The sequence below is a fragment of the Pocillopora verrucosa genome, chromosome 13 (assembly GCF_036669915.1).
Source record: "Pocillopora verrucosa isolate sample1 chromosome 13, ASM3666991v2, whole genome shotgun sequence".
NCBI classification, from domain to species: domain Eukaryota; kingdom Metazoa; phylum Cnidaria; class Anthozoa; order Scleractinia; family Pocilloporidae; genus Pocillopora; species Pocillopora verrucosa.
Window position 1 is genome coordinate 10,334,523 of NC_089324.1, and position 71,000 is coordinate 10,405,522.

At 38.3% G+C, this 71,000-nt stretch overlaps 4 protein-coding genes and 2 long non-coding RNA genes across 10 annotated transcripts in view; 4 read left to right on the forward strand and 2 right to left on the reverse strand.

Annotated features, from left to right (window-relative positions):
- The first annotated feature begins 11,245 nt into the window (after nt 1-11,245).
- On the forward strand, nt 11,246-20,469 carry LOC136277872 (D-inositol 3-phosphate glycosyltransferase-like). 3 transcript variants are annotated; one of them, XM_066160657.1, is made up of 5 exons: nt 11,281-11,328; nt 12,225-12,393; nt 12,655-12,731; nt 18,659-18,711; nt 19,198-20,469. In XM_066160657.1, the coding sequence occupies exon 5, from the start codon at nt 19,258-19,260 to the stop codon at nt 20,467-20,469; it is 1,212 nt and encodes a 403-aa protein (XP_066016754.1). In that variant the 5' UTR covers nt 11,281-11,328; nt 12,225-12,393; nt 12,655-12,731; nt 18,659-18,711; nt 19,198-19,257. The 3 variants fall into 3 exon arrangements, with proteins under 3 accessions (XP_066016755.1, XP_066016754.1, XP_066016756.1); XM_066160658.1 differs by lacking the exon at nt 12,225-12,393 and having other exon boundaries at nt 11,246-11,328; XM_066160659.1 differs by lacking the exons at nt 11,281-11,328; nt 12,225-12,393; nt 12,655-12,731 and having other exon boundaries at nt 18,658-18,711; nt 19,220-20,469.
- Nucleotides 20,470-20,539: 70 nt separating this feature from the next.
- On the forward strand, nt 20,540-30,316 carry LOC131784186 (uncharacterized). Its single transcript, XM_066160656.1, has 9 exons — nt 20,540-21,356; nt 21,554-21,619; nt 22,424-22,680; nt 23,314-23,581; nt 24,134-26,484; nt 26,828-26,873; nt 27,244-27,486; nt 28,049-28,126; nt 28,951-30,316. Exons 1-9 carry the CDS (start codon nt 20,540-20,542, stop codon nt 29,142-29,144), a joined length of 4,320 nt encoding a protein of 1,439 aa, XP_066016753.1. The 3' UTR covers nt 29,145-30,316.
- Nucleotides 30,317-34,629: 4,313 nt separating this feature from the next.
- Nucleotides 34,630-45,029, forward strand: LOC131784155 (S-methylmethionine--homocysteine S-methyltransferase BHMT2). Of its 3 annotated transcripts, XM_066160441.1 has the most exons (10): nt 34,630-34,762; nt 37,913-38,048; nt 38,588-38,691; nt 40,060-40,254; nt 40,709-40,856; nt 41,185-41,382; nt 42,996-43,126; nt 43,613-43,710; nt 44,034-44,134; nt 44,663-45,029. In XM_066160441.1, exons 1-9 carry the CDS (start codon nt 34,718-34,720, stop codon nt 44,128-44,130), a joined length of 1,152 nt encoding a protein of 383 aa, XP_066016538.1. In that variant the 5' UTR covers nt 34,630-34,717; the 3' UTR covers nt 44,131-44,134; nt 44,663-45,029. The 3 variants fall into 3 exon arrangements, with proteins under 3 accessions (XP_066016538.1, XP_066016537.1, XP_066016539.1); XM_066160440.1 differs by lacking the exon at nt 44,663-45,029 and having other exon boundaries at nt 44,034-44,624; XM_066160442.1 differs by lacking the exon at nt 44,663-45,029 and having other exon boundaries at nt 41,200-41,382; nt 44,034-44,624.
- A 215-nt stretch (nt 45,030-45,244) lies between these two features.
- LOC131784212 (uncharacterized) lies at nt 45,245-46,973 on the reverse strand. Its single transcript, XR_009340189.2, has 3 exons — nt 46,823-46,973; nt 46,472-46,748; nt 45,245-45,462 (listed from the first exon to the last, which is right to left on the reverse strand). It is a non-coding gene; the product is annotated as an uncharacterized lncRNA (long non-coding RNA).
- Nucleotides 46,974-55,865: 8,892 nt separating this feature from the next.
- Nucleotides 55,866-58,920, reverse strand: LOC131784177 (uncharacterized). The gene is made up of 3 exons (XR_009340188.2): nt 58,761-58,920; nt 57,265-57,539; nt 55,866-56,144 (listed from the first exon to the last, which is right to left on the reverse strand). It is a non-coding gene; the product is annotated as an uncharacterized lncRNA (long non-coding RNA).
- A 10,541-nt stretch (nt 58,921-69,461) lies between these two features.
- Nucleotides 69,462-71,000, forward strand: part of LOC131784167 (creatine kinase, testis isozyme-like) — a 12,414-nt gene continuing 10,875 nt past the window's right edge. Inside the window, exon 1 of the mRNA XM_059100968.2 lies at nt 69,462-69,754. Coding sequence (XP_058956951.2) covers nt 69,571-69,754 — 184 coding nt within the window. The 5' untranslated portion in view covers nt 69,462-69,570. The remainder of the gene's footprint in view (nt 69,755-71,000) is intronic.

A 71,000-nucleotide genomic window follows, 5' to 3' on the forward strand; every position in this document is an offset into this window, starting at 1 on the left:
GTCTAGTCGCTCAAGCCAAAAATGTTGGCACTTAATAAGGGCCATAGTTGTGTTGTGTCCCTTCTTATATGCGAATTGGTCAGGTCCAATCGCTGACTTGAGGATGGGAGATACTTCTTGTTTGCAAACGAGACGCTCAAAAATTATCATTATGATGTTGGTTAATGAGATCGGTCTAAGCTGATTGCATTCAGTCAGAGGAGATTCCTTAGGGATGGGCGAGACGTTTGCTAGTTTCCACAGAGATGGAACGGTTTGATGCCTAAGTGAGCAGTTGAAAATTTTGGTGATCACAGGTGCAAGATGGTGAGAATAATCGCGCCAAAGCCAATAGGGAAACTCATCAGGCCCCGAGGCGGTTCGTTTCTGATGCGACAGTAAGTTTCGTACATCACATTCGTTCACAGTCGGCAGACGGGTTCCTGCTGGTATTTGCATACGCGTTGGAGCCTCATATTCTTCGTCAGTGTTGATGGTCTGGAAATATGTGTTGATGACGTCAGGTGAATGAATGCACTTTACGACAGAGTTTTATTATTAGACACCATAAGTTCTGAGCCATAAGTTCTTTGTAGAATGTTGTCTATAATTAAAACAAGCAATAGAGGAAGGGCAAATGATCTATTTAGTTAACTTTTATTTTAATGAATAAAGTGACTCTCACTCAGACTAAAAGTTCTAACATTATTTATCGTCAGATATCACGAAAGCGTCTATTGAGAAAATGATCGGCGAAAGGGTAAAGATGGACAGCGAACTGAAAGAAGTGAAGGAAAAGCTGTAAACTTTGACAGCCCCATTGGTAGAAAGCAAGGATGAATGTCAGTTGAATTATACAGTTAAATTGATTGTGCTTATCGTTGCGTCTTCATAAACCGGATATTTAACCGTAGTCAAGATGTCTTGTGACAGAGAAATTATCCTATCTCAAGGAGATTCAGTTTTTCATTTGAAACAATCTTTAGAATAGTCTCTGCGGTGTGCTTTCGTCCCCCTCAATACGCAGGTTACGACTGGTCATCACAATTTTATTACAATTGTCGTTCTAAAATTGCTTGTACTGTAATATTTGGAGTGGGCTGTGGAAGCCACTGTGCATTGAATACCTGCCAACCAAGAGTCAGCGAACTGTCGTTAGCAAGACATTGCATCAGTATTTTCCTCTAAAATTTCACCCGTAAATACCTTGGAAAATTTGTATTTGATGAGCTGTTTTCGTCTGCCCTCAGCTATCAAAGGATGGCATCTGCATAACTTGAAGAATTTTTCCTAAATCATACTGGAAGATTCAAAGATTCAGTGAGAGAGACACTTATTAGAATGGAGAACGAAATGAAAGAGATGAAGGAAAGCTTGTTTCCCTGAAGGCTTCAGCAGAAGAATGCAGAGATCGAGGTCAGTCGTCCGAAAGACAGCACAGTTTTAACTGAAACATTGGTATGAAGTTCAGCTCTTGAAAGAAATTAACAGAGTAAGTTCGACTGAATTCATAGTCTAAATGGCTTTTGATCAGTAAACATGAATCATACACCGATACCTTTTTGCATCGTCCTTGTAATTTGTTTGGCAATGGTGTAATACCTATTCAGTTATTTAAATTCAGTGCCGAATAACAGAGAGATGACACAGTTTCAACGCCGCGTTCATCAGATTTCACACTCATTTTGCTACTATTGGGTAGTTTTGGTCCAACTGAGCTTATCAACGGAATTCGCCAGCTGTAAAATATTCGCGAGGGATGGCTCTCACTGTTTCCATGATGTGAAGGGTTTCATTTTTTTCTTGGCAATATTTTTACAAGACTCAAAGTGGTCAGAAGAAACTAAAAAAGAGAGAAGTCACTGACTATTTGTTGACATGTCGTCAATACTAGACCCGTATGAAGACTTTTCAGCGCAGAGATCAGTGTTGATTGAAGGAGAACCTGGTATGGGAAAACCAAACCATTGTTAAAAGTACGCCTACGACTGAGCCACAAAAAAGCAAGAGCCTCAGAGCTGCGGCTCATCAGCTTTCAAAGCAGTGTTGTTGCTGAAATGTCGAGATGCATGATCAACTGCCCCGCCGAGACATCGATAAAGACAACAAACAACAATTATTTCACTTTATTCGAGAAAATCAGTCTGGCATTTTATTGATATTGGATGGATTGGATGAGTTATCATCCAGCAAATTTACGATTTTTTCCGAATTAATTGAAGAAAGAGTACACCCCAGATGCCACAAACCTGCAACAGCAAATGTTATTGACACGCTGCTTCAGATCGAAGGATTCACTGAAAACCATGTAAAAGAATTTGTCACCAAGTACTTTAAAGGAAGGCCGGGTCTAGCTAGCAAGCTCTCGAAATGGATGTCGTGAGATAAAAACCTGAAGGGAATGGCTGCCAATCCTCTAAACACAGCACCTCTTTGCATTTTATGAGACGAGTTTGAGGGCACACTCCCCGAAAACAGAGCTCAGTTGTACTTGCATATGGTCGAATGTGTCTTGAGAAGAAAAAAGTGATTTCACTCGCAGTTATCAAAGTCTTTTGGAACTGGTTTGAATCTGATCAATTTGAATTTGTATGACAATGGTATTAGTTATGCCGGTGCTACATCTATTGCTCAGGCAATCAAAATCAACAAAACTCCGACCAATTTGAATTTGTTTGACAATGGTGTTAGTCATTCCGGTGGTCCGATACTATACATCTTTAGCTGAGGCAATCAAAGTCAACAAGACCAATTTAAATTTTTGTGTCAATCGAGTTGTCAGAAGTTATTTCCAAACACTCGTTGTTTTGTTGTCTCTTTCTTTATTCACTCTTACTACTCAAGTTATTACAACGGGGACTAGCTCTAATCTCTTTAGGTCACTTACTGAGCTGTCAATCTCTAACCTTCGTCATGTTTTTACACTTAACTAGCGAATCACGCTAAACGACGCAGAGCGAAGTTCGCATACTAAGTAGATACCTTCGCGATGGTTACGCTTTACCAAATTACTTTCTATCTCAAATTTCTTAGTCTTACCTTCAAGTTCGGGCAAAAAGAAAAAAAAAAGATTGACAACATAAAAATTATAATAAACTTACCAACAGAATTAAAATCATACTTGAAGAGATATCTTCTATATATAGTCCTTGAAGACTGCTACATATCGGCAGAATAAACAGAAAATTCGGAGAAGAAAGGGCGTACCTAAGGGACCGCCCCTAAAAGAGCTACCTTCTAGCCGTATAAATTATCTGTTAACGAATTCAGTGTGGAAGATGAAAAGTACTACATGTTTATACCTAAAGCCACCTCTAAGTAAAAGAGGTGTCGAACGTTCTAAATTATACCTGTAAGATAAGACCGCCAAAAGGAATAAGAAAAGATCAACTGGCTTATTATAATTTTTATTGAGTGGCTTGTGCTAATATATTATTTCCGTTCATTTTCAACGTTCCAATAAGTCAAAAAAAACACCCATAGTGAAAATTCTTGCTAGATGCCAATTTTGTCTTTTAACAGTATTAATGATGCCGGTAAACATCTACTGCTGACGCAATCAAAGTCAACAACACTTTAACCAATTTGTATTTGACTCGCAATCGTATTAGTGATGCCGGTGCTACATCTATTGCTGAGGCAATCAAAGTCAACAAGACGCTAACCGATTTGAAGTTACGAATATATAATCGATCCTCGCAGTTATGAACACTACTGAACTAGTAGTTGAAATAACGCATGAAAAAGATTCAGTCCCGTATGGGATTTGAACCCATGACCAGGACGGTGCAGCGCTCTACCAACTGAGCTAACAAGCCAACTGGGAGCTGGTAGTTATGTTGGTCCAAATAATCAGCTCCCAGTCGGCTTGTTAGCTTAGTTGGTTGAGCGCTGCACCGGTATCGCAAAATAAATCTCATGATCTGTCTCGTCGTTCACCAACGATTGCATGCATCATGCACGAGAACATCTAGGAGACTGACTTAAGGTATCGAACGAGGGGCCAAATAAAAGAACCAGCAATTTATAAGTTGTCAAGATCATGGATCCATTACTTATTTTAGGACAAAATCATCTTCTTCTTTCATTCTTAACTTGCTCACCGACACCTTTCTGCAAAACATAAAGCAAAGTAATCCCACTGAACGAGCTTACTGACGTAAAGTTTTTGGGCACCAAAATTAAAAGGCAGTTGTTACTAAAATAAGTTCTCGTGGAAACGTCGCACTGTAATTCGAAATAGGTAAAAGGTATTTTTGGCGCATACTTGTTACACGATTACATTTCATGTGAGGCCGAAAACAGTCACACGAGTGAGTTGATGAATATCAAGAATGGTTTTTTATGTTAAAGGCTGTAAATGATGTCCCAATCCCCTAAAACTCACACAAAAATTTGTGCCCTTGCTTTCTTTCTGAGATGTGAATAAAACTAATATTGTGAGCCGTTTTTTTAACGGCATGCTAAGTGATATAAGAAATAAAAGAAAAAAAGAGGAAACAAGGTTTGCTCGACGCACTGATCTCCCTAAAGATCAGACGTTAGATAAAACACCATGACCTGACTCTGAAACGGACTTTTCTTCTATTGAATCGGTACTACTAGAATGACATGCATGCAAAGAGCATAACTTTCCAGTTTCAAAATAGCTGGCAGTAACAGAAAAGATTTGCCATGCCCAGCGACGTTGTATCCGTTGGTTGAACTGACTGTTAAAAAATTCTTGAGTTCATATTGGTCGGTGGATATGTTGCTCTGTAAGTCATTTCATTACATAGCTGGCAGTACACGCGGGCAATATGAAGCGAATCCTTTGTTATGACTGGCTACCCATCTTGCCCGCTCGGGATTAATTATATTTCCCGTATTGATCCCGCGCAAGAAAAAAAGGTCGTGGAGCGGACTTGCAAAGTTAGTAACTTTTGGACAATGCTGGCGACGAAGTCACCGAAAGCGGCAGAAGACAGTCAAAACAAAGAAAAAATTAAACGGCCCTCTTGGGTTTATTGTTTTACAAGCACAGTTGGCTGTCTTTCTCGGCTCTCAAAATAAACAAGTCATTCTTGATTCTTATAAAAGCGAAATCTTTTTTCTATATAATAAATCCTTTACTTACCAAGCTGAGAGATTATAAACTCTAGCTTTCTTGACCAACCTTGTTCATTCAAGCTGGCTGGATATTAGCCTCGTTCTTTGTCTGCGTCCATCTTTTTTTCTCGGTCCATAAAAACGCAAAAAAAGAACTCGGCCAATATTCAGCCGTCTTGACCTTAAGCTTGGTCAATAACGCATATGAACATAATTTTAAATCATACAGACCCTTAAATGACTAAAGAGTCTGGGCCAATGATCTAGAGAAAGGTATTGGTCAGCGTTCTTGTTGTTTTGACGTCTGTCAATTTCATGCCAAAAGCACATCAGTAAGGGTTTGTGGCCAATTCTTCTCGACCTACGTCTCTAGCAAATAAAAAGATCCTGATTAATATCAGCGAGCCCGCAATATGTCATGAATATTGGTCAGAGGATTCTTTGGTGCAACAGCTGTCACTCTAACATATCAATGATGATGTTCGCTATAGCAATAATGCACTAACACAGTTAAACGATTGCATTGGAGGCTTATTACATTGAGGACCAAATGTTATCACATTTAGGACTAATTACATTTAGGACAAAATGTTATTGTATTTAGGACATGGTTTGATGCTACTCTGGTTTATAGATTTAATGAATGTAACCGAAGAAGTTACAATTCATGGACCCAACGTTTCGACACTCCTGTCTAGTGCCTTTCTCAGGGGTGATCTAAACACCGCAACAAGAGGTCCTTTCATATGATTACTAGTTAGCTGCCTTTTTTCTGACGAGGCGTAAATGGGCGTCAGGAAGCAAGCCGTCATCGTCACGATTTAAAGGAGCGTGGGCGGATTTAATACGCCAAGCCTCCAAACAAAAGCGCTGGTGGTAACGCCGATTAGTGGGGATAATTTTAGAATTATCCCACCCAATTGTATGGTTGGTTAGGCACGTGTGCTCCCATAAAGCTGAATTTTCCTTTTTGCAAAAGAAAACCGCTTTTTGATGCTCTTTCAAACGTGTACTAAACTGACGTTTGGTCTGTCCGATGTATTCGTTGTCACAGTCATTGCAAGGAATAGAATAAATGCCGTCGGTTCGTTGTTCTTTCGTGACAGAATCCTTAGGTTTGGTGAAAATATGCCCCAAAGTCTGAAAAGGGTTTTGAGCAACTTTAACGTTGTGACTATTCAAAATTCTCTTGATGGGTTCCGTAACAAATGTACGGAATAACAGCAAAACCAGTCGCTGGTTCCCTTTCATCAAGAGAATTACTAGTTGTAACTGGTTTTTGGCAGTTACGGAGAAAGGTTTTTGTAGAGCCATTTGCCTTTAGGACATTAGAAACATATTTCCTCTCCTCAGCCTTCGAATCGAGTGAAGATGGTAGACAGACAGCCCCCTTGAGTAAAGTTTTGGCTACAGACTTTTTGCCCTGAACCCCTCCGGACACATTTAAATCAAGAAAGGGCAAATGTCTATCCTTTTCACGCTCCAGGGTGAATTGGATCGACGGCTCTACTGAATTAAAATGCGATAGGAGGCGCTCCGCTTCATTTCTGGATACCGCAGAAATAACATCATCGACATATCGTCTCCAGAAAAAGGGTTTAACCGGTGAAGTGGCTAAGGCCCTTTGTTCCACGTCTTCCATTACCATGTTGGCAATGACAGCAGAGACAGGCGAACCCATAGCTGTACCAAAAACGTGTTGATAGTAGGTGCCGTTATATGCAAATAGCGTGGTTTTGAGGCAAAAAGACAGCAGATGAATAGGTAAAGTTTCCGCACAGCCCCATACTATTGTAAAACAAATCTGTTTTCCCAATGGAAATGTGTTGTTTTTTTCGTTGTTTTCTCTAGTCAAGAACTGAATGCATAATGTAGTGTGGGGCTGTGCGGAAATTTTACCCGCAACCTTAACGACAAGATCAACTGGGATTTTAGTGAAAAACGAAACAACGTCGAAAGATACTAATTCTTCACAAGCGTTAAGAGTCTTATCTCTTATGAAATCCGCAAATTCGCAGGAATTGTAATCAGTATTCCCAACAACAGGCGACAAAATTCTTGCAAGATAACCAGACATTGCATAAGTCGGAGAATTAACAAGAGAGACAATGGGTCTCAGAGGAATTCCCGGTTTGTGAATTTTAGGTGAGCCATAAAAACGTGGACATAAGCCGTCACTACTATAGAACATTTTGTACGTATATATATATATATATTCCCTTAGCTCCGGTTGGAGCATAGGCCATTAACCACTTCCGTCCTCCATCGGGTTCTGTCCTGGGCAAATCTTCCTAAAGTGGCCCAAGTGTGGCCCCAGTTTCTCATTTGGGACTCTACACCTCTTCTCCAGGATTTTGTACGTAGAGTCACCAATTTTACCAGCTTTTTTCAAATCAACCAACATTTTGTTTAAGTTTCTTTGAGTTTTACTGGTAGGATCAGAGTTTAAGACTGCATACGTACTCTTGTCATTAAGCAGAGACAAAGCTTTGTCGTGATATTCTGTTTGTCCATAACCACAACGCAATTACCCATGGCAGCAGATAATACGAGCCTGTCCAGATCCTTTTTAAAATCTAACAGTCAAGTAGTATCAAACCATGTCTGATTGTCCGCCTGGTTGCCGTGTGAATTTTAATATATTACATTTCGGACTTTATTACATTTAGGACAGCTATTACATTTAGGTTTTCAACAGGTGCTACATCTATTGCTAAGGCAATCAAGGTCATCAAGACTCTGACTAATTTGAATTTGTCTCGCAATGGTATAGTGATGTCGGTGCTAATTTATATTGCTGACGCAATCAAAGTCAACAACACTCTCAACAATTTGAATTGGTCTTACGATAGTATTAGTGATGCCGATGCTCCATTTTTTGCTAAGGAAATAAAAGTCAACAAGACTCTGACCAGTTAAGATTTGTTTTACAATAGTAGCGGAGCTCGCAGAGCGTAGCCCCATAATTATACAAAATAGTAGTAACCCATCAAGCCAAAAGAATTTGGATGTACGACCGTACGACCGTACAGGGTGCTATTTTTAGCATGCGTGGTCAACTGTACCGCGGGCACGCCAACGCCACGGCTTTGTCCAGTAGTCCAGTGGTCAGTGCACTGGGCTCCGAGTCGGACGACCCGGGTTCTAGTCCTGACCGGGGCAAGGTGCTGTGCCCTTGAGACGTGCGGGAAAAAAATGTGAGCTCCGCTTTTAGGCTTGGCTAAATCTATATATTAACAAATGTGAACGAAACTACAAGTGACTTGAACGGACTTCTGGATGAAAAATTGAAGTGACTGGCTTTTCTTTTTGTGCTTTTCCTTTAAATTAACTTTTTGTAACTTTTTCTTTAAGTGAACGCATGGAAAAATTCTTGAGTTATTTTTTTAATTGTCCTTAGTTGCACTTTGATAAGATTACATGCAAGTTATAACAGCTACCTTTGTCATGTTTTCTTCCTTTAAGTTGATGCCTGTGCTCCTGAGGTATTTACCTTAGAGGAAAAGAAGAAGTATAACACGCCGTTGTTTTTATAGTTTTGTTGTTAAAGGAATATCATAGGTATGTATCATCTACGAGCAGTAACATTCCTTCCATTCTTTCCAAGTTTCGAGCGCCTTTCTTTCAATATAAACCAAAACAACACAATTTTTAGTTCTGAGGCGATCTGCAGAGCCATTTGATGAAAATTGACCGCTTAAACCTTTGTGAATGGGAGTTGTTTGGGGGGAGAGGAGGATGGACAATAGGAGCGAGGTGGGGACACATTAGGGGTAAGGTAAACAAAGTGTGTTGCGGATTACTCTAAAATGGTGATGTATTGCCCGCGGATGCTTGTTTCCACAAAGGCCTGGGACTTAATGACTAGCTAGAAGATATGCGATTTGGCAGGCGAGGAAGCATTGCCCCAGAAATGAAGGGATGATTGTCGGTTTCCGGCTACCTGTTATAAAACCCCTGGGGAAATCAGCCGGCTGCAGGAAGATAAGGATTTATAACAATTATAAAATCTTTCTGATAGAGACTTGCGGATAGAACTTAGTCCAAAAGACTGTAACCAAATCGTATAAAGAAATTTTATAAAGGAGCCCTCTTAAACATAGAGCTGATAAAGTGTTTTCACTTACATCACATATGCAGACAACAAATTTCAATACGTAAACCGACATCTCCGATGTCATAAAATGCTTAAAAAAAATTTAATTGATTCTATAATAGAACAGGACCCAGTTGTTCAAAGGGCGGATAAAGCTATCAAATGGATACATCACCATCCAGCGCTTAAGTGTTAACAAAGAATGCTGCATCATCCGTCGGATGGAGATTTATGCAGTTGTTATCGAATAATCGGGACTACGTGGATAACAGTTAGTCAGTGGAGTGATCTAAAAAACAGGTAGTGGTTACAATTGACGATTTGGAGCACAACTAAATAAGGGTTTTTTCTGTTTAGTTTTTAATTTCTAATTGCAAACACGTGTAAAGGAAACAAAAAGTCGCAAACATTGTAATTTTATCCCCAACAAAAACATAACAGTGGGATTGGGAAGGATAGGAAATTGACTGCTGCTAAAGCAATGCTGCTCTGCTCCCTCACTTCTCGTACAACCCCTCTCCTCCCACCCCGTCATCCACTCCTTACCCTACAAGAGCCATGATCCCCCCGTTAATTACCTGACCACACAGGCTGGAAGTGTACTACGCCATCATTCTTACCCCTTTGTCTTACCCCAGACATTATCTATCACCGAGGAAAGGAGGATATTTTTTTTAAGGGAGGGGGGTGCGATTCCCATGGTTTTCAATGAACGGAGAGTGATCAATCGTCGCTGACATAGTTTTATGGGAGACTATAAAAAATTGACCGCCAAAATTATCCAGCCCCCATAAGCGATAAATAATGAGCAGCCGTTAACAGTATGAAGCTAATCTTTCTGAGTGTTCAACCCAAGGGTCAATTCAGATTTTATCTTCACTACTTGAGCTTGCACAGATAAATTGCAAGTAATAGGAGTACGTTCAATAATTCTTCAGTGGAGCTTTATGAGGTTTTTTTTTGGCAAATTTTATCCTTTTCCTTTGTAGCTGCAGCTGAATATATCTGAACGTAATCATCCATTAATTGAAAACTAACCACAGAGTTTCTTACTTTTCTTTGATTAACCTCCGTAAGACTATGCGACTGTGTGTGTTAATTGTGTACAATATTCTGATCAGGTCCATCTATGTCAGTCCTTCTGGTCCAGCCAGTCTTTGGGAGGGGCGATGATGAAGATGTCAAAGGAACAAATTCAAAGGCTTGTTTTACAGCGTAGCTCTGCCGATCAGATTCCAACAATTAGTCATGAGAAGAAGGGAGGTTTTGATTAGGATTTAGTCGCAACTACGAGTTCGGAAGGTAAGAGTTTCTGGCCAGGTTTTTAAGGCTAGCGCGCCCAAATATACTGAAAAAAAAAATAATAAAAAAAAACCAGGTTTCAGGTAACACAATGTCATCTGCGCATGTCATGAACAACTCCCTCCTCTGTTCCCTCCTCTGAGCCTGCTTGAGTATCCACCCTATGTGACCACAGGCGGCCCAAGCTCACGTCTCGATTAATTCATGAATGCGTCACGCGTTGTGTGACTCGGTGTTAAGCTACGAGAGGAACCGTTGAAGATTTGAACACGTTACAAAGAATAGTATGGGGAACGAAATAGGGTCGATTTACAACGATAAATATTTCGAAATATGAATATTTTACACCTAAAATCAATAAAACTTACTCATGCCCTGTGTATCCGTCGTAGTTTCTGGCGATTTCTGCCGTTTTAAGCTTGCTTTACCATCACTGTTATCCATGTCAAAAGACGAAGTCGTGTTACTAAGTTTCAGATAACACAATGTAATCTGCGCATGTCATGAACAACTCCCTCCTCTGTACCCTCCTCTGCGTCTGCTTGAGTATCCTCCCTTTGTGACTCCTTTCGTTCTCTCTCAGGACGACCAGAAAACATGGGAACGAATTGCTCACCCTAAAAAGAATCCTGTTTCAACCTTTTGGAAACGATGCTTCTTCCTGACGCCGAGAAACGCATTGCGAAGTTAGTTTTCATTGCATGTCTGTGTTACTACGTTTCGGGTCAGGCGGTGTGCGCACTCCGATCGCGTTGCATTGTGGTAGCTCCATTTCCAATATGGCGATGAAAGCGGTAGAAATCGGCAGATTTTGACTGAACATTCCGAAGAAGTTAGGTCGTTCCTTTTTCCTTTCACCATTGGTAAATATAATTTTATTTATCGTGAATGTATAAAAGTATTTTTTGTACGTATTGTCGCGTATTCTATTGTTCTCAAAGACAAACGCAATCACTGTTTTTTAGTATGTAATTTGAGACCAAGTATGTAATTTGAGACTCTTATTCTCATGGGAATGAAAGAGTTATCATGTGCCATTCCTTTTTTATGAATATCATTTTGCTTTGAATATGAAACATAAGGTTAAAATAATAAGATGGTTAATTTGCATCAATTTTATCCTAGTGGTTTCATTGATCCTTAGAATTAACACTCAGGAGTATAAATTGAATTTTGTGATCCTTCAATAGTGTGCTGCACCATGTTTTATTAAATTTCAACTTGCAGCTGAGAAGCATCTAATGATTAAGAAGTTGCTTTGGTTGTCTTTTTTGGGTAATGACCTGTGTAGGATGCAACTGCTCACTCTGATGCAAGGTTTTGTCTTTGATCAGCCTAAGTGGATCATGGTGGTTTTTTATTTGTTTTCTTTTTTTAATTCCAGTTGAATTTTGATAATTACATAAATAAATGGGGTAAATTTCTAAAGAAACTGTGGTGCTGTGTCAGTGGGAGAGTTTAACAGGGTATTTAGTATTATCAACTGAGTTGATAAGGTAAATTGGCCACCGTAAACTAGTTTAAAAGCTGATGTTTCAAGTATCAGTCCTTTGTCAGAGCGATTGGGTCAAAAAACGTCAGCTTTTAAACTCTTTAAAATAAGTGGCCAATTTATGTTTTCAACTCAGTTGATAAAACTAGATCACTTTTATTAGTTAATAATTATATACTGTAGCCGTTAATACCACTTTTAACCTTGTGGCGCCTGTTAGTGCTCTTATTTGTGACTGTCATTATCTTTCATAACTGCATATGAAAGCAATCCTCACAGTTATAAACACTACTGAACTAGTAGAAAAAAAATTCAGGCCTGTATGGGATTTGAACCCATAACCTCTGCAATACCAGTGCAGCTCTCTATCAACTGTCAGCTAACAAGTCAACTGGGAGCTGGTCACAATGTTGGATGCAAATAAACCTTCCAAGAGGTGAATAATGACAGTAATATAGAGAAATCATATATGTGCACTGCAGTTGAAGAAATCCTCACAGTTATGAACACTGCTGAAGTCATAGTTGAAATAAGGCCTGAAAAAAATTCAGGCCCATACAGAATTTGAACCAACAACCTAGAGCTGTGATACCAAGGACTAGTTCAGTAGTGTTCTTAACCACAAGGATAGCTTCTATATTCATTTCTTTAACCCCAGTGCACATATATGAATTTGTTCTGCTGCTTCCCTTTTCAGACTTTCTGACATTATCCCTGATCCAAGTGTCTGATTCAAGGGTCTGATTCTTCTGAACCTGGGAAATTCTATAAATGGTAGGTGGACTTACTGCTGTTTTTCACTTTTTTTTTTGGAAACTTCCCTTCATTTTGTCAATCAGTATAATTTATTTGTTGGGAATAGTTGTCCTTTTTCCATACCTTTCAAATTCTGCATGCTCTCATTTCACTCATATTCATTTGAGTATTAATTATTTTGCTTGGTTATATGTTATGTCAAGAACCATGCGTTATATTAATTACCTAAAATTGTGTTGTGATTGATGATTATGGCAACAAACATGTGGAAATACTCCAAGAAAAAGTTGCCAAAATTCTGGTGGAATTTGGAAAATGTGCAGAGAGCTGGTTCCATCCTTGAGAAAGCACATGGATTAGCAATTATTATCCCATGCTTGCATGTCTTTGGAGATTGGTACATTCATGTGGAATGTCTATCATAGGTTTTGCCAAGTTAATCCTAACTAGTCCTTTAGGTACCTTTTAGCAATTAGCTGTTACCATGGTGAGTTTGTGCAAATATTGGTAACCTGGTACAGTGTTAGGTTTGGTCATAGAACTGCAGGTGCTACATAGTGGTCAACCTGCAAAGTAATCTCTGATTTTTACTGCAACTGTTCAATCTTCTACCAAAATGAAGTTACTGTGATGCTCATTATATAGTTGATCTACTTTTGAGAGTCAGGTGGTGTATGATATTCCTTGTAAGCTCTGTAGTCATTTAAGATTTTGTCTGGTTGCTGTCATCATAGGAGGGCTGCATTGCCCTGTAGAAGTTTCATGTGAGTGTACATATCAACCATTCTTGCATGTGATTCCAAGTGGTGTTACATTTATGGGGCTTTTCAGTTTTATTAATTGAAGCAGTTGCCTCAGGACAGCTAGCATGGATGCTAAGTCTGGTCATGCAATTGTATAGATGTATATCTTTCTTTGTTAAAGGATCTTGGTAATTAGTTATGCCCAAGAGCATCTGGTTCATTTTTCAAGGAGTTAGGTAATGATAGATTTTAACTTTTAAGCACTACAACCCCTGCCAGCTGCAGATATGGGCTAGAGGCAGCTAGAAAATATGGCTTTAGTACTAGTAACAAATGGCTGGGGTTGTTGCACTTATCCTTACAATGGTGGTGAGAGCTGCTGTAATGCCAGGTTCATGGCAACTTTTGAAGACCCAAAGGTCACTTGTCAACAACCTGTCGTGTTTAACTTTTTTGCTGAAAATGCTTACTGATTGAAAAGGCTTAAGAGATCACAGAAAAAGCAACTCTGATTAACGATGATTTATTGCCAATAATTGAACAGAAAGTTAAATATAATGCAGTGAATCAACTAATTATACTAAAGGACAACAGATTGCAATATAATGCAAATCAGGAATCAATGATGGAACACATTCCAATCATAATTGCAACGTAACATGTTTCTAGCTGATCTTTTTAAAGACATAGGAAATCAGCAATACCAAGAAAATACATGTACTTCTAATTGTTCTAAAGTGATAGCAACAATATAAAATAGGCCATAAAATTGTAAGAGTTAAAAGGCTACAAAAAAACTAAATGGGTCCTTTGTAAAACTGGGTGCTGCAACAGGGAGCCATGTACTCGACTTATGATGGTACTTTAATTTTGATTTAATTGGTTAAGAACATGGCTTTAGGGAAAAAAGGCTGTTAGTGTTAAATCTTTCCATTTGGGTTTTTTCTAGAACCCAATACCACACAATTTGTACATGAGGTTGAGGTTTTGTTGGCAGATTAAAAAACCCCATCTTGATCTTTGTCTTGTTTTCTGGACATTGGGTCAATACACAACAATTGACGAGGCCAGGATCTTTTTCTGTCAAGCACAGGCAGTAAACACAAATCATGTTTGAAGTTGACTAAGGCTCAACAGGAAATGCCGGACAAAGTGCTGAACATCAACACGAATCAAGCCATTAGTAAAGATGCTCAAGTGCTCCAAGGAGAACAACGGTCAGGCAAATCAACAAATAAACTTGACTCTGTTAAGGTTGGGGAGGATCGAGCTTCACTCATGTCATCACAAAAGGCTCAAGGTTCCCAGGGTAGAGACACTAGACAGCCCAAGCCTTGTTACAAATGTACAGAATCACATAACTCTCAAAAGTGCCCATTTATCAAAGAGCGCTGTTACCACTGTGGCATACTTGGACACATGGCGAGCATGTAGGAAAACGTCAGCTCTCCAATAAGTAACTGATGCTAGGACAAATGTCATGGAGGGCGGTGACTATGGGCACCTTTACCATGTCTCTGACAGTAAAAATAGGAAAAAAATATTTCAGTATATCAGAAGTACTTGTGTCATGTTCCCTTGAAGGACACCCTTGTGAAGTTGTGTACCTACACAGGCGTGTCTGTGAAACCTATGGAGTTTCACAATGTAACTGTTCAATACAGAGGACAGTCTAAGGAACTTCCAATTTATGTAATGAAAAATGAGGGACCCTTTCTCTCTGACTGAGAATTGTTGGAATCTGTTCAGCTGGATTGGCCTTACTTCAGTCAGAAACATCAGACACCATTCCTGTCCTGGAAGATGTGTTGAGCAAACATGTTAGTGTTTTCTGTGAAGGTTTGGGCAAGATGAAGAATATTCAAGCATGGATACAGCTAAAACAAGATGCTCAGCCTTGACTCTGGAGAGCCTGCCCAATTGCATTTGCTCACAAACCAGTAGTGAATGAGGCTTTGAGAGGACTAGAGGCTGAAGGAGTTATTAAAAAGGTAGCAATCAGAAAGTGGGCAGCCCCAATTGTGACTCCTGTGAAGAAAGATGGTGGTGTAAGGGTATGTGGTGATTTCAAGGTGACAATTATTCCCCCATTTGGAAATCAGTGAGTGCCCTCTTCCCCGCATTGATGGTGTACATTATTCAGTGAGCTAGACATGTGTCATGCTTACTAACAAATGGAAGTTGAGAAACAATCTAGGCCTTTCCTTACCATTGACACAACCCATGGCTTGTACTAGTACCAACATTTGCAGTATGGTGTGGCTTCAGCACTAGCCATCTGGCAAAAGGCCATGGACAAGGTCCTACAAGGCACTTTAGGGGTTTCTTGCTACCTGGACGACATCACTGTAACGGGCAGGACCATGGAGGAACACCTTGAGTAGCTTGTTGCAATGTTGAGGAGGCTTGAAGAGTATGGTTTGAAGGTCAACTGGGAAAAGTGTATATTTCTTGGAAGCTCTGTGGAGTATTTGGGACATCATCTCTGCAGAAGAACAACACCAATCTCCTAGGAAAGTAAAAGCCATCACCGAGATGCCAAAGCCTCAGGATGTCACACAGCTGTGCGCCTTCCTTAGCATGGTCCAGTATTATGCAAAATTCCTACCTTCCATCGGTTATTACAGAATAGTGTGAGGTGGTTGTGTGGAACCAAGGAAGACACCTGTTTAAGGGTGGTGAAAGAAATGTTGTCTTGTTGTCACAATACAAGTTTGTGATGCACTATGACTCCTAACTGCCTTTAGTTCTAGCCACAGTCAGCTCCTCATATGGTCTTGGGACTGTCTTAAGACACCGTACATTACAGGGAGAAGAATGGTCCATTGCTTATGCATCCCGATCTCTGTCTGAAACAGAGAAGAAATACTCACATATTGAAAAGGAAGCCCTATCCCTTGTCTGTGGGGTGAAGAAGTTCTAAACCTACCTGGAAGGTTGTAATTTTACCCTGGTGACTGACCATCAGCTCTTGAAGTACATAATGGATCTGGGGAAGGTGGTGCTAGTTATGGCAGGAGCAAGAGTACAATGTTGGTACCTTTTTCTGGTTGCTTTTTCATATTGTATTGAGTTCTGAGGTACAACACAGCATGCTAATTGTGACAGTCTCTCTTGTCTTCCTCATGCACGGGCACCAGATGACAAGCCAGATGAAGTGGAAATGTTTCATACAGCTGCAGGCGAGGCCTTACCTGTCACAGAAAAAGAGCTGAGAAAGCAGACCTGTAGAGACCCAATACTTTCTTGTGTTCTAGAGCTTGTACAGACGGGATTGCAGGAAGCAGAAGCTCACACCGAGCTCATTCCCTTTGCCCACAGCAAAAGTGAACTCAGGACTCATTAGGGAGCTCCAATGTGGGGTAGTAGAATGGTTGTTCCAACCAAACTGAGAGAGAGAGTTTTGGAAACACTTCATGAGAGTCACCACAGAACCAAAAAGTCAGCAACAGAGCCCTTAACCAGAGTTAATTACTATCCGTGTGATGAGTTGTTAGGCCACCTGTCAGATTTCAGGACTATGTTTGTGACTAGGGAGAACTTTTTTCATGAGAGTGCAGGACTTTGTTTGCAATTAGAGAACTTTATTTTATTCTACTCTTTATTTTTTAATGTTTGTGTTGTAAGTCTTGAGAGAATGAAATGGTTAAATCTTTTTGTATGGGTTTTTTCTAGTACCCAAAGCAATGCAATTTGTACATGAGGTTGAGATTTTGTTGACAGATTAGAAGAGAAAATTTACTGATTTCTCTGGAGTATGGAAAAGGTCTAGTTACCAAGTTGGTTAATTTGGTTGACCAAATAATTAATTTGAGGTGTTGATGACCTTACAGTACTTTGTGGTAGGGGCGCCAAATATGAACCTTGTAATTAATGGCCTTGCTCACCATCAACTGATAGTTGTTGGTACTGGCTTCAACTTCTCATGGGGATTCAGATTTTCCTCTTTGTCCCATGCAGATGACAGGGAATAAAAACATCTTTCTTCTGGTAAAATAATGTTCACCCCACAGGTGGTAAACATCTTACCAGAATTTAGCTCCAGTTTTAGAATTTACGTTCTTACTGGTCTTATGATAGTACATGGTGATGGATGATGCTTGGGCAGCTCTGTTGCATGCTAGTAACCACATTTAGTTGCTTTGTCTTTGGAGGTTCAGTTGCAGATGGAGGTTGCATCCCCTTTCTTTTGATGCTGCATGTGGAACAAGGCTATTTGTTGGGTTTCTTTGCCAGTATTTGTTGTGTTGGTATTCCTGGTCTAGTTTTGGAGTGAGTTCTATTGGCTGAACTGGTAAGAAACTGATAACCATATTGATCACAATTTTCTGAACACAGTGTATTTTGCTTTTAACTATGTAGTTTTTGTCTTTGTTGGGGCGGTGATGGATGATACTTCTACAATTATGCTTCAAATAACTAAGTTGGTGCAGTGACCTTTGCAGGTTGTTACATGGAGGTTGCGTTGTCTTGCTTTGATGTTACACTGTGGTTTATATATTTGTGTCTGCTTGTGGATCATATTGGAGTTCTGGAGGTTTTCAGGTTTAGGTATAATAGTCACACTGACAATGGTCAGATCTTTGTGATGCTGGCGGAATTTTTGTTGGACTTGTCCTTGCTCTGGAGACTGGAGCTGCTCTTAAATTACTGGAGATTCTTTAATTAAAAGGAGTCATTATTTTCCAGTTGAGGTGACTATGGTTTCAGTGTTAATGGTATTGGCTTAATGCCTATGGCTTTGCTTTTTATTGTGTTGAGCATGACTTGATTTTTTGTGTTACTTGATTGTTAGTGATGGTTGTAGTTCTCATGTGGTAAGAGTTTTGGAAGCGCTGATAGATGGGGAATGTAAGGTGTTAGGAGTTCTGCTACATTTTACATCTCTTCTCTGATAAATTATAGGAAAGTGATGTTTGTTTCAGTGGTAATTGGTGATATTATTGCAGTTACAATACTCTTAGATCAATTTTAAAGCCTACCTATGCAATAGTTTTTGGCAGTGTTAAAGGTGGTAATGTTCCTGAACGTGATGATCTGCACGCAAAGGGGTTTGAATGTAATTTGCGGTGATTATTGGGAAATAGATATTTCGGGATTCCTGTTTGTAGCAACATAGCTAACTTAGTTGTACTTTGTCAGCTGTTCCTCATTAAAAGCTTGTAGTAGACGCTAATGTCCAGTTTTGCCTCCTTTTATTAGCACTGATAAAAAACTCAGAAGTTCTGAAGAGCAATTGGTTTGAAATACTCAAGGTAAGGTGACGTGCTGGGCTATGAAAGAGTTTTAACGGATGCTTTCATTACTAGTGAGGGAGAGGTCTTGGATTGGAACATCCCAAAAAGATAGCCTTACTTAGAACGTTCAAGTGTATAATCACGCTCTATGTTAACTTTGGTACCTTGAAGGCAGATTACAAAATAAAACGTTAACCAGCCAGAAGTGACTGAGTTTGAGGCCCTCAATAGGAAATAAAAACTCTTTTTGGTGATTCTTTCCCTTTAACCTTTCAAATCACGTTCATTTCTGCTGATTATGTTTTGGGTTACTTTGTAAACTGGAAAAAAATCTCTTTCTCAATCCAAAAACAGTGTTGTGATTAATTATTGACAGAATTATTTTTTAATTTTATACTCTTTTGTTTTTCTTTGGTAGAGTATTGATCAACATAAATTTATAGGACCACACCCAAAGTTTTTTATATGATTATCATAATCTTATTCGACCCATTTTTTCTTAAGGGTTTTCCCTCTTCATATGTAGCTGCTAGATCACATGGTGAGGCAAGTCAAATCAGTCGAATGAAGTCTGCCACAGGATTGAAGGTGACTCTCCTCGGCAGTGAGTGGAATTCGTCAATGGGGGGCTTGTCCACCATCAACAGACAGCTTGCCATTCAGTTGGCCAAGCACTCTGAGGTGGACGTTACTCTCCTTGTCCCACAGTTTGCCTGTTTTGAAGACGAGAGGAGAAAGGCATCAAGTCACAATGTTTCTATCCAGGAAGCTAAGAAACTGGTTGGCTTTAGTGATCCTCTTGATTGGTTGAGTTTCCCACCAAGAGACCTTGACATTGACTTCGTGCTGGGTCATGGTGCAAAGCTTGGTAAGCAAGCCCAAGTCATCAGAAAGTCTCACAATTGCAAGTGGATTCAGGTGGTGCACAATGCACCCAAAGAACTTGCAATGTACAAAAACTATCCCAAGGCTATTTCCAAAGGTGAAGAGAAGAATTTAACTGAAGTGGAGTTGTGTAAGTTGGCAGATGCTGTGCTAGCAGTTGGACCAAAGCTAACAGACGCTTTCTCCACTCAGCTCCGCTCATGCAAGAGTCAGGAAGACATCCTTCAACTGACTCCTGGAACTTTCCGTGAGTTCTTTGACGTAAAACAAGCAAAAAAGGAGAGTAACAAGTTCAAGGTACTGACGTTCGGCCGTGGTGATTCAGAGGACTTTAGTCTTAAAGGCTACGATATCTCTGCCAGAGCAATATATGAACTAAAAGACAGGTCTTACAGTCTCATATTCGTCGGTGCACCTGACGGTAAACAGGATGAGGTTGCAGCAAATTTGCTGAAGAGTGGAATTGATAAAAGCCAGCTGATCGTGAGAAAGTTCGTTCAAAGCAAAGAGAAATTGAAAGAACTATTTTGTGAAGTTGATCTCTGCATCATGCCCTCCAGAACAGAGGGTTTTGGTTTGACGGCGTTAGAAGCGTTATCTGCTGGTCTTCCCATTCTTGTCAGTGGCAACTCAGGATTTGGTGAAGCACTGCGCACTGTACCATCAGGCAAATCATTCGTGGTGGAGTCTGAGGACCCTGGGGAGTGGGCAAAGGCAATTGCTGGTATCCGACAGATGGAAAGTTCAGTTCGACTTCAATCTATTCAACAACTGAGGATTTCCTATGAAGAGAAGTTTAGCTGGGAGAAACAGTGTGACATTCTTGTGGAGAGGATGTGGGACATAGTTCATGGTGAGAATGTTTTGAATATCCTTCAAAAAGTGTTTTAGGGCTACTTGGCTTACTCGGTCTCTCATTAACTGTGATGGAAAGCATGAATATCTCAAAAAAAATGTTAACATGAATAATAATCATGTTAATCTTGCAATGTACAAAAACTATCCCAAGGCTATTTCCAAAGGTGAAGAGAAGAATTTAACTGAAGTGGAGTTGTGTAAGTTGGCAGATGCTGTGCTAGCAGTTGGACCAAAGCTAACAGACGCTTTCTCCACTCAGCTCCGCTCATGCAAGAGTCAGGAAGACATCCTTCAACTGACTCCTGGAACTTTCCGTGAGTTCTTTGACGTAAAACAAGCAAAAAAGGAGAGTAACAAGTTCAAGGTACTGACGTTCGGCCGTGGTGATTCAGAGGACTTTAGTCTTAAAGGCTACGATATCTCTGCCAGAGCAATATATGAACTAAAAGACAGGTCTTACAGTCTCATATTCGTCGGTGCACCTGACGGTAAACAGGATGAGGTTGCAGCAAATTTGCTGAAGAGTGGAATTGATAAAAGCCAGCTGATCGTGAGAAAGTTCGTTCAAAGCAAAGAGAAATTGAAAGAACTATTTTGTGAAGTTGATCTCTGCATCATGCCCTCCAGAACAGAGGGTTTTGGTTTGACGGCGTTAGAAGCGTTATCTGCTGGTCTTCCCATTCTTGTCAGTGGCAACTCAGGATTTGGTGAAGCACTGCGCACTGTACCATCAGGCAAATCATTCGTGGTGGAGTCTGAGGACCCTGGGGAGTGGGCAAAGGCAATTGCTGGTATCCGACAGATGGAAAGTTCAGTTCGACTTCAATCTATTCAACAACTGAGGATTTCCTATGAAGAGAAGTTTAGCTGGGAGAAACAGTGTGACATTCTTGTGGAGAGGATGTGGGACATAGTTCATGGTGAGAATGTTTTGAATATCCTTCAAAAAGTGTTTTAGGGCTACTTGGCTTACTCGGTCTCTCATTAACTGTGATGGAAAGCATGAATATCTCAAAAAAAATGTTAACATGAATAATAATCAGTTGAGTTATCCTCCTATGTTATCCTCTTGTTGATTGCTGTGATATTAAACAAAAGTTCCTTTCTATCTTTTTAGATTCTAAAAGACAAGAAACAAGGTTCAAAACTCAGCTGGTTGAAGTTGATTCATTACTGACCCTAGGTGAGTGATAAAATATTAATAACACATGATAATTGACATCCTTAAGGAGCTTCTACAGTTCCTTACCTTAACGTTCGACTTCAGGCCAGTTAGGCTTCGTGAAAACTTCGTGCGGGACTTATGATTATGTTCCTTACGAATTAGACATGTTGTTATTTATACCCCTGCACTCTTCAGTCATAGACGTAAGACGTGTAGGAACAAATTTGATTTTCTTCCACTTTCTGATCCGGACAGATGGTTTAGTGTTATTTATTTCTTTTAGCAATTTGAAATTCATCCCCTTTTTAATTGGAAACTACCACAAATTGCCTTGAGGCATTCTTTTGCTTTTTCTCAAAACGAAACCAAAGTTTAAATGCTGTCCCCTATCAAGACCGGTCTATGCTCATTTCACAATACTGTTGCCTTTCGACACAACATTGGAATAATTGCATATTCATACGATAGAGGAAATACATCAGATCATTTTTCGAAGCCCGTCATTTTTTGCTAGGACTCCTTTTTTCCAGTTACTCAGATATGTCGGAGTGTAGACTTCGCCGTTAATTATTCTTCTCTGCTTCTTCTCTCTTGATTATTAGTGTATTCATTCACGGGCAGATATCGAACGTAAAATGTTACTTAATGACTGCTAGAACATCCTTTTTAAGGCTGATTTGTTGGACAAAAAAGCGGAAGTCCGGTGGTTTAAGCCCTTCTTTTCCTTTTTACCTCAAAGTTTCTCTTAGTAGTTGGAGGATTGCTTTTTTACAGCAAACGATTGTGTCGCCGTTAGATTTATAAAAACCTTGTCTTTTATAGGTTCTCTCGACCAAATCATCCAGAAACTTCAGCAGATGCAACTCGATGCAAGCAAAGTCAAGAGCAGAACAGATCTATCACTGTGGCTGAGGAATATTGCATCAGTCAGGGGTTTCAGAATATCTGACAATGAAGGATTAGGAAATTGCATGTTCTATGCCTTGTCCGAACAACTGGAAATTGTTATGGGAATCAAAATCCCAAGTGGCGAATTAAGACAAATCTTGGTGCAGTACCTCAGGAGTAACCCAAAACTTGTAAGTCCATGTATGTATTTCTAACAGAGTCTGTCACGTGATGTTATTTTAAGAGTATTATAAATACTTAGTGATAAAACAGGTCACATGGCTAACACTACCTGAACCTATACCAGTGTTCACGACGTTAAGTGACCAGAATTACTGTTACTCCTCCTGTACGGAATGAGTATTATCCATGTCGTTTTTCAGGAGCTCTGATATCAGCTTGTACTCCTGGTGGAAAAGGGAACTTGGGAGATTTAACTTCATTATTAAAGAAGCCACACAATGATGTTGATTACCATTAAATTCATATTACTTAATGTGTGTCCGAAGAAGCACGCTATCATGGTTTTTAGTCATTTGAATATTTCAGTTTAAATAAAGTTCCCTTTAAACCTTCATCAGATAACAGAATTCTAGTCACTCTCTTAATGATGGATCTTTCTTGTTGTTTTCCTGCTGTTTGTAAAGTCTTTGGAATATACACGGAGGTTTTGAAAGACGTTTCAAACCCAAAATTTGTTACTATACAGTTAATTGCTAATTAACGGTCGTCTCGTACCATTCTGACAAAATTACTCCCTGACTCGTACTCCACGCGCTCAAGTTCCTATTAAAGTTTCCTTCTTTAACTGATCTTTATTACAGCCGGATGGAACAGATCTGTTTCACTTTGTCCATGGGCATCAAACATGGACTGAATACCTAGAATGCATGGAACAAGATGGCGTTTGGGGTGATCACGTGATTCTGTGTGCTGCAGCAAACTACTTTCAAACGTGCATTCGTGTGGTCAGCAGTCTATCTCTTAGCAATGATGTAATCATTACGCCACATTGTCCATTTGACGAAAGCAAACCTTTTGTGCTGGGACATATTCATGAGGTGCACTATGTTAGCCTTCAACCCGTGCAAGGTACAGCTCATTACATTGCTTCAATGCTTACATTCTTTTGCCACAATCGTAAGACAGAGAGAAACATTTGAGTTCAGTACGAGGATTTGAACACCAGACCGGATTTTGCTATCCACTATTATCTTTACCTTACTTGGTTAACTCTTGCGAATTGGTCCTTTTTTCATCCATAGGTTCTTTGCAGTTTAGTGAAGTCAAAGATAATGGTCCGCAATATCTGAAAATTGAATATACGCCGTAGACTCATACTTTTTCTTTGACAAAAAATTACATATTTCTGTGGTACACTTGCGCGATGTTGCTGTGATAACAAATAAATGAAGAATTGTCTCGGTATACAAAAGCTACACAAAGCACGCTAGGACTATTATCATGGTGACTTTTTTGTGTAACACCTACAAGACAAAAGCATTAGGCCATCAAATTAGCGGCAATCAATGTACTGCTTTTACAGCCTTATCGCGCACCCGGATTTGTCAGTCTTTTGAAAAAGCTTGCAATATCCTTGCTACTATCATAAATGTTTTTTCTTAACTGCCTTCAAACATGCAGTTCCTCCAGAGATTCTTGCAAGGGGACCTCTCGCTCAACAAGCCTATTACCACGCCCTGGATGAAGGGAAAATCTGTGACAGGAGAGTACCGCTAATGTTGGTTGGACAAGACCGATCCGGAAAGACTAGCTTGAAGAAATCGTTGAAGGGCATATACTTTAACTCAGAGGAGGAGAGCACTGTGGGCATCGATTTCGATCCTAACCCTTTCAAAGTGACCACGGAAATGTGGATGACAGGAAAAAAGAATGAAGAAGGAGATGTTGACGAAGAAGCTATTTCGTTTGAGCAAAATGCTGCACGTTTGGCTGCTGACACATTAAGGACGACAGAAACTGTCAATGAGATTAGTAGAAGACACAATCTTGGCAAGGGAGAAGACTATGATATTGACGATACCGATGATCTAGTATTGGGGGCAACTTCCACTGACTCGTCGAGTGGCCTTGTTCGAATTGAGCAAACTGAGGATCCGTTATCCACCGAAAGTAGCTTTAATGAAACTCGTTCACCGGTAGGACAAGTTCCTGATCCAAAGAAATTGGAACCCGAAGATGATTTACCCAACCCCACACCAGAACAGGCATCAGATTTTGAAGAAATTGCTACAAGAATTGAAAGTTTACTTAAAGAAAAAAAGAAGAGAAAAGAGGTAGAGGCCGACGATGTCTACTCAATTCTGTGGGATTTCGCTGGAGAATCCGTTTACTATGTAACACATCCCCTTTTCCTTACAGCAAGAGCGATCTATTTTCTTGTTTATAACCTCAACTGGAACCCAAACGCAAAAGCCAATCGGCTAATGAAGCAGGGAGTATACGCAGAGTCTCAAGATAGTTTTAACCTAAAAACTAACTTGGATTACCTAGATTTCTGGATGAATTCGTTAGCTTCCCTAGCCGCATATAGCGAAGACAAGGATATGGATACTCAATTCGAGGTACTTCCAAAACGACTGCCAATGGTCTTTTTGGTCTGCACTCACGCTGATGAACCATACGAGGGCAGAGATGCACGCAAGCTCGCAGCTGAAGTGTATGGAACTTTGAAGGAGAGACCTTACGGTACCCATTTGTTTGGTATGTATTGTGTAGATAATACAAAGTCCGGCCGCGAGTCTGAGTGTCAAGAAGTCGGCCGCCTGCGAAAGGATGTTCTCGCTGCTGCTAAGAAATTGCCGCATATCAAAGAGGTGATTCCAGTTAAATGGTTAAAGTACGAAAAAACTCTCCAATGCTGGAAAAAGGGCGGGTATAATTTTATTTCCCTCGAAACAGCCAAAAGGATAGCAAACCAGGAATGCGACATCAGTGCTGAAAACGATTTCAAGACGCTGCTCAACTTTCTGCATGATCTAAGAATCTTGATCCATTTTGATGACACAGCAGAACTAAATGATCTAGTAGTTCTAGATTCTCAGTGGTTAATTGACGTGTTCAAGAAGGTAATAACCGTAAAACCCTACCATTGGGAAGAGGAGCCCTTTTTAGGATTATGGAGGAAGCTTGAAAGAGAAGGAATCTTGGAGGAAAAGCTTTTGGAACATGTTTGGGAACCTCAGTTAATCGGCGGCAGAGAAAATTCTGAAAAATTAATTGCATTAATGGAGAGATTTAGCTTATTGTGTTCATGGCCTTCACATGGTGTCTCAGGTAACAGGCAGTTCCTCGTACCCTCCATGCTAAAGTCACAAGCACCAGAGGGTGTCATGAAATTGGTTTCCTCCGCGCAAATACCTTCTCTCGTTGTAAAATTTGAATCTGGTCAAGTCCCTGCTGGCCTGTTTCCCAGATTAGTCTTACAATTCTTTCAATGGGGAAAAGAGAGTTTTTGGAGCTCAAAGCGCCTAAAGTTGTTTCACGGCTTTTCCAGGTTTTACACGTCTCAAGATGCCGGGTGCTCAGTAATTCTTCTATGTCACTCGTCTTACATCGAGGTTGTCTACCATCAGGGTAACGCAAATGATGAGTCGGTAAATGCTTTGCAGTCACCCCTCTCCCAGAAGTCAATGAACAAGTTGTACAATGAAAATGATTTAAGCTGTGTCCGGGTTGTCTGTAGACAGTTGGGCTTGATTCTGGAGTGCATGCGTAATCAGTTCCGCTGGCTGAACAGTATGAGATACAAGATGGGTATCATCTGCCCAATCTGCCGTGAACAAAGTGCCGTCGAGTACTGTGAAAGGCATCAAAGTCTAAATTGCAAGCAAGAGGAATGCCTCCACTTTTGGTCCGAGTCTGAACTGTGCGCATCCAAGGGAGATGCATTTTGTATGGAATCTGTTTCGGCGCTAAATAACAGATTTAACCTTGAGCGCTGGGCTCCTTGGTTTTCATCTCAGGATAACTGGGTAATTATCATTACAAGCTGCATCTGAAAAAAGTATTGCCTCTATTGCAGATAAAATAATTCGAGTAAAGCAATTCTTTGACAATGGCTTACACATCTGATTAAGAAATTTGAAAGGCTGTTTACTGGGGCGAATGTAATTGAATTTCAAAGAAAATTAACGGAAAATATGATACAACAAACAATTTATTTTTCAGACTTTATATCAGCTAGTAATCAAAGCGAATGTAGTGATAAAAATTACTATCCCGTGAGTTTTTGGCAGTTTTTTAACTCTTGTGATATAATCGTAATAATAGTAATATGCGAAAACGTTTTAACCACTTCCTATTTACGCATCGTAGGTGGGACGTAGTAATCACTGTGATGAACTTTTGTTCCTGGAGAAAGGTGAGGTTCTTACTTAGGTACGCAGAAGTTTTTGCACGATAGTCGCCAGTATTAGGCGTGCTCTGCTTTTTTTCTCGTCAATTTTCTCTTGTATCTTCCTTTATTACTTTGATCATCATTAGGTTAACTGTTGAAATATAGGTGATAGGTTCTTCTAAAACACCAAACTTGCGTGAAACAATACGGAAAAGGTCGATTTACCTGACATGTCCGCCTACGCAGATTTCACTTTATTTAGCTCTGTTGGTAGTCATTTCGCCCACACTCGCTTAGTTTTCAAAGAACCATCTGTTACGGAATGCTGGCTACCTGGTAAAAAGCTATAAGGTGTAGCAATATTAATATATGAATAAATTATATGCTTTGTTAGGGAAAGGTGCTACGACTCTCTCTGTCCCTTGTGAGATTGTAGACACCCTTTTGGCACAGTCGAATGATTGCAAAGATTTTGTACGACAATTAGAAGACAAATTAAATCTGAATGACGCCGTCTTGCGAGACCCTGATCCTAATACCAGGGTACTGATTCGTACCCTGGCGAGAAAGGCTAACAATGCAAGCCGAAGTGATCTAGTTGAAGAGCTGAGAAAAATTGTACCGGCGGGAACTACAGGTAAGTTTTAATATGGAAACTCAAATATACATTACTTTAATGACCGCCACACTCAGCCGTCGAGTATGTTCGTGGAATAATAACGTGCTGTGCTTTTTGAAGTATACTTTTTGATTGCAAGATTATGTCATCATAACATCTATCAAATACTCAGCACTCCAAGGCTCGCCAGATTATGAAAACGTTAGGAACATAACTCGTCTCGTTGATTCTCGAAATGGCACTCGCACTCTTTTGTTAGCTTATGCCGAAAATATATCCCATATTGAAAGTTCTACAATCCTAAATGCTTTTCCTGCAAATCGTTTTCAAGATAATTTATTTTCCATTCATTGGCTTAATTGTCGTTTTCTCCCGTGGTAAATTACAATTTCCTCCCTGATAATTACTAACCGTTTTTCTCACAGAATTTCTCCGGGCGGGTGAACTAAAACTCTTTTTAAAATTTGATTAAAATCATTTAAGCTCTAACCGAAAGTTCCGAAACGTTTTGGGTTGTTAGCTGGAGTGCCTAAACATTCTATCATTTTTGAAAATACATATAAAATTTTCTTATTTCTAGCTCCAATGTTACCGGAAAGCCTTCTTGTTCGAAGAATCCCTTTCAGTCAACTAAAAAAGCTCACTATCACCTTAAGCGGTAAGAAGACAAAACAAAGTATTGAGTTTTTCTTCATGACAATGTTTCATATAAGCGTATTCATGTTTTTCCTTCTCGCCTCCTTCCCTCCTTTCCTTCCGATCTTCCTTCCTCCATCACTTACTCTCTCACCTGTCCTCGTATTCATTCTCACTTTCATTCTTTCAGCATAATAAACATAGAATAATCGTTATAGAACGTTGCACAAAAATTCACAAGGCAAAGTAATAATAAGTAGAGTACAAATTACGCGCGAATCGAGTACAAATATCCTGCGATATGGTACGGTTATTTAGACAGTTGGTTATTTTATACTGTCAAAAAGCCTGTTTAACCAGTCGGCTGCGCGCGTTACGCTTCACTATCCGCTTTGCTTTTCCCGCCTTATGAGAAATGAGCAGAAACACTTAGCAGAAAAATAATAAGTAGAGTACAAATAACGCACGAATCGAGTACAAATATCCTGCGATATGGTACGCTTATTTTATGCTGTAAAAAAGGCTGTTTCACCAGTCGGCTGCGCGCGCTACGCTTCTCTATCCGCTTTGCTTTTCCTGCCTTATGAGAAATTTGCAGAAACACTTAGCAGAAAAAAGGCAGCTGGAGAATAAATAACTTATTAGACATTTTGGTGTGGAGTATCGCTGAGTATTTTTACGAGTTGTGCCGTATTTAAATACTCTGCGATATTACACGCCAAAATTCCCCGTAATAAGATCTATATTTCCTGAACCATTCTGTTCCATCCTTGTTTATTCTATTAGTTCCTTTTGTTCTCTTAATTAAGTTATCTTGAAAAAGGACTTTTATGTTTAACGTTGAAGGTGGAGATGAGTGGAAGATATTTGCAGAGCAACTGAGACTAACCCCAGAAGAGATTCGTTTCCTTGACAATCGCATTTTGAATCCAGCTGATGCAGCTTTGGGTTACATTGCACAAAAATATCAGATAACAGTGGGTGATCTTTATCACCTTTTAACTGAATGTGGACTACCCGTCATAGCCGATTTGCTTTGAAAGTAGTACTTCTTTTCCAAGTGGACTACAGTCAGTCAGTAACTGAAAAATGTACAATATAATCAGTTAGATGTTACTTTGCAAACAAATAATTTTTTTGAAGTACGCATTGTTCTTCTTTATGAACCTCTCGAGTCCTCTACGTGAATTTATTTTCACTCTCGTTCCTATTTACGCTACAGAAGAGACAAATTTTGGCTGAAATCTTTGAAAGGAAAAGCAGGACGGTTTCCAGAAATAACAGTCAACAGAAAAAACTTACCATTCTATTTTGCATATCACACCTTTACGTCCACTTGACTCTTGTTGGCCTCAGTAGGGCGTTTTGACACTTCAAAAGCTTTGACTTAAACGGGTCGAGGGGAGAATAGAAGGCTGCTAGTATTTTTGATAGCTTACTTGAATCTTCGTGGCTGAATCCCTCCTAAAAGTATTGTATAAGAATTTGCCGTCGTTTCTTCTGCCGGGTTAACCAAACAAATATCCCACTTACTCTCTGAGTTCCAACACAAACGACATTCCTATGCTGTTCGTATGAAAACTGGAAGATGATCGTCAGTACTTTTTGAGATGCGGGAGTTGCCTCTTCAAGATGATCCCATTCAGTGTTAATTGTCTTTACTGACGGGGACATCCTCATGAATTTACAACATATTCCACTCTGCCGTGAAGAGCTTTACCTACACGAGCGTGGTAACTCGTACACCCGATTTTCCTCAAATTGCACTGAAGAGCATGAAACACTTTGTCGGGATTGTGGAGTCTTTGCCATTCCCAAAGAGCTTCTCCGTTGATTCGAAGATAGAATTGCGGTTTAAACTACTTGTCAACGGTCGAGACATATTTAAAAAAGCAGGGTTGACCGGGGATTGTATGAGCTCTGAAAAGAGCTCCCGATCAACACACTGCATTTCTTTAACGGTACACGTGGCAGAATTCTAAATTTTTGAGAAGATCTTGTTATTTCTGTTTCTGTTGCAAACGAAGAGTGTTACGATTAACCTGCCGTGATAAAGGTTACCAATGGTTTCGTTTCCGAATTCGCTCAATCCTAAAGCTTGGGAAGTCGATATCTCAATTTCAATGCTTGATTGCAGTGGCGTTCGCGCTATTGTTTGCGGAGGCGAAGTTTTTTCATACTTTTTTTTTTTTTTTTTTAAACAATTTTATTTACAAGACGATCACTTACACTACTTACAGCATTAATTTACACTTACATTGTACTTGCTACTAACACTACTGATACTTATACTTACACAAATTATGCATACATTACATTACGATACATGTATTACAATACTATTAATTACTAATTTAATTTACGGTTGGCGTGTTTATAAAGTTCTTTTCAATTAAAAGACAATCACAAGTAAACATACAGGTCTCAAAAATGAAGTTAAGTATAAGTCTAACCTAAAAAACAGCAGTATGAAAAATTAAAGTAAAAAAGCCCACGTGCGATAAAATTTCGGAAGTTCTTTTTTTGCGGTCGCGATCTCTTTTAGGATTTCAAGTTTTCCCGTGATGAACAGTAGGAAGATTTGAAAATCTAAGATGTCTCCGCAAAGGCTTGTGCAGAAAATGTGATATTTGGCTAACAATAGGCAATAATTTAGGACTTGCCAATGCTTTGTCCTATAATGCCAGCCATAGAGTATATGACTTGTGGATAACGTTATTGTTTCATTTGTTTTTCGGTGCCACCAGTCTTGAAACAGAATCCAGAAGTCGAGTATTAGTGTGCAGTTTATTAATAGGTGATGCAACGTTTGTTTTTCTGTATTGCATAGGTTGCATAAGGGGCTCTCTGAAATGCCGTCTCGGTAAAGAGTGGCGCAAGTTGGAAGCACGTTATGAATCATTTTATACTGAAACATTATTATTTTAGCTTCGTTTGTTACTTTAAATGGCATAAGATAAACGTTCTTGATGGTAGAATAAATGAATGAATGCATATGAATAAAGGGGTAAGTTTCTAAAGAAACTGTGGTGCTGCGTCGGTGGGAGAGTATAGCAGGTAATTTAGTATTAACAACTGGGTTGAAAACGTAAATTAGCCACCGTAAAGGGTGAAAAAGCTGACGTTTCGAGCGTTAGCCCTTTGTCAGAGCGATTGAATACCTGAAGTTTTGCATATGTTAGTACACTCGCGGGGGTTTCAAAAATCGTTCAACCGTGCTTCTCGACGTAAAATTCAGGGTGGCCAGAGGTTGCTTCAGAAGAATTCGGTAGAAAATAAACTTTAGAATAAATTTGTTTATTGAACCCTCTTCTACAAAATTCATATGCTGACAAATAGCTTCGGCAGCTAGTTGGTGAGTAAAACAGAAAAGCGTAGGTGCAAGTGAGCGATTTATAGCCATTTTCCTCATTGTTTCCCTCTCTTTTCTCGGAAGACCGTTCAAATTTACCGCCAGCGGACTTAATAAGTACCCGCATGTGTCGCAGCATTCTGCGCGATGGCATAATCTCAGTACGCTTTATAGACAAAGAAAATGAAAGAAGTATGCCGGGCCCTCGACAGTTTTGTCTTAACCATTTCCTGTGATATGATTAGTCTAGACAAGACCAAAACAGACTGATGTAGCCGAGAGAGGATTTGGACGATACTTTTCATTGCTTGCTTCTTGTGGCGGTCATGTTGAAATGCGAAGGGGAAAGTAGAATAGAATTCAAAATTTCGAGAAAGACATATTTACTTCAATATCACTCGTAATTTCCACATGAATGTTAAAGGAAATGTCGCGTATTAGAAGTAATTCTGCAAGACTTTCAGCGAAAACACTTCAACCAGCTTTAGCCGCTGGTTGTCTGTTTGTTCGATGTGAAGGGCGCCCTCTAGCTTTTTTCCAGACAAGGGCAGTCTTAGTCACGATGAGATGTCCACAAAAAAAGATCGTTTAGGTCGAAATAATTTTTTGTTGATCTTAGTTTTTCCAGACTCGATAAAGTGTTCGTTTGCATGCCGAGCAGACCCATTATTTCAAATTGAATAAAATTATCATTTTTGAACAAGCTTTTGTCAGATCTTCTTACTCGACAGTCCTTTATCAAAAAATTTATAGACTGTTCTCAAGAAGGAGATACGATTATCCATAAGCTGAAACGAAAAACAAAACGACCTTTAGGAACAGTGAGAAAATCGATAGCTGGCAGAAGCCATAACACCATAACGGCCTAAGACAACAAGTCACAACAACAACGGCCGTGCACTCGGACTAAACTACATTGAGGTTTACCGGAATATTTTTCTTTTTCAGAAAAAAATCGTACATACCTCAAATTTACGTGATAGTGATAACATTTGTGTCCTCAACCGTTTTAAATAAGTCATCGCAGCTAGACTTTACATTGTGATTTCTCTTCACACATTTCAACCGACGCTATTCAAACTGCTTTTCCTTTGCTATATCAAGTAAACTGGGTCCTAAGGGCCATACACATCAAAGACAAAAAATGCGGGACTAAAATGTCGGGTTCGCCTTGGTTTTAAAAAAAATTAGACCGTCCAATTTTTAAAAACTAAGGCTAACGTGACGCAATGTTTCATGACGTCATGGTATAGAGAAAACTATCCATGGCCCGGACTACATTTTAGAATTAAGTTTACTTGAATAAATTGTTTATTAAAGCACAATGTTTTGAGCTTTCTTTTATGTTTAAACCAACTTTACACTTTTTAAATGTTTAATTTTAAATTAAAGTTGCTCAAAAACCTTTTCAGTCTATGGGGCATATTTTTGCCAAACCTAAGGATCCTGTCACGGAAGAACAACGAACCTACGCTATTTATTCTATTCCGTGCAATGACTGTGATCACGAGTATATCGGACCAAACATGTGACAGACCAAACGTCAGTTTGGTGCACGTTTGAAAGAGCATCAAAAAGCAGTCTTCTTTTGCAAAAAAGAAAATTCAGCTTTGTTGGAGCAAACATGCCTAACCAACCATACAATTGGATGGGATAAGTCTAAAATTATCACCACTAATCGACGTTACCACCAGCGCCTTTGGTTGGAAGCCTCGCATGTCAACTCCGCCCACGCTCCTTTAAATCGTGATGATGGCGGCTTACTTCCCGACGCCTATTTACGCCTCGTCAGAAAAAAGGGCAGCTAATTAGTAAGCGTATAAAAGGACCTCTTCTTGCAGCGTTTAGATCACCCTTGATAAAGGCACTAGACAGGAGTGTCGAAACGTTGGGTCTATGAATTGTAACTTCTCGGTTACATTCATTAAATCTTGAAACCAGAGAAGCATCAAACCATGTCCGATTGTCCACCTGGTTGCCATGTGAACTTTAATATATCACACTATTAACTTGTTTGGTTTATACTGAATAATATTATATCTGCAGGGTTACTTTCACGACGAACATAGATACCCTGCGGTACATTCCCTCTAATAAGCCACTTCTCCGTTTAAATCACCTACCTCTGTTGTCGAGATTGCTCACAAGGTATCTGTATACCCAAAATAAGTCAATGCTTAAACGGTACTTGATATCGATATTTTATGTCAAAAGTAGTGTATAGATATAATCACTTTCGTTTTTGGAAAGTTTTTAACCTTCAGTGCTGAAATTCGACAAGAAGGATCCCCTACGACAAGGCTTGAAAACAGTGACGACAAATTTCTGTTTTAGATCTTTCACAAATTATGCCTTCCATCCAAGGAAAAGTTTTGTGCCACCTATTCTTGAAGATTAAAAACAATTTAAGAGCAAATCATTGTGATATTCTCTCGCAACTTCACTGGTAGAATTGAGATCGTGGATCTTTGTACCTCGAGAATATGAACACCATATTGCAAGAAAGATAAACTTCTTTTTCGAAATTACGTGTAATCCCTTATTTATGAATTTTCAAGAAATATACTTTTCTTGGGTTTCATCATTACTTACCCTTGAGATAGGTTTGACTGTTTCTCTTTTAGTTACATGTTTTTCTTCTGGTCAACTGCTTAGAAAGAAACATTCGGAAACCACATCCATGAAATGGCATTTTGTTTGTTCCTGACTTCTCCCTTTCGACAATGTGCAACCGCTCTTCTCTACAAACTAATATTTTGAACTTGTTGTGCGTTTTTTTTTTTATACTAAATGATTTTAGTGATTGTTTCAAACTTAAAAAGTTTCTCCTTTATGCCAAAAAAGACAAAAAATCCCTGAAAATTCAAACTAACTCAAATTGTGAATAAGTCGATTCATCAGTCCGTGTCTCACACCCAATCCATAGTCCGTAGTCCGTAGTCCATACTCCTTGGTTAATATTTTACAACTGTCTTGTTTACTTGTGAATCTGACTAATGAGTCAATTGGGAGAAAATGAAGAGGATCACTTTAGAAGCTTCATGTACTATTTCATAGTACATAAAGCCTCCAAACTGAAGATGAGCTAAGATTACTATCAGTATGGAGTGAGAGACAGTAGTTGACATATGTGCTCCTCGGTCCCCCATTACTTTCCAATTACTTTCCAATCATCTTTCGGCGTGTCGTCCTGTCACAGTCACCCCACTCCCCCTCGACAGTTTGTAGAAAGGATAGCCCTTTATTGTTCATGTGAAGCCCATGAAATTGGACACGACATTGGCTATGTCTGCTGCTGAAGAGAAGGTAAATATCGCCAGGATAATTTCATGATAATTAAATTAATTTTTAAAATTGCCCATCCGATCCGCTGCAGTCCAAATTTGCGAGGTAAACTAGTTATGCCGATGCCTTAAGCTTGTAAATTAGTATGTAAAAACCGTGTAATAGTGTGGCTACATGACCGGCGGCTGGTCAAGGTTTTCAAATAACTAAATGACTGGCAGTCGGGTATTTTTCCAAACTTAACGAAGAGAGAACCTGTACAATCCAAACAACCACTTTTTGTTTAGGAACTGCTAAGCGATCCCGAATTGATTTATAGATGTCATATCTCATGCTCGATTTACGTTGGGCTCAGAATACGGAGCTATCGTCTTTGACACTTAGAAATGCGGCATGATAACGGCGAAATTGGTAATTTCGTTCGCCTGTACATAAGAGCATTTCTTGAAGCCATTAAGTTTGGCCTATGGTATATATTAATACTAGCATATATTAATAGTGATTATAATACAGCCAGTAACGCAATGACTTAATGGCCGGTACCATCATGACTTAACGGTTACATTTTCGTCGGCATTAAGGGAAATTCTAAGATAGCTACCAACGCAATGACTTTTCCAGCCATATTTGCGTCAGTTTACAAGGAAATTCTAAGATAGCCTCTAACGCAATAACTTAACGGCTTAACGGCTATATAATTACGCCGGTATACAAGGAAATTCTAAGATAGCAAGTAACGCAATGACTTAACACCTACCTTTACGTCGGTATATAGGAAAATTCTTAGATACATGTTGCCAGTAACGAAATGACTTGACGGCTTCACTTGCGTCGGTGTAAAGGGAAATTCAAAGATAGCCAGTAACACAATGACGGCTACATTTGCGCGGTATAGATGGCCAGTAACGCAATTCCCTTTTTGCACTCCCATGGTTTTTCATTTTCCAAGACACGGATACGAGTCTTCATTGCACCCGTTTCAGATTTGTAAAAAATGTTTATCTAGATCCAGATAGACGTAGACTATGCTTCGAATTAAAAAATTTCGTTTAGTTGATTCTAAAGTTTGCAAGACCGAACACCTAGCTATTGTCTTTTTTTACTTTGTTTGTTTGTTTGTCAATAGTGTTCCTGTTTGGGTTTGTCTCACAGCCATGGTCTGGACCAACAACAGAGTTCCTGAGTTGGTTTTTGTTTTCAATGATTGGCTTCTATTTTGTTTAAATCATTAAGTGCTTTATTGTTCATTTCTATTGTTCTTGTAAAATTATTTGGGTTAGCAAGTTTACCAAGAGTTGTAACTGCCCAAGACCAACTGGCCCATAACCCAAACATGTTCACCAATAGATTACTTAGGAGGTGTGTTGGAGTGATTAAGTGTAGTATTAGTAGTTGAGGTAGTGGTAGCAGAAAGTTGTCAATATGCTGGAGAAGAACAATAAGGAGAAGTCAAAAGTAGAGTCTTGGTGCCTCTTGCTGAGAAAGTCCCCTAAGTGCCTCTCTACAATATTAAATACAAGGTACTACTTCTGTTTGAAGGCATGGCCCAATCTGGCCCTCTTGCTGTTTCATAGCTCACCTCATCAGATTCCACAATCTCTACTGTGTTTTCCTCTTTCTCCTCTCACTCTTTTCAGAGCCAAAGCCATCTACTCCATCACCTTTCTCCTTGTCTTTCACTTATCTGACACTGGCTGTCATGACTTCCTCATTAGATTCCACAATCTCTATTGAGTCTTTTCCCTTGAAAACAACTCCCTCAAGTTTGAGGGTGATGCCCAAAAAAGGGTATCGCAATAATATGCCACTTTCTGCTCTTCCAATCCACATAAAGAAATGTCCAGTGGTAACCAGTTTGATTTGGAGAGCTGATGTACACTCTGCTGGAATTTGCCCCAGCAAATACCAAATCAACCTTGTCAAAACACAACAATTTTCTGAGTCATCTATCACACAAATCAGCAATAGGCAATTTACGGCTCACAGTCATTGCTAAAAAGATTGTAAAAACTTAACTTACCTGACAGAATATTTCTTCTCTATATTTATCCAAGAAATAACAGCAAATAAAATCAACAGCTTGAGCACAAAGCAAGAATTGATGGTAATTAAGTCAGTGACCATAGAAAGTCTCATGTGGTGCAAAATTTTTTGCCACAAGTGTGCCTCACCCTTGAGTTTCAACCTCTAATGTGTCATGAACTCCAAATTGTGGTCTTGCTCCTATTCCTCAGGGTCTCAGTGTATTCAATCTCCTCCATATGGCTTAGCAGTTCCTCATTAACACATAAAATTTTGGATTGTAAAGACTCTTTTGATTTGAAAAATTTAGAAAAATATCTGATTGCTGGTCATTTAGTGATTTGAGAACTGTGACTGGCAGTTGTCATCAAACAATTTCTTGGTGTCGACATCCATGACTCCATCTTCTCAGCCCAGCGTCAACTAAGCATTAGATATGAGACTCACAAATCTCCTTGAGATCACTAAGTAGTTCTCCATCAACATGTAATAGTTTGGATTCTGCAGAGTTGTGAAAGTTTAAGATCAGACTTCTGATCATTTATGTAATTTGAGAACGGTGACTGGCAGTCTACCTACTGCAAAATTTGTGGATGTCAACATCCATGGCTCCATATTGTGAGCCTAGCGTTAGACACGAGATTTATAAATCTCCTCAAGATTGCTTCATAGTTCCTCATCAACATGTAATAGTTTGGATTGTAAAAGTTCTCTGGATTATTTTATTAAGTTTTTAGATCCAACTAGCCAGTCATTTAGTTATTTTAGAATCAACCTTATGCAAAATTTAATTTCTAAGTGTCAACAATGATATAAACTGAAACAACTATTCACCTCAGTGTTGCACGGCTTGGTAAGTATCCACAGTATCCATATACCTAAAATGACCTAAATTGACCTAACATTAGGGTATTCTAAGGTTTTTTGTTTTGGATTTTAGGTCATCTCTTGTTTTAGTAACTACAACCACTAGCCACCTCCACTTCGGTAAACAGTTATTTTTCATTACTTAAATGTGCAAAAAAATTTGTGGCAGCTAGAGGGGAGAGTTAACATATGGATCTTTGGAGTTAAGCATCAGCTGTGTAGTATTTCGGTAATTGCAGGTGTAGATACACAGTATTTGTTGTAATATATCTGTCTTTTAAGTTTGGTATTTTAGAGAAATTAAATGCTGGAGAAGTGCTTGTTGGAGATGGTGGAATGACACATGCTTTGGAGAAGCGTGGATATGTGAAAGCAGGTCCTTATACTCCAGAGTGTACAGTGGAATATCCAGATGCAGGTTGTAGTCTTCTTTTGTTGCACCATAGGCCTCAGCTATGGGGCCTAATTACAACCTCACTTTTGTGAACACCTGTAATTGAGAATATTTGAATTCATATTTAAGTGGGTGCTTGATTTTTCAAACATATTAATGGAGTAGTTTCTTTGTAATAGCAAAGTTATCTTAGAGATCACCAGCTTCCAATCTATTGACCTTCGCCTATATACGCTCTATATCTAAATAGAATTTATTTCATATCATGTCCCCCAGCATGTGATTTAGTTGTGTAAGAGCAATCACACCATCACAGTGCTCAGCTTATGGATTTAGAACCCTTTTGAATTAAATTTTTTTATTTATGCCAAAAGTGAGAGGATATTTCAGGCTAATTTTGATTTTTTGGTTTTGTGGTCATCCTACAAGGTGGAAAAAAAAGGGTTGCAAAGAAACAAAAGATTGTAAGGGTGGTTGTTTCTGAATTTAGTTAGATTCATGAATGAATAAAAACTTGCCTTAAAAAAGTATTGCAAGAGGTAAATGGAATTGATTGTCAACAGTTAGACAACTTCATCGGGAGTTTGTGCGAGCAGGAGCTGATGTTATTCAGGCCTTTACCTTCTCAATGGATGATGATATGGGCAGCTCTGAAGCTAAGCATGGGGTTCGTAGATTGTTATTAAATATTTATCAATTTGCAGTCATATGAATAGATGAAGCCCTTTCTTGAAACAGTTGGTTTTAAGAGGTCAATAATATTTTTTTGTCAGATTTTCCTGTCACAGCTTGGTTGTTGTTAAAATGAAATGTCAAACACATGTTAAAATCCCTAAAATTATATCTTGGTAAAGCAAACCCTAGGGTACAATAACAAGTGTCTTGTAAGGGCCTAGACCTAACAGCATATGTCTGTGATGAATTTGATTGGTTTGCAAAGTCACTTGACTTATCATTACATTTTTAATGTTCTCTATAATTTTCTTAGGGCATGGCTGTTCTTGTACCTTGAAATATCCATTGATTCATATAGCATACAGAATAAAGCCATGAAAATTGCTTAAGATTTCCTTTTAAGTTAGATTATAATATTTTGATATCCCCTTGTGAATTGTACCTCAAACAAAACATTTGAGAACTTTATAGTTAACCCAAAGCTAAAAAAAGCTAATTCAGGTAGTCTTCAGTCATGGGTATTTTGGTAAGGACTGCAGGTGCACCAAACTTCTATGGCTGAGGGCTGAGCCTAATAGGTAAAGATCACCTTGATATATAGAAACAACATGAATTAATGTGTTGTGCAATTTGGTTTTATTCTGTTTGTGTGTTTTTTGTTCATTTGCTTGTTTGAATATCCAGTGGGGGAGTTTGAGGAAATGGTTACTTTCTTGTCTCCTTGTCTGATAGAACAATCATTCTTTGCCAGCATAGAAATAGATCCCAAGAAAAATCTTACATTTTGTATATGAAATTAATTTAATTGTACAACAGAAGGTATGAATAAATGAGTATACACCCTGCAGTGAAGTAGAGTCCAGTTCTGGAAGGAGTATAGATTCTCCTGGTTGCTTTATAGTTCTGAAATCAGGATATCAAAATAAAAGCTCTTGGCTTATGGGTAACTGGCTTGTAACAACCCGTTGATAAGCACCACCACCAAAGATGCACCACCCCAAAACAAGTTCAATTCTAAAAAAGCACCTCCCCAAATATGTACCTCCCAAGTAAGCCCCATCCCCAAAATAGTTTTTGGGGATGGGGAGTGGTATTAATTTGGTAATCAGGGACTTTGGAGGTAATGTTAATTTGGTAATCTGGGCGATTGATAGCGGTATTCTGAGAACAGAGTGTAGTGCCTAAAATAGAGTGTGATCAAACCTAACATGCTTTTTTAAGTTGACAAGAAACCATAACACACTTTGCTCCTGAGGAATTTTTCAAAATTAATGTTAATTCATAGTAATTTTAAGAATAATGATAACTAATAATTTAAAGGATACACGTTCAGTCTTTATATACTTGGAATCTTTCTTAGGCCATAAAAATAAACCAGGCAGCATGTGACCTTGCCAAAAGTGTCGCTCAGGAGGGAGGAGTATTTTTCGCTGGATCCGTCTGTCAGACAGCTTCTCTGTATTCACAAGGTGCTGGAAAAGAAATTGTAACGAAGAAGTTTAGGGAGCAAATTCAGATATTCATTCAGAACGATGTTGATCTAATTATAGCTGAGGTAATTTTATTTTGAAATGTACTTGTTTGAGTTAATTTTTACTGAAATCTGCATAATGAAGCTGAACACTATGGTTATTCGTTGTTAATGTTAGCGTTTTTACAGCAGATTTCTATAGCTTGTTACTACAGCGCCTGGTCAAATTTAAGTTAATCAGTTTGACTGAATGAAGACACGGGACGTTTTTCGCAGAAGGAAGGACACCTTTCACTGGGGAGTAAAATACTATCGCACTTTTCGGGTTATACCCCCTTCCTTCTAATGTTACAATAAGGTTATGTAATCTCGGAAAAGTCCCTTTTGCTCTTATTAGATATTTTACCGAGATACTTGCAACCCATTTTATGATACTCACACCAAAGAAAATAATGTCGGAATTGAACCCTTCAAATGTACTGCATCCTTAGAAACTCGTGTCTCATGGGTGTTTATTGGTTGAATGTTTCTCCGACAGTTCTTTGCGAACGTAGAAGAGGCTGAGTGGGCAGTAGAAGTAATGAAGTCCACAGGGAAACCAACAGCAGTAACCTTATGCATTGGACCTGATGGCGACAGTTGTGATGTTCCTCCGGGAGAATGTGCTGTTAGACTCGCGAGGGCAGGTACAGGGAGCCAACTATAAAGGTCGACTAAGGAGGTCGGAGTAGTTTGCTACCCGTGTTCAACTTTTCCACCAGCGCAGCAGTAGCTTTGAAATTAGTCGATGTTGCTCTCTTCCAGGTTGAATTTAAATAAGGTACCAAAAATGCGTTTTCCTTAGCTTATGTTTCTGACCAAAAAAGATTGGAAAATGAAGAAATTTGTAAGAGATAATCACAAACAAAGAAAGCAGTAGGGAAGAGGAGAGTCAAAGAGAAAGCGCTTCCTTAATATTTTGACCCCAGAGAGTAGATTGCTAAGCCGCATGCATATACACTACTCTTACATTAGGCCTTGTGGTTTCAGGGGCTGATATAATTGGAGTCAACTGTCGCTTTGACTCAAACATCACTCTAATGACCATTGGTTTAATGAAAGACGCGTTGGATAAAGAAGGCCTCAAGCCTCATCTAATGGCTCAACCAGCTGGTTACCATACCCCTGATGCTGACCGTATGGGATCTGCTCATCTGCCAGAGTCACCGTTTGGTGAGTAGTAACCATATGTCAAGATCTAGGTAAATAACATTTTGGCCTTTTTAAATTTGGTGACTGCGTGTTAGAACATAACTTTGACACAACGTGCGCTCTGATTGGTCAAAATGTCGTATATTTGGTTGTATACCCATAGAAAACTGAAACATCTTCCCACCCTATCAAATGGCGCCACACGGGGAGAATTCCCAGATTTTTATTTGTTAACGCCAATGTTTGGAGGAAACGAAGAGTACACTTTGCACGCCGAAACCAAAGATTTTATGGTTATAACATTATCACATTTCTTATTTAAAATGCAGTCCAACTAACTGGTTGCTTCGGTTTAATTCTCCGCTAAAGTTCCCCAAACTGCTCGCTGAGAAGGAAAAGTTGACAAGTTTTCGCATCAAGAAAATTGTTGTGAAAACTCACTGGATCTTCATTTAGATATTTACCTGAGAACAAAAGCCACTTACAAAGTGATGAGGCACCCAAGATTTATAGCAATTCAATTTGCTATCCTCGATTTCGGCTTTTATTTGATACTTTTTGCCTAGTTCATGCGTTTTAATCGCTTTCTGTAAATTTTAACGAGGACTTCATGAAAGCTTTAATTCAAGCTAGGCAATAGGAAAAAATTTGGTTGAAGGAAAATAGTGAACCGCGAGTAAACAAAATAGTTGGACGGTGTTTTATCGGTGCACACGGCTCGATGTTGTTGTCTTTCGATTTTGCCGTTTTTGTTGTGCAATAATGTTATTAACGAATTTAATATTGAGTTCTCACAATCGTAATAAATTCCAGTTGTTAAAATTTCTACAAATGACCTTTATTTTTCTGAAATGGCTCCGGAGAATATTAAAACTGCTTAATAAGTTTGCCAACTTAAAAAACTTCCCGTACAGATTATCAGATCGCAATCGCAGAGGTAGGCTTATTTTGGCCTCAAAAATCGCGTTTTCTCCGTCCAAATTGAAATATTCTTTAGTAGCACTTTGTAGTCGTGCTTCGTCTTGCATTTTGCTATTTCTCGTAAGTTTTCTGTAAAATTTCTGTTTTAATTACAGTCTTCGCTCTTCTGGCCGGCAGTTCATTCGGTTTCCGGAGCTTTGGTTGGTTTATCGCACTTTTTGATGGGTTTGAGAATCAACGACTTGATCAAAGACTTAATCACAAAATAAGATTAAATTTATCATTCTTTCTCACAAACTTAGCTCATATTTATGTCGAAAAGTTTATAAACCACTTGGCTGCGCCTCGTGTTCTCCCAACATTTCGCGTGGTTTATTAGCCGGTGAACCGATGGAAAGTCTGGTTTATTGTTTAATTATGTTAACGGAGAGCAAGGTTATTTCTATGGACTTTTCATAGCTTGAACTTTGAAGGTGTTTTCACATGATACTTTCTCAGTATCAAAAAGCGAAATAGGAAAGATGCATAGTCCTTTGAGTCAAATTTTGGATATATTTTTATACGGACGTTTTTTACTCATCGTTGGGGTTCTAGTTACCTTAATTCTTTAACTTCATTATTACTAATTTATTTTCACGGAAGAGGGCCTTCATCCTTTGTTAACTCGTGAGCCGATGACATGGAACAGGTAACTAACTCGTTCTACCTTTCAGCTTTGGAAGCTCGAGTTGTAACTCGCTGGGATGTACATAAATACGCTCGGCAGGCCTATGACATGGGAGTGAGATTCATTGGTGGCTGTTGTGGTTTTGAGCCCTATCATATCCGGGCCATTGCGGAAGAGGTTTTTATTAAATAGTTTTTTATTAAATTATTTATATGAGTGTTTGGGAACGTATCTAAGATTAATCTCGATGTGCAGTCCATCTGGTTTGTCGCACGTCGAGCTCTTCACTTGGCGGAGAGAACTTGTCTCGTTACGACCCTAAACAGGAGCTGCGACGAGGACTAAATTGATTGAGATTATCATGACTTTCGAACTCCATTAAACCAAGCGTGGAAAAAGTAACTGGGTCAAGAATTTTCCTTTAACCTGATAAGTTGAACGCGATTAAACTGACTTTGATGCCCCATTGGAGCCTCCGCACCATGACGTGTCATCTTAGCTGTCCAACTTCCGAAAGGGAATCTCGCCACCACGTCATCCCACAAATCAGTGTTCTTAAGAAAAAAATATCCTTTCATCTTACATAATTATTCCTGTAACAAGTGCATGATGATGATTTTAGCAACACTTTGACGGAGCGCTCCTTCTTTGCTTTTGCTTTAGTTGGCTCCTGAAAGAGGAAAGTTACCAGCCGCAAGCGACAAGCACAGTCCTTGGGGAGAGGCTCTTAAACACCACTCACAACCAGAGATTCGAGCGAGGTAATTGCGTGGGTGACAGGGTTGGGTTAGGGAGAGGGGGTGGGGTAAGTCTTCGAGGGAAACGAACAGTAAAGCTGCTTCGGCATACAAGTGCAACAATTAACGGATTGTCGTCATGGAATAGATAAAGTTAGATAGCTCGCCTAAGCGAATTTTGACTCAAGCACAAGCCCTTCGTCCGAAAAGTGGAGGATGTGAGTTATTTCTGCTTGTTTTGTTGATTGGAGGGAGAAGGTATGTTATTAAAGTAAGCATGGTAACAGATGATGTTCTTTCATTTTGAATTTTTAATTATAACTATCTTGACATCTTTATTACTCTAGAGCCAGTAGAGCCTACTGGGAAAATTTAAAACCAGCCAGCGGACGGCCGAATTGCCCGGCATTGAGTGGACCTGGAAGACTGGGTTTATTTCAGTGAGAATGTATGGTTAATGATAAAAACGTTACAAAGGAAAAAAAATGGAAATCGTATTTTACTTGTTGGTTAACCAATCGTTTAGTATCAAGGTTAAACAGGTGTGGTCATTACCAAGGCGACAAAGGTTAATTGTATAAAATACCAAATGCTTGCGCTTTGACAGATCAGTACTCCATACTATCAAGGTTTACATAAAGGTGCAAAACGTGAAACACGACGCACTCGAAAGTGGATCGACATAACGTAATACGTTAAGGGGGAATAAGCTAAAATGAACGCAATTGTTATCTTATCTTAGTTGTCAAGCTAAGTGAAGAGACATCGAGGTCAGATATTAATGTATGATCTTATTTATGAGGTCGCAACAAAAGGACGTCGTTTTGTATGAATAAGAATGAATGCATACATTTTTTAAGCCCAACACCTCAACTAGCTGATTGATGTTTTAAGCACTATTTTTTTTAATTATTGCACCAATTAAAAGTGTGGACTACCATGTCGATGGTTTCTTATCTCTTTTCTCTTCTTACAGCTGATTCCGAGCTTAAGCCAGCTTCAAACAGTGCCCGTGAAGTTCTGAAAGTAACCAGCTTCGCTAATTTCAGTTTAAGCAGCCTCTCCTATCGCTTCTTTTGAGTGGCTACTACGCTTTGGAATAACAATTCTTTAAACCATGGACATCCAGTGGCTTAAATTCCCTTTGCTTTTTAGTTAACCGTGAGAATGTTTCGCTTCGTTAGGGGACATTTGTGGTTGTTTCTTTGTGGGGATCGTTCTAGGGACAGGATGAAGGGCGGGCTTATGGTGAATAACTGATGGTTTTTATTATTATTTTTTATTATTATTATTATTATTATTATTTACTTCACTGACTTAAAAGAGAAGAGAAAGGTAAAACTGTACTTTTATGCCCAATTGACGAATTTCGGTTTCTCAAGCGTAGAAATTTGTCGGCTGGGAGTGCTGCGTGAAAAGAGAACTGAAAAAAATATAGGGAAACTTGTTCTTCCTCGTGATCAGCAAGCCCGGTAGATCACAAGTCACAAATATATTTTTCTGTACCAATAATCGTGTTTTAAACTTTACAACATGACTTGCGGACAAACCAACGACATAAAGTTTGAAAGTTTTTATAAATCACATTGTCGTTACATTACAGTTTAAAATGTAGAATTGCAGACTAGCATTTGAACAACTAATTGGTTGCTACTGTTCGAAAATGTCTTTAGCTGGAAAGTATTCAGGTGTTTTTTTTTTAACTAACTACAATATGCTTATTACATCTAAATAATCTTGTTCTTTGACTTGATTACGCATGCTTTACCATGGCATCTGCAAAATAGAAATCGCAAAGAGTACAGTTTGTAAGATTGCCTCAATTATCAGAAGAGGGTTCGAAGCAAATAGTTGCAAAGCTAAATGTAAATGGGGAGACGGGGAATTGGATCTTAAGTTTCATGCACGAAACTGATCGACAGTTTTTTTTTTTAAAAAAAGGGAGAGTTAGAGAAAGTTTTGTTTGTTTGGCTCACCTTCCTCTCTCTTGCGAAAGGTAATTAGCAATATTGAAAATAAAATGAAAATGCTTTTAACTTAACAAATAGGCAATTAAGAAAAATTCGAATAAAAGATATTCACGAAACAAAACAAACGGAATCTTCTGTTTCTGTTTGTAAGGCAGAAATTTTTAGCGGCCAACGTACTTATAAACTATACGCTCATATGTAAAGAAACTGTACGCTTGCTATGTGATTGGTCGCTATTGATAATCTAATGGAGCACAGACAGACAACTGACTTGATCACAAAAACCTTTTTGCTTGGTCTTCTTTTGGTGATGGTTTGTAGATTATCTCGCGTGTGAGCAGACAAAATTGTCGAGAAATGAGCACTTCATGACCACAATGATAACAGTTAAGGAACTTAAACTAGAACAAATCTTCGAAAGCTTGAGATTGAAGTTATTGTTTATCTCTATTTAGTCTTTAAAAAATTCATTCCATTTTAACACATTACTAGGGCATCAGTGGTGCACTAGATCACTGCACGTATGCTATTACGTTGTCTCTTTTCTACCACATTTTTACTTCTGTGATCTTTAACTCAGGCACAGGCACAGACGCACGACGCTTTTATTTTTTCTCAGTTTCAGTATGAATACATGATTTAAGAAGCCAAATGTTTTACTAGGAAAGACTTGCTGAACCTCAAGTTTTGCTAGATGTTAAATATTTGCTCTACGACTGTCAAATAGCAAATTTTACTCTAAACGTTGATTTTTAGCTTACATTGATACGTTGTTCGAAAACTAGCAAGGGAAACGCCAGTGCCCTATTTCTTACCTCGGTTATCCGATGGCCTTACTCTCTATAAAACTCTCGCAGTTCCTCTGTTCCGAGCCTCCAGTTGTCTCTTTGATTAAATTTTCTCCTGTTTTCTGCAAAGCTGATTTTTCTTCGGTTTTTAAACAATTCTTCAAGTTCGTTCTGTAACGGTACGAACGCTTTTTTCCCCACCCTCAAATGGCTTGATGTCTCACTTGTTAGTAAAGCGAAAACAGCGAGAAAAACCAGAAATGCAGCATTTTTCTTTGTAGAAGCCATTTATATCTCACTAGAACTTGAAATCAGAGATAAAAGGAAATAATATTTTGATTTTTGAACACAAGAAATTGATTATTTTCCAAAATTTACCTCGACAGAACACCTTGCCTTTCAGCGTTCCCTCCGATTTTCAGAAGAATTAAATCAGGTTAGCAGAGTCAGTCTGTTTTATGTCCTCAGTTGAACACGCTGATTTTCATATGCTGACCGGAAAATGCTTCTTCAATTTTCGGAGGCCGATTTTTTCTTAAACAGCTTTAATTTCTTTGTTTGTGGTCGTTCTTTCCTTTCAGACAGCTGTGCGGCGAGTATTTTTGCGTTTCTAGAAGGAAGTGACTGTGTCGAAAGAAATAATATTTTTTTGCAGGTTTACTGTCTTTAGACATTTTAACGTTGGTTGTGTTTGCCCTCTTTTTCGTTGTTTGTGTTTTTTTAAACTGAATAAAACTGAAGAGCTCACCTTTTTCTTAGACTCGAAAGATGATTCCTGTCGTTATTTGTTTTATTGATATTGAAAGCTCGGAGTTAGGTTTGATTTGACTAATTTCTATGCGGAAATACGACCAAAACTAAAAACATCAGAGTTAATGTGTGTAAGTCAATGCAACGGTTATAATTATAACATTAGTGTCAGAAAATGGGATACACGAGTGCGATTCTGTTGCTGTCAAATGTTTAAGGTTCCGTAAACTTTTGATCGTTTCATGCTGTGTTATTGCTCAACATTAATTTTGCACAGTAGCCCTTTCCTCTTATCTAAATTGACGAATAAAGTAAAATATTTTTCTATCTTGTGGATTTAGCCGCACGCTCTTTTAACTTTGCGACTTAGTTAAACAAAATAAACGTTTAAAATTTACTGTTTAATGCTCATCATTTATTACTGTCAAACTTTGTTTGGGCAACAAAACGGATACGAATCAGTGAAACATATCTCAAAGCTCTCATTTAAAAACTACATTAGCAGTGTACATCTTACAGTGAAAATTATGAAGTAAAATTCAAACTAAGTCGCGAAATACGAAAGCGAGACGGTAATTAAAAAAGGTGCTTGAAAAAGCAAAGCAAGAATGTCGCTTAGATTTTGTAACCTTTTTTCATATGAAAAACTGTTTGCGAAAGAAAAGCTTCACAACTAAGAATCCCTCCTAAATTCTATGCTATTCCTGATTAAGGATAGGAAAGGAAGCCTTAACTTTTTTTCACAATTTTAATGACGGAGGTTTCTCAAGACTAAAATAAATTTAGCTATGAGACAATCTTTAAATTTTGCGTTTTGATTTTATTTTCTTTTTCTTCGGCTTTTTCTTGAGATATTCTTTGTTACTGTGTATTATTTCCTAAGAGTTTCCGATGTGTTTTGTTGATAGACAAACGAAGCAATTGCTTGTAATGATAACTGATTGTAAGTGCACTACCGCTTAGGAAATGAAAGTTATTTTTCTATCGACTCTGTGTTTACCTTAAGCACGTGCCATTTTTAATTTCCTGAGTTGTAAAAACTGGAATATTCAAGGTTTTATTAACTGTTAGATATGAAGCTACACCGCCTTTAATTAGAAACGTAAATGTAGCTGTGTGCATAGGTAAATACATAAGGAAACTCCAATTTGGTTCTATTGTTATGCGGTAAAAGAAGTGCATTAAAGTCCCAGTCAAGGCTATCCGCTTTGTATACAATATAAGATAATAGCTCAGTCTAACCATGAAAAATATGAAATGAATTCACTATGACTTACTGTTTATTTTTCTTGGCTATAGAATTGTTTTTTTTTTTCTTGATTACTGGTAGAGAAAAGGACATTAGGACCCTACATAACGCTCGGTTTGATTCACGCAAACAACTTAGTCGGTTTTTCTCTCGATGTGCTTACTGTTAATTTTCGGGGGCCAATTTATTCAGGGTCTTAAATTTTATTTCCTTTATTTGTAGAAACTGCGACACAACATTTTTACATATAGACCAGTCTAAAAATATAGATGACTTTCCTCTCGATTTTGTCGAGATGAATGAGAGAGTTACATGGGAAGACTTTAGATCGGAACACGCACTGTGATATCCCCGGGAAGAAAGGCAGACTGAGGCTGTCAAAACATTCAAATGAACATTTGGCGCTTTTTCGTGTCTTTTATTACACCAGAGGTAATTAAATAATATTTCAAACATTTTCCAACGATCCCATTTACCCCAAAACTTACAGCTCCTTGTAACAAAGTGAAGTGACAATTCTTGACGATTTAATCGACTGAAAAATGAGGTAAATTTTTTTTTCTTTTATTACTGTTTTTTTTTCTTTTTTTCAAAGTGAGAGGCATTACATTCCGTCCATCAGATTTTTATTCACTCTTTTAAAAAGGATGTGTTTCTTTTCGGTACTAATTTGCAGAAACTGAATTAAAGTACCGGATATTTTTTTGTGAACACTAGTATATTTAGTAAACTTAAAACTAGAACATCTTAACAGAAGCTTTTGAATTTACTTCTCAATAAGAAGTCCTCTAATGTTAGAGTTTCAAAAGATGCAATCGAACCACGGTCGTCCCCAGTGGTGGATCCTGACCTTGAGCTAAGAAGGGGGGGGGGGCGTTTTTTGTCGCTTACCCTGTCGGTTTTTCTTCCTTCTGCGAATTTTTTTATCCAAAATAAGGAAGAGGGGGGGGCCCCTCCCCTAGATCTGCCACTGGTCACCTGCAATAACAGAACAGACGTACTAAATAGAATATAGGTGAGATTAACATCATCCTATACTTGTTTATCGTAATCCTGCAGCTAGATGATTTACAGTCAACTTGAAAGAGACTTTGCACTTTTCTTCTTTATCAATACACATGTTTTAAGGTTAGTTTTATTTGTATTTTGTATAGTCTACTGAGCCACTAACTGACAAAGTTAAACCGATTACCACATGCTACGTTTACGAGCAATGACTGAAACATTGGTCAAAACTGAAAACCTTCACATTAAGTTTGTTGGTTTTAAATTTCTAACAGCCCTTTCTCTCATCACCGAAAAGCTGAAAATTCAACTTCAGAGCCCAAATGTGAGGTTAATACACTAAATTACATCCTAAGTCTTTACAATAACAGTTTATCTATTTTGGCTGATGACCTTCAAATTGCTCACGCCTGAATATTAAGGCAGTGTTGTGGAAAAAGATTTGAGCAAGCCGTTCACCAAACTTTATGTTACATTGGCTCCTGACGTAGACTTTAAATTAGCTTTGTGGTCTTCGTGGTTCCGTTGCAATCGTTACTGCCTTAGTAACATTTTTAAACCAAAGACGCAAATCAAGTAAGAATTGACAAAATATTGTCATCTCAAGGTTTGTCACACAATTATCATCTTTCGAAGCCTTTGAGCACAAAAGTACAACAGTTTCGGAGAAACTTAACTGCGAGTAGAGCCCTAGCGGAGCATTTTCAAACAATGTTATGCACATTTTATCTCATCTAAAGACTTTCCATTCATGGCGGCGTCTGGAGATCCCACGTCTTACTACGTCGTCTCATTTATTTCCACTATAATGCTTTTTGTCGTGATAAATGCCAATTTTGCTGTGGATCGTGAATTAAATAGGCTACCTGAGCGGGGGCACCTCTGGATAATACACGCACTGGACGTGGAAGGACTGGAAGGAAAAAAGTCAACCAAATGGCTTCAGAGAGGCAGCGAAGAAAAATGGTACAGAAGAAAACATGGGGGGGGGGATGTAAGTAAACTTGAAACGTTGAATTTATCGTTCTTGCAATCTTTTTTTGTAAATTCCTTCTTTTGACACAAGATGTCAATTAGCCGTTAAAACGAAGTAGATAATTATTCTACTATTGCTTCAGATTCGAGAACGTCCCATATCCTACAATGTACCCATCGAAAATAACCTTTATTATTTTTCGTATTTGTCGTTAGATTACCAGTACTCACGGTCGTTTTGTATCCAGCTTGGTCGGTTCGTACCTAGTCAGTTGAGTCGTTTTGTACCCATACTAATAAAGTATGTTTTCCATGTTAAGTACCTTTAAAATAAAAATAGCATAAATAAATGACGAACAATAAACTAATTTATTACCGTTAATACCATTGGCAGGAAAAAAAATCACACTTTCACCAGCTGTCATGGTTAAGATAGTTACAAATATAAACAATAGACTGTTCTATTAAAAATATCACTCTCACCTTGCGCTTTTTGTCGCGAAGGTCTCAAACATACACAGAATTTTGCTTGTACCTTACACGTTAACTTGTTGTAGGGAACAATCGACATCTGTTCATGCACTCGCACTAGCAGCTCTTGATGTATTTTGATTTCGGGTACAAGCCGGCTCAAAATGGGTACGAATTGACTGAAATTGGGTACGAAACGACTGGGTACGTAACGACTGGATACCCGTTGTTAAGCTTTTACCTCTGACTTTTTCTCCATAATGGACAACTTTATTAAAACTATTAGAGGTAACATACCTCTAACTATTTTGTGGTTGCCCCAGTATCAAAAATTGATCTTAAAGGAATTCTTTAAACGATCACTATTTGTAGACTAAGGAGGTTGTAAGGCAATACACTCTTTGGACTGCCGAGATAGTTGGGCTAGGCCGAATTCTCTTCGAGGGAATGTGAAACATTCGCCTAGCTTTTATTACTCGCAGTTGCTGCCATTAGTAAAAGGTACCTGACAAATAGCGTAACAATTAAGTAACAATTCTGTTTTTTCCTTTCCTAGCATCAGTCGATAGAAGAATGGAAAAAAAGGGAGATAGATGAAAGGACATCCATTGTTCCTTGAAAGAGAACTCCACGAAAAAATAAAACAAACTAAGAGCCTGTTGGTGAAATAGAACTAAGCGAGAAAAATCCCACTCTGAAAATGAATCGTCTCTATAAGAATGGAAATAAAATATTATGTACAGACGACGAGCGAACGCAAATTGCATTGCTCGTACAGTAGGGTGAAGGAGGGCTAATACTCAAGACTCCTTTCAGAATTTACGAGCACTCTTTCACCTTTTCTCAGAAAGAACCTCTTTATTCACACCTATTTTCACGCCTAACCTCTAATGTCTCATTCATAATTTTCTGATAAAAGGAACTTTGCCCTATTTGACAGAGACGAAGTCGAAGATTAATCTGAGCAGGCTGTATAGCCCAGTAAACTTAGGTACTGACTGTTATTTCACCTAATCGCGGGCCGGGCAGTTGTGTCTTATAAATTAAGCTTGTGCAATATATCTTAATATTATTGTTTATGTTGCTGTTTTGCAATCCTCTTATTCAAAAAGGAATTTAATGATGACAATATTAATAGTGATAAAGATAAAAATCATAATGATGAAGGTGATGATGATGATACAATGATAACAATGATAATAATAGTTATGATAATATTGAGTAATAGTAAGATATCAAAGACATAACACGTTTTGCCGTCGATTAGTTTAAAATTATTATCATTTTTGACACACAAATCGATTTTTGATCAAGTCATATATTAAAATTAGTACGATGTTTACAGGGAAAATTTGAAATTGTTAAAGATCTGTCTGACTATCCGTTAAATAGCTCAGAAAAACTTTTCTGACCTACTTTTGAAGATGGAAAAAAATTGGTTTCACCGTCTTCCCCTCCGTTTATATTTGTTAGAAATATGTTAAAATTGTGTTGGCATTAAGGATGTACTTCACTACTGTCAACACAATCAAGTGTTTAAGGGACCATTTTCCGATAGTGAAGTACTTGACAAGAAGGATATGACCACTAAAATTGCTTAATTGACGTGCATTCTATTCATTACCATACAAACAAAACCATTAGCACCAATAAGTGGTTATAACAGGAGTTCCTGATGTGTGAAGTGGTTAAGTGACTATTTCTTCACGAGTTAACCTAAAAGCCAATAAAATAAATTGTTTCTTTTTTGTTTAAGGTGTAGGCAATCTTGTACTCCGGTTGTTAATTTGATGAAGACTGTTTTTTTCCTTTATAATGGTTACTATAAAAAACTCAGCACGAAGCGGCTCTAAGTACAGATTTCCACGTTTTCCGAGTGTGCTTGCAAAAGTCAATGTTTCACAGAAGTGCCCCTAAATTTAGCAAACTTGTCTTGATTGGCTACTGAGCCGAACATTTGTACCTATTTCACTGCGTGGTCTTTGTAATTCAATCCCATAAGAAGGAAAGGTAGCTGAAAAAAGGAACAGCAGCCAGAGGCTTCAACACCTACATCTATCAGAAAGATCTTCACGAAAGTTCAGCGTCAAGACACCAGAGCGGAATCTTATATAGAATTCAGCGCACCAAGACAGACTAGACAGTGTGCGGCTGCACATCGTAAAACACAACTAGGTAAGTGAAATTGGCTTTTAAATAAGTGACAACTTTTTAAAAACATTTAGTCGTGTTTAGTTACTGAAGATGTTCCTACTTTTTCCTTTTTACTTATGTGGGGTATAAAAACTAAAATCGCGTATATTTGGAATTTTTTGTGTGTGCTGGTTTTATGCTTTTTCTGTAAGCTATTTCTTTTCCTGTTTTGCTATTCGGTCATCAGCTGAGACACTGTAAAAATTCTAAATAATTCACCGGGTTCTAAACACCTTTTTTCTTATTCACTTGAAATTCAATTCGAGAATTGAGACTAGTAAAGAAAGGATACAGTAAACGTGGTGACAATAAAAACCGATAGTCAAATTGCATTGGTCCAGGAGAGTGTCAATATGCTTGATTTTCCACAAATCATACGACTAAACGTGTTACAAAATAGATTTTTGTCTTACGCGGGATGTTATCATATTCAGAAAACTGATTCATTTTCTTTCTTCAAAGGAAGCATCCTTCATGGCGTCAAGAAGCTATTTTTGTCACTACATCGTTGCTTTCTCTGTTACTACATTCTTATTGGGTGCGGTGAGTGCTCATTTCAAAATAGGCCGTGAGCAACATAAGTGGTCTGAACATCTCCGTCCTTGGCAAATGCGTCAGCTAAGCGATCAAGAAGGACTTACGAAGGAGAGTGCATCTGATTGGCTACAAAGGAATAGCAACAAAATTGACACAGAAGAAAGCATCGAGAAAGAATTGTAGGTAGAATTATTGTACGTAGAATTATTGTACTGCACAATTACAAGTATATTGTAACACGAACAATGATGCAAAGTTTCATGACTGAACCCTTAACTAGACATAAATATAGTTATGAGAAAAACCGAAATTGTCTTGAAACAAAAAAAAAAAGCGCAGATTTAAGAAAATTACTGGTTGTTTAAGGGTATAATGTAAAGGGCCATGTGCTTGGTTGGTACAAAGTTTGTAGTTTTAGTTTTGTTGGTCTCAATTGTAACGTAGATCTTACATTGTGAGTGTACGTTAGACAGTGTCGATCAATATGAGATGCTGGTTTCCTTGAAGTTCTGATAAGTTTCCTTAGCGCCAACAGCAAGATTTAGTAAATATAAAATCATGAATTGATATTTAGCGTTAAATTTCTCCCTCTCACTGAACAGAATTTTAAGTTTTTCTGTTTTGAATTAGTCTATATTTTTATATTATTATTTCAACTACAGACGTAGCACTCCTGAAACACATAGGAGAAGATTGTTGGAACATGTTCATCCCAGCTACCTGAAGAGGTAAATATACATGACTGTTGCTGTTCGATTAGATTTTCTATGGGAAAGAAATCTCTGATTCTGGAGAACAATGTACTCGATGAGACGATGTCTGAGTTATCAAGGGATCGACATCATCGAGTAACTTTTATATTCATAATGGCTGCCCAGCACCGTTATTCAGCTGTATTTGTTTGTATTTTCAGTCAGCAGAAAAAACGGAAACAATTTTAACTTGGTGAATGAAGATGTTGCTAGAGTGGAGAGACTTCCCAGCTGTGAATGGAAGCCTTATCATCGGCTTAAAGCAAACATGTTTTATTTAACGAAGCCCGCACATGATGGAAATCATTACATGTATCAAGCTGTATAGAGATCGGAATAAAAAACACCTTGTGGATAAGTGACTGTACGAGAGTTGAGTTTGGGGCAAGGGAACTAGGAGTGCCACAAAGATTTGGTATTCACATTAGCTTTAATCTCTACATCTTCACCTTTAGTCAGATTGCTTTACTTCAGCTTTTCAATCATATTTAAGCAAAGGATTCTAAAACGATACACACTTTTCAGCCCAGGAGTCCAACTTTTGATTGAGTTTCAAGGTTTCACGTAGGATTTGGCTGTCAGCCGATCATGCACTCGTGTTTAAATCAGGTTGTTATATTTTATTTTGGATGATCAATATTTTTTGACAAAGCCAACAGGGCCTTTCCTTAATGTCTTACACCTATTTGGGAACAGTGGCATGGGTTCTTTTGGCACCGTCATTATCATCGTCATTATCACTAGTCATGTCAGAGGGAATCACATGCGCCCTATTACCCCAATCCCTTCCCCCTCCCCACCTATGCCTTTGCCTGTAGCTCTCTTAACGAGCTATTGATGGAGAATATGCAAATCACTTCCCAGTTTTCGTTCCTGTGTTATATCCGATTGCAAAACTTTTGAGTAAAGTTTATTGTGCTTCCAAATGGCTCAGCTACAAGAACCTGACTGGTTCAGTTTGTGGCTTACCTTGGCACACGTTTGATATTGAGTTGTTCTTTTCGCCCAGTTTTCATGACGGTTTCCGATGAGGAAACATTATAGATTTTAAACCTGTCAGCCGTTATAAAACTGCCAAACGTTCAACTCAAACACGCATGAATTTGACCTAATAACCCTCTCACGAATGTGGTTTTGAACATTTAAAGATTGAAATGAAAGTCTGGTCTCTATGGTTAAATGCTATGAGTATGATTAAGGACCCACACATTCCACCTTGTGCTAATACATGCTTCCTGCAGTGACGTAATCAGGCCTAAGGTGCGCAGCCATCTGCTCGCTTTACACCCTTAAGCAGAGCTCTAGGCATTCTTGTATCACTGCGATAGTTTGAGCTTTCCCGGCTGGAAATAAGTGACGCCCCTTGTAATATCAGCACGAAATTGGTAGCATACAATACTGTGGTCAGGAACAAGTACTTTCACAAAAGGCTGAGAAACATCTTTTCATAAAGTTAGCGGTGAAATAAGACAAGGAAAAACAGCACGACTTTGGTTACGTTGTACTTCAAGTATTTAATATACACCTCATTTGCAATGATGTCAAGAACTTGCTAATTTAGTGATTTAACAATGGCAGCTGTTACAGACAACTGTTACGACACACGATTTGAAATGATACTAGAGGTGCTGAATATTCATTTAAGTATTTCACTTTGAAACTCTTGAGTGACACTATGTCCTATTACATATACAACTAGTTAGCGAAAATATTCGTGGGTCCCTCATATTTTCTGTATTTTTTTCTTTAACTGCAAAATCCCGCATTCCTGTGAAGAAAAAGAAACATAACACAAATTTTTTTTAAAATTTTTTTTTTATGTCTCTTCAACAGAAATATTTCAAAGAGCATATGGGGATTTTACACGGGCGCAAAAAAGCATATTTGTCAACGAAACCCTCGAAATCACCCTTGCCCGCCATGTATAAAGCCATGTATAAAGTTGTTGATAGTTTCAACTATCACGGGCATTTGAACATGAACTATTATGTACCAACATTGATTATCGATAACTATCATGTAGTTTGGACATGTTCAAATTCGACATGATAGTTGACGATAGTTTTTGCCGTTTGAACGAACGGATGATAGTGAGTGACAGTTTTTCGGCCAGCAGTTTTGCCAAAATGGCAAATAGTAAAACGACTAATATAGCCGTCAATATTCGCAGAATACCCCGTGCTTCATTTTCATCATCTCCTGGTAAGCTTCAGTATCTTCATTTCGCAACCTCTTGACGAAAATATAAAATGGAAACAAAATTGGTGAACTCAGCGTCCACCTTATCTTTTTACGCTTACGAGATCTCATTGCGTGTTTTTTTCAACTATCATCAACTATCATGAACTGTTTGAACACAAATATGGTAGTCAATGATAGTGATTGAAAGTTGAAACTACCATCAACAGTCATCAACTATCATGATCGTTTGAACGAGACTCGAAATTTAAAGTGCATTTGAGGTCAAATTTTAAATTCAAAGTGCTCCTTTGTAAGACAACCTTCAACTCTTTTAGACCAGCAATTGCCAAAGATACAAACCAATTGCCTTAAGTTTACAAACCGTTCAAAGTGTCATTCTTGATAAATTGATGTAGCCGTATATCGACTCTGCTCCCGCTCCTTTAAATCGTGATGATGACGTCTTACTACCTGACGCCTATTTACACCTCGTCAGAAAAAAGGGCAGCTAATTAGTGAGCATATAAAGGGACCTCTTATTGCAGCGATTAGATCACCTCTGATGAAGGCATTAGACAGGAGTGTCGAGTCGTTGGGTCTATGAATTGAACCTTTTCGGTTACGTCCATTAAATCTTTAAACAAGAACCCAAACCATGTCTATTCATTGTTGAGTTGTCTTAAAATGCGATCGACAAAATGTCATACCTTAATTAATTCTCCGTGTCCTCACTGCGTCGCACTCTTGTTTCATATTTATCTAAGAGGTTTTCCAAACGTTTCAAAAAAATTTCCCTCTTGGCCTCTGCTCTCGCTTCTAGGAAGCCAGTGTCATGCAGGGCGGCCCTCCTTTCTTCCAGGGGCACCTCGCCGGCTCGCTCCATTCCCCGGCCGAGACGAAAGTGTGCGTTGGCCAGTTCGGTGAACAAGAAAGAAGTAAAGCAGGCGATAAGAAGGATCAGTTTTAGTTGATTCATATTGATCTACAGATAAAACGGCCATGTGTTAGTAGAGTAAACTCTCTATAGGAGCGCACAATTTTTTTTATGATAATTCTACCAGTTATATTTGTTGTTCGGCAAAAAGGGGATCGCCGGCCACCGTTTTTCTTCCCTCAATTGGTACGCTCCCCAAGGATCGACAAAAGCCTTATTCTCATTACTGACATTCTGTATATAAAGCGCCCGCTCAAAATATCTGCAACACCTTATCTTTATTAGAAGATTAACTTTCTTAAAAAAGAAAAACAAACAAAGTGTGAGTGAGGGAAATTAAAACCTTGTTGTTGTAGACCACACCAGAAATCGTGAAGACCCTTCGAGACAACCGTCCGTTTTGTGACCCATCAAGCAACTCCCAAAAGCCTTTATTTGTTCTGATTACGTAGGAAGGTCTTGTGGGTGTAAAAATGAAATACTAGCCTGATGGGTTTTCCAAAAACACGTCATCTACTGTCACTCGAATCTCATAATAATAAGCGTCACTGGAGGAAGGCTGTTGTGCAAGTCATACTCCATTCTTTGAGGAATGATAGACATTACGGAACTTTAACTTCAGCACATGTTAAAAATTGTTATATGAATTTGCTTACAGTACTTTACACGATTTTTGTTTTCAATTTTTGTAGGCGTTGTGTTTGATCGTTATCTGTTTTTTTGAGTTCCAAGAACTATTTGAAAATGCAGTTGCAGTACAATTTCGCGCAATTTTGCTGCGTAATAGGATTGATATCATATCTTTTTTTTAGCCATTGATACAGGAAAGGATAATTAGGTCTGAGTATCAAAATTATCAAGACTGCCGGATGGAAACAAACAGGAGACATCATAAATTTATTTCTCTGGTACGCAACACGGAACAGAATTCGACTCATGTGGATAAATAAATTTGTGGCTGAGATACGTTAGGAAGAAGTATTTTTTTTGAGTTCTCAAAACTGAAAGAATCCAATGACTGTGTGAAACCAATTTACATATCTTTCATTGATATGATCGCCAGCTTCAGTGCCTAGTTGCCCTATGATGAGGTGTCGATGCGCTTCGCGATGCAGGTAAATCAAGTTTTCTTAAAACACGGAAATTCAAGACTTTGAAATAAATAAGAGTAAAACATTTGACTTATGAAATTAAACTGAACGCAGTCTGGATATAAGTAGTTTCATGTGCGATACAGTTCTGAATAACATAACTGAAAATTTTACTTACGTGTCAAACTGTTATAATGAAAATCCCCCAATATCTCAAACTGCAGGTGAATAAGACTGATATCTCACTCGGCTTGAAGGCTTTTATATCCTGATACCGGAACTCAGCCCCCGGGAAATAAGAGGTTGGCGCCGGTAAATGAGATTCTTTTCCCTTGGCCACCACTCCCGTTGAGAGATGATAGGAAGCATGAATGGACCATCTGCTTCTCACATAAAATGTCAAAGTCAATATCTAAACATTGCGTATCCGCACACTTAATTACCTACTCCCAACCCAGGCATATGAGACAAAGGTTTGAACGAAGATCCTACAGAAATGTTTATCCAATGTTTTACAATAGGAATTTTTGAAGTTAGAAACAAAGCGTGGGCTTTCAAAGTTTTGAACATTTCAAGCTTTTTCTGTGTGGGACTTAAGTACAGACAGAGAAATATCAATCAGTTACAAAATTTTGAGAGTTTTATCATTTATGGTTTGATAAAGACATTTCGATTGACACTCGCAAAGCTTTTCTCCTAATTTCTAAATGTTGTTTTGAAGAAGACTCAAGGAAAGCTCTTTGAGACGTCTTTCTGTTTGAAAAATAACCCTCTTGCCTTTGTTGTTAACCGAAATTTCATTTACAGTTGCTTTGTGATAGTTTTAACAGCAAACACAAATTCACTTTGTTTAGTTTAAAGCGCTCGTTTTCATGAAATAGTTTTAACTTGTTTATCGACTTAATATCCGCTTATTTTCCGTTATATTCCATTAGGGGCGAGTTTTATTTTCTCAGGAAAGTGCCACAACGAATATTCTCGCTTACTAAGGACATATTAGAATCAGTCAAATGGAAATATGGACATGATTTTTCCTGGTGGGAGTGTTTGGTTAAAAGTCTTAAAGCAGTTGTGTATTAGCTCTCTTCCCTGTTGAGTATATACAAAGGTCTTAAAATAATTAGGTTAAAAACAGCGAAATGCTGATCAAAACATAATGCGTGGCATTATTACTTGTTGTTAAAGGTGAAATAATTGAGTTTTTAAATCTAAGAAAAGAATTCTGAATTAAAGTCATGTCATGTCAAGAAATGATGAGAAACTTTTGCCAGTGTAAAACATGCTAAATTAATTTCGAGCGTTATGCCTTCCACAAAGATCAATGCCAAGTTACTGCTTTCCCCATTAAAATTCAAAGTATTGTCCCTTCACTTCAAATTTATTTTGGTAATTCACCTGTTTCTTCAGAACTGCGTCATGTCTCATTAACTTTGAAACAACCTTTACCGAAACGCTGTCTTTCATTTCTTATGTTAGTCTTAATTCAATTAACTGCCATGTACATCACTAAATCAGTCTCCGGTTTGATGACTAAATGTTATTTGTACGGACGTTTTACTGACATGCAGTCCTACTTTTTCAATTTCCTGAAAAACTTAGCAGACTAAAAAATTGACGCTAGATACATGCAAGTTCTATTATCACACGACTCACCAAGAGGAATAGTTTATATTTTCAGATTTTCTCGTCTAAATTTTTTGATGGAGTGAAATTCGTTTAAAAGGCGAGTATTACTAAAATGATCAATAAAGAAACCCACTTCATAAAGTGACACACCGAAATGACTCAAAATAAATTTGCGCAGAACGTAAAGGTTGGTTGGGTTAGTTTTCTGGGACCTTTGATTTCTTTCACATCAAATAATAAGCACTTGCTTCCTTTGCTTGGAGGTTATTTGGAGATATCGGATATTTTCGTCTAGAAATTCAACGCTTTTGTCATTTCTAGCCTATTCTGTGCCACTGTAAACCGACAAAGATTTTAAGCTGAATTAAGAATTCTCGTTCCCTTATGTCACTGGCAACAGTATGATGCTACTAAAATCTTTCTGGTAAGTTTCCCCAGTGCCAAAAAAGGGAGAAGGATTCCTCCCGCGGAGCTGGGTTCATTTGACATTTACCTTGGCGTTATTTCAGCGCCATTTTTAAAAGAAACCCAAAAAATAGCTCAGACGAAAAAGGTGAATGGGATAAGTATTGTGTTATTGAGCACATAGATTGTTTAGGTAACAATCTTCTTTGGGATTACAATTCCTAAAAAAGACAATGGCTTGCTTTTGTCCGAGCGCTTTTTGTGAATACAGAGTGTTATTTTAACTTCAAGCCAGTTTTTACAATAAATGTGATTGACCTTTAGCCGACACGTAGTTCAATTAAAGCGACTTATGTGTAATATATAAGAGTATAAAGGAAAAACTTCTCAGCTAGAGTCCTCTATATATTCTGCATTCTTTTTCGCAGTTACTCTTTGTTGTTCAGATTTAGTTCAGTTTCGGATAGTAATATATTTGGTCGGTATAAACTAATATATTAGGAAATTCATTTGAGAGTAATGCTGGCAGGATATTAATTTAAAGCAAACCTCGCCGCCCTCTCGAGCCAAATATAGGTTTCACGCAGTTTCGGTAAGTTAAAAGACGTCTTCAAATTACCTTTGATTCTAAATTTCGCGAGCACGTTTCTTAATTATAACAGGGAAATACAGCGTCGTATACTATTCAGTTGAATAGCATCACTAAAGCAATTCTGACATTGAATCAACGAAATAGAAAGGGTAAAAGGATGACACTGGAACGAAATCACCTTGTGGAATTCTGGGAATATTTGCTGGACTTGCCTTTGAAGCTCTTCACTTTTCCGTTTCTGACTTTTCTTGAGCAAATTTCGTTAGTTAATATGTCACTTGTAACATACAGTTTTTTTTTTAAAGATCTTTTTTTTCTAGATAACTTGACCTGTGCCTAGAGTTTTCTATTTCGGATTTGAAAACAAGTTTAACTTTCACTTTTTTCTCTTAATGACAAACTTGGTTTGATTTTTTAGATGAAAAATTTAACACTGGTTATTATACGCCGATGCGAATAGGCTTTTTTCGTTGAAAAATTCATGTTTTGAACCCTATGTCAGAAACCGAATATAAAAGCTGTTTTTTTGAGCACAGCAAGGAAAAACTGAAATAGGTTGCTTTTGAGATGGAAATAAAAACCAACAACCGCCAAACAATTTCATAAAAATTCAAGTGACAAAACACTGTGTAAAAGAAAGCTGCGATATTATAATTTTTTGCTTCTGAAAATTACTTATTTATTACATTCTTGTGAACCGGATGTGCGGCAAAAGCAGATCCAACTAGCTAAATTATATTATATCATGGAAATTGTTGTTATACTAATAAAAAAAGGTCAAAACAAGTCACGGTTTGCATTCGTCCATACATTTTCAATGGCTGTTGACTGTTGCTCAACATTTTTTTTTCAATAACATTTTCATATTGTTTATATAGTATCAACAAATTATATGAATGCACTACTTTCATTTTGTTTTGAAATAAATAATATTGGTAGGTTGAATAATTCCCTGGAGGCGTTACGGCTGGAATGTTTGAATTAAACGCAAGTTAGGTAAAGTCAAGTGGCAGGATTTCTCACACGTAGCAAGTCTTAACTGCTTGATTACTTGTATTGATTTGAAAAGTTCAACTCAAGAAAAAATTTTGAAAGACTTTCTATGCTGCAACATAAATTCAGCTATGATTTTTTTTCTAAAGCGAAAAAAAAATCGGGGTAAAGTTGAGAAATTAATTAACCATTACCATAAACACATTTGTTTTGCCCTCCGTACTTCCAAGTTGGTTCTCTTGCTATTGTACAAAGAAACACAAAAATTCAGTTTCCGTCGCGATCATGTCAAACACTATCACGTTGAGAAATATGAGTTTCTCTCACCTCACTCAAACGCGGAGATTTGAAATAGATTGCAATGTAGAGAAACCACAGATTAAAGATGATGTTAATGTAAAGGTGAACATTGTTTGCAAAGGTTTTTATCGAGGTATTTAAATCTCGTTGGATGTAAATCTTTAGCCTATGTGAGTTATAAGAGGTTATTGGTTTGCTGAAGATATCACGGGCACAAGAAACAAGTACAGTATCCAATCAACCATTGATTCCTTGTCACGCTTAGATACTGGAGGGACTAACAAGCGGTAAAAATTTTGGTTATTTTCGACTACCGGTTAAAATTTGTCAGTTTTCACGCGCAACGGCTAACCCTCTTGGCCGTTTTATGGCTAACGATTAATTCCGTTGAGGCCCCCTTACTGCATTTATGTGAAACCACGATATGCTCGAGATCAAAATTTAGAGACTTATAGCAGGGAAATATTAAAGCCAGATAGGAACCATAGAAATTAAAAATCATAAACTTCACCGGCGGACGAAAGGAATTTCAGGAATTAGTGTGTCAACAGTAACCTTCGTAGGATTTGAGATCGGCGACTGCTTGCCAAACAAAAACAATCAGCACAATATCTATATCATATTTGACAGCTGCAAAAAAATTATCGCACTATAAACACTGCTCGATGTACAATAAATGCTGAAGATTCAAGGAAAACAGAATCCATGGCGTGAACGTGACTCTTGCCTGAACTAAAAGCAAAGGCACACCTCGCAAGCAAGATTTCTTTGGCACTTTCTCGTGAAAGGTCAAAGGTAAGAAGTATACTGTTGAAGACTTTGAATTGTCGCCCAAACCCTTTGCCAAAAACATCCTAATACTCTTCCGATGCCAAGTCAAATGAAATTGGCCCAACATTTCATTCTCCACAAATTTAGTCTAGCTAGTTATCTCTGCTCGTAAAATGACACTCGGCAATTCTGGTTGCACCGTTTTCATCTTTTTCCACCAATATCTCTTACCTGATTAAAAAAATTGAAGTAGCAATTAATTAAACGCCTTTTTCGGCAACCGAGGCTTTCTTTGACAAGGCCTCCTTACCGAATGCTTTCAAACAAACCTAATCAAGCTTTTTGTCATATCTAACCTAAATGAAGGTTGTTGAGGAGATCTGCAGTTCTCTTTGACTCTCGCCTGGAGGATCTCACCTCCATGAGATTCCCTTTGAAACATGCTTTTCTAAAATATACAGTGCGACATTTGAGAAGCAGGTTTGTAAGTTTCATTAAGAGAAAACAAAGATATCATACCTTTGTTACTTTTTCTTTTCATCAAATTTGTCCCAAGCGGTGTCTGTAAAGCAAACACTAACAAGTTTCATTTCTTTGCCATATGCATTTCTAAAAAGTGAGACGAAAACGATAAACAACACCATAAAAGGCACACTTAATTAAAATTGGTATGATTTTCTTCCAGTGTCGTGTTTCCATGGCAACTTTTAAGCGAATCCTAAGCCAGGATCTGAGCGAACACCAGTTGTTAGATGAAGGCGCCTTATCACTTTCATTCACAAAGCTATCAAGTATGCAGTAAAACACCCTTTTGGATAACTTTCCACTGATTCCTGTCGCTGCCAAATCATTAATAGCAAGTACACTGAAAAAACGTGAACATTTATTTTGTTTTATGATCTTGTGTTGAAATGCTCGGACAAACCAGCCTTAAGATAAAGGTTTGTTACTTGTCTTGTAGAAATAAACACGAGACTACCAGAAATTCTTCAAATGAAAAGATAGTCTTTTAATACTAAAACTAAAACGAGAATTTTTGCGATCATTTGACAAACCCAAACATGACCACTGACTAAGGGTCATCGTTCTAGAAACAACTTCATTAACAGTCAATTACAAGCTACTCAAAGATGATCTTAACCTTTGAGAAGCTTATCTACTGCCACAAAATTTAGCAGAAACGTTATTTTTGCGTTTGTGTTTACTTTGCTAGTGAAAACCAGGCTTAACACGTGTAGTTAAACCACAATTAGAGAGACAAAAGCGCCACACATTTAATAGCAATGTTTAACGGATTACCTAACTGCGAAACATACTTGGCACAAGATCAAACTACACATGGTCCATTATTTCACATTTTTTTTTTACGTTATTGGGAGCAGCGCAAGTTTTTTCTCATTCTCATTCACGAGATCATTTCTAAGCATTTTTAATGCGTCAAGGTCAGTAATAAGCTAATTTTTTATTGAAAGCTAAGATGAACGTGGAAGGATTTATAATAAAGGTTGATAGTTGGTGCGTCAAGTGACGCGAGTGTCTTAATTGTGTTGATAAACGCAAAATTAGTTTTCGAGTGCAATAATGTTTGGGGTTGATGAGGGCGACAGGGCTACACTTGGGTGCGAGGTCACTTAACTTGAAGGCAGCGTGACTTGGTGCGACATACGCTAATTATAAAGGTTAAGATCATAGCGGTGCACTAAGATTCGCTGTAGGGCAGGATAAAGGAACCAGAGTTCAAATGAGACTTGAATGATTCAACAAAACTCAATAACCTTAGACTTTAAAAGTGTGTTATTGGTTTCAATTCAAGTCACTCCGTTCAGCTCGTGTTTCAGTTCAACTTGAACTAATGATGAGCTGCGGTATGTTCAGTCCGAGAAAACCAAATTGAGTGTCTCGATACTGCAGACAAATTAAAACAAACATCGTTAAAAGGCTACCTTCACAATGTATAGGTAACATGAATCCACAATCAACTTCAGGGAAGGAAAATCAGGAAAGTGCAGTGGTGGTACTAGTGGCAAAGCTACAAACATTTTTCCCAGTCCCAGCCTAGGGAGCAAATGTGTTGACATTTGTTAACTCCATTCTTTTATGTCCACAGAGGGATAAAACCTGTGTCAGAGTTTTCAGTTCATCCAGGTAAGTAAGTAGTTCTTTGTTTGAGACATTCAGCGTTGGCAGAATGGAAAAGCAACATTAGAGTAAAGTATGAACAGTGTTTGTCCACAGAGGGATAAAACCTGTGTCAGAGTTTTCAGTTCATCCAGGTAAGTAAGTAGTTCTTTGTTTGAGACATTCAGCTTTGGCAGAATGGAAAAGCAACATTAGAGTAAAGTATGAACAGTGTTTAGGGATGTATGAGATAACTGCACATAACAAGAATTCAACCACTCCCCCCTTCCTCTCTAAAACCCCTTAAAAGGGGTAAATCACTCTAAGGCTCCGGATAGCAAAAGCCCTCCTCCCCCATAAAGCTGAATTTAAGAATATCGAAACGTTTGAAAAAATATCAAACTGACTTTGATTAGAAAAACTGTTTCCACATCCCTTGAAACAGCATTTCTTGCCATATGGACAATCCATGTCGGTGTTGCATTCATGAATACAAAAGCCTAGTCGTCCTGGTTTGATATCAGGGCACCGGAGTGTCACAGTGACTGTAAAATATAAGATTTAATTGCAGGCGCACATGAGAAACCTGCTGAAAGTTGTCAATCGCGATATGAAATATGCAGATATATTAATCCCATATTGCTTAGGGTTACATGTAAAGTTCACTGGAGCATTCTAAATGTGACGTAAGAACACAAAAAAAATTGCCGGGTTTTCTTGAGTAATATAGTAAATATTTCGTAAGGTCGGAGCAAGAATTGTTGAGTTTTTGTGAGGTATCTTAAATGGTTTTTACCCTTTAATACTCTTGTATAAAAAGAGGATGGTCGCGCGTGGATACGAATGTCATTAGTATCCTTCACGCGAGGGAGCAAAGCGAATAATTGAGAGATATCATCAACCCAAGAAGGTAAATTGGTATCCACATGGTTGGAGGATTTTGATTGTGACGCGATTAAATTTATCTGATCTTCCTATAGGGATCCCTCCTCAACAACAGTTAATTGGAAGTTGTTTTCTATAGTCTTCCTTTTATACTCTGTTGGCGACGAATCCCCCTCGGTTCTACCATGTGTCCTCCCCCCCAGAAAATTGTCCACCCCCCGGTGGTGGAAATTATAGGTTCCGAGAAGCAAACAGTTCTGAGAGCGAAGTTCAAGGAGTACGGAGGGCTTCGAGGAAGAGATAATGCACGAGCATACTTTCGCGCCAAATGGAGGCTGTTTTCTTTCTTGTCTGTCAAATATCTTTGCAACTAGCGGGGAAAAATGTTTACGAACTGCTTACTGCAAAAGAATATAAACTGTTTATATCATTTTGGTTATTGTTTACTGCGTGAGATGTTCACATTTCAGCGTCCTCAGGTACGACTTCGGGACGAAGAAAATAGGTTCCTTCTTTTGGAACAACAACAAAACGGTCTCCAATCTTAAATTAAACTTTAAACGAAAAATTTCATCGCATTGCAAGTAAGGTTTGAAAATTGGAAAATATCACTTTAGATATATCACCGGATATTCCCCAGTTTTAGCTGGGGCATACTCAGTCACGGTTCATGTTTGGACTAATAGCACGCGAGCAAAAAACATGACGGATAATAAATAATGGTTATTGAACTGAGTGGAGTGCAATTTGGACTGAAATCATACGTGTGAGTCTCAATGAAAATTACGACGATCACACCTGGTTTAGAGGGGCATCAGCCCAAGAAAACTGAATGATAATGAGCTGAGAGTGAAAGGTCTTCTTGGAACCTTAAGCTTTGAGAATGCTACAAAGTTAATTCTTTCTTTATAAGATACGCATATCCAATTCAACTGCATTACGAGCCGTTTTTTGATCTACCCACCAAGAACTTTTCATAAAGTCAGTAATATTTTTCATTAAAGTTACCTTTCCTGGTCCTGTTCGAGGATCCTGATATTCCACCCTATAAAGGGTAAACAATTGTTATACATTGTGGTTCAATCTTCTCAAAATTACTTTTCTTCCATGTCAAGAAAAAATCTAACTAATTATTACACTAAACGCCATGTCTTTCGATGTGAAGTAAAATTTGAAATTAAGGTGTAAAACCCGGAGTTCTTCCTCAAAATATTCTTTAAGTTGCATTTAAGAGGAAAAGGCTTGATTTAAAGTAAAGCTTTGTATTAATCATTCTGACAAAAGCCATTCGAGAATTAGCCAATATATTTAAGACAGATTCCCTTCAAATGTAAGAACAGCAAAACTAAACAATTACTTTCCGCATGATGGCGGCGAGAACAATTGCAAGGATAAAGTGTTTAATTGTTTAGCTCAGCAAGAAAACGAAGAACCCAAAACATACACTGGTCTAGTGTAAGCCTGCTGAGACACGTAGGTTTTCTAATTGTATCTGCATTGTAGGGTCAATATTAACTTAATGTCAAAACATACTAATATCATATTCGATGTCGAACCAATAGAAGAAATTTGTAGAAATGCAGAAGTTTTTACGGATGGGCAAAAACTATGAAAGAAACCAGAACTCTGGAAAACATACCAGAAAAAGAATTGGGAAACTGTTAGGTCTTTTTTTTTTTTTTTTTTTTTTTTTTTTTTATGACGGAGGCTAATACAACCCGGGCCATAGACAGTTTTGTCCATACCATGACGTCATGAAACATGGCGTCACAGTCAAATTTTTAAAAACCTTGGCTAGCCCCGCATTTTTTTCTGTGATATTTATGACCCTAGAGACCAAGTTCACTTGATGTATCACAAAAAGAACTTCATATCATGGCAGTTTGAATGGCGTCGGTTGAAATGTGTGGGAGAAATCCCAATTTAAAGTGGAGCTGCGATGACTTATTTGGGGCGGTTGAGGACACACGTGCCATCACTATCATGTGAATTTGCGATAAGTACGGTTTTGTTTTGGAAAAAAATATGTTATGGTAAACCTCAGTATATGTGCTTCAAATTTATTAAAACAAAAGTCGAGTGCACGTTGGTTTAGTCCGAGTGCACGGCCGTTGTCGTTGTGATTTGTTGTCCTAAGCCGTCATGGCGTCATGGCTTCTGCCACCTACTGATTTTCTCAGTATTCCCAAAGGTCCTTTCGTTTTTCGTTTCAGCTCATGAAAAACTTCAAGACGGGCAAATAACCGCTGTAATTTGTAACACGATACAATCACTAGTTACGGCTGAAATATCAGACTCAGAAATATTCTTGAAAGCAAAAGTGAGCGAAAGTGAGAGGTTGAACAGGAAATAGACCCTTGACGTCCGAACGCATTACAAAAAGACGGAGACCTTCGAGTATTTGATTATTTGTGTCATTCACTAGGCACAAAGAAAGGATTCGTAAGAGGAGAAGTGCAACGCCTACTGTGTAAACATTCGTCTCGCTCCACTTTTGATAAAAACATACAGTGTTTCATAATACGCTTAAGGAATAGAGGATACCAAGATGAAATTTGGGTTAAATGTATATCTGAATTTGATTTCACTGGGAGAGAAGGGTCACCTAAAAACTTACATGGGATCAGGCTTGCAATCGATTGAAATCGTTTCCCCGTCTGACGGTCACCAAAGTGCCGAGAGGAGCTTTCTGTTTGATTTTCCTCGAAATTACTGTGTAGCAGGGCATCTGCGACGGCTTGTTTTCTTGCCAAATCCTAAAGCTGTCTTTTGCTCATTCCATGCTTTTAAAATTGATCTAGTAAGTCATACAATATGGCGGCTTTCCATCCCTGCAGGACGACTTCTTTACTATAGCTTAATCATGACGGAGTGAAACGACGAAAATACGAACATCATGACGTAGTAAACTTCAACGGAGTGAAAATACACACATCATGACGGAGTGAAACCACGAAAATACGTAGCAAAAAGACGATAGACACTTAAAGAAAATAGATGAGGGTATAAAAAGTCGGGTTTCGATCAAGGTAGCGAAGATCTAGTCAAATGATATTACTTACACGGTATGCTTTCCTTCTCTGCAGAAAATGTTGAGAATGGCCACAACCCCCCACAATGCATCCCGGAGATATTCAGACTGGTGTTAGTTCTATTAATTAAATGATAATTAAATTCGATAATTGAATTTGACATTATACGTGACACTGGTTAATTGGACTCTTGGTTAAAGCTAGTCAACAGCAAAGGCGACTGACACAATATTTGCTCTGTGAGAATTTTCGTTCTGCGTTTCATTATGAGTGAAATCAAGGCAGCTTATAAGACGTTTCCTGCCAAGGATGACTTCCCTGATCTTTCGCAGCATAACAACTACATGGCTAAAGCCCTAACACCAGAGATTTATGAAAAGTTGAGAGGAAAGGTCACCAAGAATGGATTCACTTTGGACGACGTTATTCAGACTGGTGTGGATAATCCAGGTAAGCCAGGAAACTAACCTCATTCTTGTTGATGTTTGCAAATGTTTTTCTGTTCGGCATCAACAATTGATTTTAACCCTTTACTGATAACAATTTATTCAACCAGTCCTCGCGCGCGCGAGAAGAACTGCGTGTGAAAGCGAAACTGGCTTCTATTTAACAAATAGAGAAGTCTCGTGTTTCTCCCCACTTCTTGAGTGCTCTAGCCGCTTCCTAAGTGCTTTATAAAAGAACAGAGCACAGTCAAGGCTTCTCTATTTGTTTTATAATAAAGAATCCGTTAAATTACCCAGGCATTACTTTCAATTTTCAAAACAAACTTTATTTCCAAAGCGAACAACAGTGTCGTCAGCATGCTCTATCCTCTCATAAAGCACGCCACATTAAGCCAATCAGAATTCCTGTTAGAACGGTTCAAATAATCTGATTGGCTGTACAAGACTAAAGCTGTCAAAAGTGTCAAACCATCAAAGTTAAAAAACGATCAAAGTTCACATTCTACTATAGTTCACAAACTAAAATTGTTCGGCAAGTCGAATTTAACACTTTTGCCTGAAGTTTTGAAGTCTCTAATACAGAATCTTAAAGTGAAATGTTCAGTGAACTTCAGCCGAATTATGGCTCATAAAAACACGCGAGTTTTTTCACATGACAAGGTAGAAAACAAACTGTTCATGGCGAGTGTTTTTTGAATGAACGACAGCCGAATTCACCGAAACATGAAGATCGCTCGGATACGGCAAAACTCGGCTGCAGTGACTTTCCACTCAACGCATCGGAAAGGATATCAGAGCAAGCTCTTATTTTTTTCACTCGAAGGGCGGCCGATATAGTTTCTGAGACTTGCTTTACCGTGATGACCGGAGATCGCCATTTTGTTTTTCATTTGAGGATTTTCGCATCTGCTCACGTTTTAATAACGTAAATTACGGCGCCTGGTATGTTTACAAACCTTTATTTGGTTCTTCTGTTGCTACTTGCCGGCTCGCTTGTTCCGAAACTTCACTTTCAATTATCGGAAAAAAGCTAAAAAGAAGTCCCGGAAAAGGTCGAACATAGTACAATTTGGCAGATGGCGTGACAGCTTTAGCTCAGCTCTAGGCTCTATACTCTCATAGAGCACGCTCTTTCAACCAATGACAGCGCGCGTTATATCCGAACTCTATTATAAATATCTGACAACTATAAGAGAGCAAAAAAAGTGGAAAGAAAAAAGAGAAACGTAGCGGCAAAATTCGATTAAGAT

Bases quoted from the DNA above. Each gene is read 5' to 3' on its own strand.
- LOC136277872 (XM_066160658.1), top strand. From the start codon at position 19,258: ATGAAGTCTGCCACAGGATTGAAGGTGACTCTCCTCGGCAGTGAGTGG.
- LOC131784186 (XM_066160656.1), top strand. From the start codon at position 20,540: ATGAATAATAATCATGTTAATCTTGCAATGTACAAAAACTATCCCAAG. The intron at 22,681-23,313 runs GTAAGTCCATGT...TCTTTATTACAG, and splicing joins TCAGGAGTAACCCAAAACTT to CCGGATGGAACAGATCTGTT. The intron at 23,582-24,133 runs GTACAGCTCATT...TCAAACATGCAG, and splicing joins TAGCCTTCAACCCGTGCAAG to TTCCTCCAGAGATTCTTGCA.
- LOC131784155 (XM_066160441.1), top strand. From the start codon at position 34,718: ATGAAATTGGACACGACATTGGCTATGTCTGCTGCTGAAGAGAAG. The intron at 34,763-37,912 runs GTAAATATCGCC...CTGTCTTTTAAG, and splicing joins TGTCTGCTGCTGAAGAGAAG to TTTGGTATTTTAGAGAAATT. The intron at 40,255-40,708 runs GTAATTTTATTT...TTTCTCCGACAG, and splicing joins TTGATCTAATTATAGCTGAG to TTCTTTGCGAACGTAGAAGA.